At 38.4% G+C, this 68166-nt stretch overlaps 1 protein-coding gene across 1 annotated transcript; it reads right to left on the bottom strand.

The window, feature by feature from the left end:
- Nucleotides 1-34349: 34349 nt before the first annotated feature.
- On the bottom strand, nt 34350-66526 carry XK (X-linked Kx blood group antigen, Kell and VPS13A binding protein). Its single transcript, XM_049767115.1, has 3 exons — nt 66159-66526; nt 59756-60018; nt 34350-37872 (listed from the first exon to the last, which is right to left on the bottom strand). The coding sequence occupies exons 1-3, from the start codon at nt 66401-66403 to the stop codon at nt 37061-37063; spliced, it is 1320 nt and encodes a 439-aa protein (XP_049623072.1). The 5' UTR covers nt 66404-66526; the 3' UTR covers nt 34350-37060.
- Nucleotides 66527-68166: the final 1640 nt, after the last annotated feature.

Below are 68166 nucleotides of genomic sequence, written 5' to 3'. Positions count from 1 at the left end.
AAACCCAATCTCACTATCCTTTTGATCATGGTTTTTTAAAAGAGCTTTGACAGTTCCAATTCCATACCCAAATTTATTTATAGTGCCAAATCACTATAAATACAATTAAATTTGGATGACTGCATTATTCCCGGGTAGCCATGATATCCTATAGATTAGAGTTGTAAACACATCTGAACAAAAGTATATATAAAAAAAGCTATAGAAGCCAAAAATTAGGTACATAGTTTTCACGACTATTACATAATGTTTAGGGCCTGAGAGAGGCAGGAAACTAGGATGCTAACTAACAATACTGTAAGATCAAAATGGACTATTTACATAAAGGTAATTGCATAAAGGTTATTATAGTTGGCAGGTAAACAAAGAAATTGGAGGAACAAAAGAGAATGAAAAGTAGGGGCGGCCGGCGAGGTGGCGCTACAGGTAAGGTGTCTGCCTTGCAAGCGCTAGCCAAGGAAGGACCGCTGTTCCATCCTCCGGTTTCCCATATGGTCCCCCCAAGCCAGGGGCAATTTCTGAGCGCTTAGCCAGGAGTAACCCCTGAGCATCAAACGGGTGTGGCCCGAAAAACCAAAAAAAAAAAAAATAGGGGCTGGAGTAGTTGCACAAGCGATAGGGCGTTTGACTGCATGAGCTGACCTAGGACTGACTGTTGTTCGATCCCCGGGCATTCTGTATGGTACCCCAAGCCAGGAACTATTTCTGAGCGCATAGTCAGGTGTAACCCCTGAACGTCACGGGGTATCGTCCCACAAAAAAGAAGAAAGAAAGAAAGAAAGAAAGAAAGAAAGAAAGAAAGAAAGAAAGAAAGAAAGAAAGAAAGAAAGAAAGAAAGAAAGAAAGAAAGAAAGAAAGAAAGAAAGAAAGAAAGAAAGAAAGAAAGAAAGAAAGAAAGAAAGAAAGAAAGAAAGAAAGAAAGAAAGAAAGAAACAAAGAAAGAAAGAAAGAAAGAAAGGAAAGAAGGAAGGAAGCAAGGAAGGAAGGAAGGAAGGAAGGAAGCAAGGAAGGAAGCAAAGAAGGAAGGAAGGAAGGAAGGAAGGAAGGAAGGAAGGAAGGAAGGAAGGAAGGAAGGAAGGAAAGAAGGAAGGAAGGAAGGAAGGAAGGAAGGAAGGAAGGAAGGAAGGAAGGAAAGAAGGAAGGAAGGAAGGAAGGAAGGAAAGAAGGAAAGGAAAGAAAAAGATAAGGAGAAGTATTATATAGGATCACCACTAAAAGCCAATTGAACTAGTATCTTTATCCCTGGCCTGGGGTGTTTGTGGCAAATAATGAAACAGACACGGTCACAGTAACTTTCTCAGCAGCAGAGCCCTCAGCAAGAGGCTTATTTCTCTTATTTTATTGACTTATTTTGTTTCAACATTACCTTTTCCCTAGCTCCCACCACCAGGCCTATTCTTTAGAAGTTAACCTATACATGGGTTTGAAGCAATAGTTCAGTAGGTAAGGTTTTTGACTTGAACAAAACTGCCCTGGGTTCGACCCCCAGCATTCCATATGGCCCCCTGAGACTGCCAGGCGTAACTTCTGAGTACAGAGCCAGAAATAACCCCTGAGCACCACCAGGTGTGGCCTCCTCAAATTAAAAAAAAAGAAGTTAATCTACACAATACACATAGAGTACAGGATACTTTCATAAGCAATCTGCAAGTTTCCTTAGTATTCAGCATTGAAATAATGGTAATCTCTTTTGTTTTCTGCTAGGAAAGTTTCTTGCTAAACTTGAGTTTCTGCCAGATCTTGGAGTTTTACGTGTGTGTGTGTGTGTGTGTGTGTGTGTGTGTGTTGGGGGGTGATTTCCACAGGTGTAAAATCTTTTGCTTGTTGCCTAAAAATGTACCACTTGAAACATACTCCAGAGTTATGATAATTAGTAAAGTAATATTTTTTTACTTTTTAATACTTATTAAGAGATTCTCAATTGTGATCATTGATTTTGGCTCTTGTGTTGTTCCCATAACACATCTTTTTTATTTTAAGTGTTCAGTTTTTTTAATATAATTTTATTTTAATTATAGTGGCTTACATATCGTTCACAGTAATATTCCAGGTACATATTTACATTGAATCAGGGGAATTCCCACCACCGAATTGTCCTCCCACAACCGCTCCCATCCTGCCTCCCATATCCTCCACTCTCCCCCCCACATGGGCTGCTAGAATGTGTGGTCCCTTCTGTGTCTAGTTTATTACTTAGTGGTCTTATAACTGTTTGGTGTTGGTGCCTCCATTACTGCCCGCTCCAATTGGGAGGTGGGACTAGAAAGTTCAAGTTATGTGGTTTTGTTTGAGGAAGAGAAAGGTAATATAATGGGGTATAAATTGACTACGCCGACTATGAGCAGAGTCATTCTAGAGGCTCTCTTCCTTGGTTTGAGGGATGATGGGGAAAAGAAGAAGGTGAGACACCACAACAGTTCAAAAAGAGGAATCAAATAAGATATCCAGTGAGCATGGTACTGGTACAAAGACAGAGCCTCAGACCAGTGGGTTAGAACAGAATTTCCAGACATAAGCCCCCAGACATATAATCAACTAATATTTGACAAAAGAGCCAAGTACTTGAAATAGAACAAAGAAAATCTTTTCAACAAATGGTTTTGGTACAACTGGAAAACCACCTGTAAGAAATTGAAAATTGACCCATACCTCACCCCATATACAAAAATCAACTCAAAATGGATCAAAGACCTTGAAATCAGACCCGAAACCATAAAGTTTATTGAGAAAAAATAGGTGGAACACTCGAAGACCTATATATCAAAAAAGTCTTTGATGATAGATTGCCAATGGCAAGAACTTTAGCATCAAATATACACCAAACTAAAAAGCTTCTGCATGGCAAAAGAAACCACACTCAACACAAGAAGACAGGTAACTGAATGGGAAAATATCTTTGCACTCAACATGTCTGATAAAGGGCTGATATCCAGAATATACAAAGCACTCAGAAAGATGAGCTCCACAAAACCAAATAAAGCCATAGTAAAATGGGGAGATGAAATGAAAAGACACTTCAGTGAAGATCGAAAGATGGCCAACAAACACATGAAAACATGTTCACCTTCACTCATTATTAGGGAAATCCAAATCAAGACAACAATGAGGTACCACCTTAGACCAGTGAGGATGGCTCACATCAAAAATAAAGGAAACAATCTCTGTTGATGGGGTTGTGGTATGAAAGGCACTCTCATCCACTGCTGGTGGGAATGCCCCCTAGTCCAACCCCTATGGAGAACAGTCTGGAGAGTGCTCAAGGAACTCAGAATTGAGCTGCCATTTGACCAGCAATTGCTTTCTTGGGTATCTACCCCCAAGCCGGAAGGACATTCATCACAAAATATGTGTGCTCCCCACTATTTATCGCAGCACCCAGTATAACAGCTAAGTCTTGAAACCAACCTCAATGCCCAACAACAGATGAGTGGATTATTAAGATGTGGTATCTATACACAATTGAATACTACATGGCAGTAAGAAATGATTCAATCACAGACTTTGCAGCAACATGGATGGACCCTGAACATATTATGTTAAGCGAAGCAAGTCAGAAGATGAAAGATAAACAGAATGATAGCACTATTCTGAAACACCTAGAAACTACACCATATATACAACTAATATTCAGAGATCAAATAACAGGACTTAACAGGGTAGAAACTCTAAACACTGTAATACCACACATATACTGGGCAGAAGTGCCCAAAACACAGGAAAGAGGAACATCATAAACTCTCGACCACACATTAAACCATAAAGAAACCAGCAACTGCAGAAACAGCAGCGTAGAGTGAACAGGTATGTAATCAGTCTGTTACTGCAAAGGCTCATAATAATCTCTTAGGGATTTTATACAAGGTTACAGGTAAAGAATACCACGGGAAATCACTGACTACAACCGAAGTATTTCAAAATAATAGGTGTTAATGCCTTAAGCTTAATATATTTAAAGTAACCTCTCAGCTTTTCTGTCCATAGGCGTTCTTAGATACAAAGGATGGACAACCTAAAATGGCATCTCAGAGCTAAGCCACATGAGATACCATACCCAGGTTGCGTTACAAAATTATCTGGACAAAACTTTTTAGCCCATAACACATCTTTGGTTCATGATTCCATTCCACACTAACACAAAGATTATTTCAAAGAAATGTGGTCAAACAATGAAAGATATACCAGTTAATTTCCCCTTTTCTCTGAGATGTTCTGTCCACCCTTTCCTTGCTCTGCTGTTTCAGAGGCTTCTTGACCTTCTGTTTGCCCGGCTTCTTGACCTCTGTCTTTCAGTGTGTTCCACAAAATTGGAGGAAGAGGGGCAAAGGAGGCAGTGTGTTCTTCCCTCAGCTTTCTTTTGTAGTAGGCAGCCCTGAAGTGGCTTCCAATGTGGCTCCAACTCTCTTAACAGTCAACAATTGTCTTTTCTGACCTGAGCTTCTGCTGATATTCAGTTTTAGTTCCTAACTGAGGGCTTGGCTTCTGGGTTCTAGTAACAATACCTCCTTCTATGTTCCTTTGAACAAAGGGAAACTTCTTGTACTTGTTACACTTTATGCTGCATTTATATCTGTGTTGGTACTTTCTAATTTCCAATTATCGATATAATAAAGTATTTTGTTCTTCAGTTTTTTGAGCTACATCCAGCGATACTCAGGGTAACTCCTGGTTTCGTACTCAAGAATTACTCCTGATGGTGCTGAAACAATATGGGATGCTGGGGATTGAACCTGGGTTGACCACATATATGGCAAGCATCCTACTCACTATACTATTGCTTAAGGTTTTAACAAATTCTCGATATTTTATTCCCTCTGTTGAAATACGATGGATTTTGGCTTTCTGACTGCATTTTGACAGATATAAAAATAATATTGAACTCTACCCATTTTCTCGTGTAATTAAACTAGTGTGACATATATGCCTAATGAGGAAAAAAATAACTTAAAATCTGTTCTCACCATCTTTATTATTTTGTTTCTTTGGATCACAGTCAGCAGTACTCAAGGGGATGCTTCCAGATCTATGCTCAGGGGGTCACTCTTGGTGAGGGACCATTTGTTGTTACAGAGATAAAACTAGCATCAGTTGTATATGAGGTGATCACCTGGCCTTTTATAGCATCTCTCTGGCCCCTTGACCATTCTTCAATTCCTCCACAGAGATTACTTCTGCCCCACTTAGCTCTTTAAAAGTTATCAATATCTTCTCCCCATTTCTCATTCCCAGTCATTTTTCCAGTTCATTTTTCTTTACCTGCCTAACTTGCCATTCCCACATTTTTTGTTGGATACACTAGGTGTGAAAACTTGGCCCAGAAAAATGAACATTATTGCTGACTCATGGTTATGGAATTTTTCATGGGCTTTCTTTTTAGACACCTTTTCCCCACTCAGTCTTAAGTAAACCCACTTGCTCATCACAAATACCGGTTGTTTTATTATTGCCAAGATTAGATCCTGTCACAACTTGCTTATTTTATTGGAGGGAATCCTTTAACTAGTCTGGCCCAGAGACAGAGGCCTCTTTCTGAAGTTACAGGAATTTCCTTAATTAGTCAGGTCCAGAGACAGAGACCTCCTTCTGAAAATAATCATCTGTTGGAAGTTTTGTTGAGAGCCATTGTTTTGTTGTTTCTTACAACAAGCTCCATAGATGATAACCTTTGCACATGATTTGTGTTTTTGACCAGCAATGGGCACTTCCTGGGGAAGTAACTCTTGAAACTATAATTTTCAGGTAAACTAATCAGAAAAGACCAGTGACAGGGACATCCTTAAAGCTGTAGACTCAAAACAATCTTTACTGATTAAGACCAAAGATAGGGCCTATTCTGATCACTAAAACTAAAATGACTTCGGAGTTGTAAGCATATTTCTCAGCATTGTGACTTCACTTTTTGTTGACACACAGCTCCCCACCCCACACCCACACCCCCACAGGCACAGCAATAAAGAATTCCTGACATAAGCTTTGGCCAGTGCCTGTAACTTAATACCAGGTGGTGCTTAGGAATTACTACTGGCTCTTCACTCAGGAATTACTTCTGCAGGCTTAGGGGACTATGTATGATGTCAGAGATTGAACCTGCATCAACTGCATGCAAGTTAAGCACCTTACTAACAGTACTACTGCTCCAGCCCTTACCACATTTTTCAACTGATGCCTGTGATCTGCTGTAATCCATGAAAAAGTGCCCATGATATCCATATACTAAAAATAAGGTTGCTTGCTTCACATAAACCTACTTTTAATTTTTTTCTAGCTTCTCTTATACTCTCTACAATATGGGAATAAATTTCAAAAACAGAACATTTTTCATGATTAATTAAACTCTTAGTTTTTTCTCCTTTATAAAAGTAATCATAGATTCTTGAGTAGATATTTTTTAAAAACCTTAAGAACTTCAATCAGCCTCACAGCTGGAGGAAGAGAAGTAAGCTGCAATGAAGAGTAAATTATCTTTTGCGATCACTACTCAAGTAAAGTTGTAATGTGCACTGCTCTTGGGAAGACAGGCAGAATTTGACAAAGGGGTACTAAGAATTGGTTGACTAACCAGATATGGTGAATGAAAGAAATTGAAGCTCTCTGCATTAACAAAATGTTTTTGTTCTCCCAGTCCAACTTCCATTGTCTGCTAGCATCAAGCCAAACTGTGGTAGATATAAAAAAAATCACTCACCCTTCCCAAGAATAATAATGCCCCAACAATCCCAAGCTCATTGTTGAAATTCTAGAAAAAATGATAGAAGCACAATGAAGTCTCCAGGAAATTTCCTGATTTTGGATCCTGAACAGGAAGCTTTCTTGATATCTCAATCTTTAAAATTAGGTGGATAGGGAAAGGAAGAAATAAATAGAGAAGTAAGAAGGGGTGGACAGAAGTTAACCTAGGGAGGGTACAGGAGCCTCAGGCACATTGGTTATATAGAAATGAGTTTTATATATAGATAATATACATATATATTTGTGTGTATCTATATATATATGTAAATATAAATCACAGGGCTAACAGCACTGTAAGGATGGGATCCAATACACAATAATGGGATTTTAAAATGTGCCTTTCCAGGAGACAGGCTGGGGGTGGGTGGGAGGAAATGTGGAGACACTAGTAGAGAGAACTTGACAATGGTGGCAACTGTATGCCTAAAACCCAACTGTGAACATCTTCGTAAATCATGGTACCTTTCTAAAAACAAGTAGATGACTCCTAATATATTCGAGTAATGTGTAAAATTGCTTTAAAAAGGGTGTGTGTTACCACATTAAGATTCCAAATGAGTTTGGCATTTGGTAATGATATAAAATATATGTCTGCTCCTAGTAGCTTTCTTGTACATGCTTTTTTTTATTTTTCAAAATTGCCATAATACCACTCTATAGGCTTCTCTGGACTCACATTCTTTGTCTAAGGTTGACTGAAATGAGAGAAGATTTTATTTTTCTGAGAGGTGGACACTTGTCCCAAAACACCAGCTAGAATAATGGAAGAAGACAGACTTTTAGGGACAGCTGTCTCTCTTCTTTGAGGAAGTTTCTATTAAACTTCTCTCCTCAATTTTATGGAGATGTTTGGGATTTTTTGTTGTTGTTTTGTAAATACTTTATAATTGTGGAATTATTTCACTAATATGTGGTATATAACAAATGAAAGTAACAAAATGGGCAATATCTAATCAAAACAACCCATTGGGATTTGCCTGCAGAAGTGAGTTTACCAACTGTTGAGGAAGGGGCCTGGGTTAAGGAAAAAAAGTACTAAAGATGGTACCAGAGATATAGTACAGTGAGTCGGGCATTTGCCTTTCACATGGCCTTTCACATGGCCTTTCACATGGCCTTTCACATGGCTGACTGCCCTTTGTTTTATGGCACCCCATATGGTCCCCAAAGTCCCACCAAAAGTCATCCTGAGAACTCCTGAATGTATCCCAAAAATAAAACCAAAGGTGAAGTGGGGAACTAGAAGTAATATAAGGACAATGATGGAGAGTGTTTGGATTTTGGTGTTGGTCTGTGTATAGTAATTTTGTACATAAAAATGTAAACATTATTGTAACCACATTAACTCAATTATAAAGTATATATTTTAAAAACTGGTGAATTAACTTTCTCTCTTTTTATTGAAACTATCTAGTTTGGGGGTTGGAGTGATAGTACAAGTAGGACACTTGCACACAGACAATATAGGTTTGATCCCCAGTGTTCCATACAATCCCACCAAACACTTCCAGGAACTCCAGCGCTGGCCCTGTAGGAAGCCAGGCCAGAGGAAGAGAAGAGCCTCTTTATGGACTCCAGCATGAGTACATTCAAGTCTTGATCAACTCCACTATTGCCACACCCTCAGGTTGAAATTTCAGTCTTCTTCCCTCAGTCCTGATAGGCACCCCAGCTGCTGAGGTGCAGGTGACTTTACATGCACTCCACCTCTGCCCCATTTAGTCTCATCTCCTCAATTGTTTGCTGTCTGGCAACCATCTTGCTTGGGTATGTCTGCTTGTTTTCAACCCCTGCGAGAGGCAATGATGAAACTCTGACCCAGTATCTATCTGGGTTTTGAAGGAAAGCCCTTTGAGCTTGGCCACACTTCAAATTTCAGCCTCCCTTCCCCTAGCAAGTCATGGAAAACTAAAGCAGTTTTGGGTTTTTCTACCCTCTATTTTCCTGTTGCTCCTCTAGTCCTCTGGCCCATTTTCAGGGTCTATAGTCCACTTAGTCATGTCATTAAAAATGTTAGACAGAAGTCAATCTGGCATCTTTATTCTGCTGCCATCTTGCCAGAGTTCCTCATCCTTTCAATCTGTGCTAATTTAGGGGCCAGGAGTAGAAAAATCAAAAGAGCTGATAATGTAATAAATATTTCTTTTGTTTATATATAGCAAATTGATTTATTTTGGAGTCTGGATTGAGATACATGGAATTGCTTCTCTGAGACTTCAGTAAGTAGAGTCAAGAAACCTCAACCAGCAGAAGTTCTAATAATCTGTAATATTTTCAGTGGCTCATTGATATACAGAGACACACAGAACTTGAAACTACAGGTTGTCAGTTAAGGGAAGTGAAGATATTCCAATTCAAACCAAACTTGTAATTTAAAGACCACACTTGTTTTCCCTTGCTAAACTTCCCAACCTTGATAACAATTTTGAACTAATTCAAATGTTTTGGTAGAAGTGAAACATCAGTTTAAAAAAATGATTTCATGACTTACATTTGAAATTTCTTCAGTACATTTAAGTATTAAGTATTTCTAGCAACACATGCTTAGGTTAAATAACCATCAGTATTGCCAGTGTGAGTCAATTGTAAAAAGCATTTGATTTAAAAATAAAGCCAATCTATCAAAACTGGCAATGTGTCTAGGCAAAAATGATCTCCACAAAACTAGAGATGCCAAAACTCTCATAGCATGTCCAATGATGAGAAAATCTTGGATCTTGGGTCCCTGTATAAAGTTATTAATGAAAAGACAGCTGTAATCAAAGAGACTTCATGAGCCCTAGAAAACCAGGCCCTTTGGCCAGTCACTTCACATTTCCCGGGGATACTGTAGAAATCAGTGGGTCACAAAGTTGGTGATGGTGCCAAATGATTCAAGGGGATGATAGTAACCTTATGGACAATTTCAAGGGGTGGAGCTCTCTGTTGATTCATTAAAGAAGGTACATTTCTAGGGAATGCTGAGTGATTTCTTTCCTGAAAAGGGAGTGCTAGGTCAAATAAATATGGGAAATTCTGGTGCAGTCTGTTAACTTCCAACAGAGCAAACACTATTTTGGGCTAATTCCAGGAGTGTGACCATGAATAGAATCATGGAAAAGAACTAGGAAAGGCTATCAGAATAAACTTTACCAGAGCTCTAATGAAAAGTTTGTAGCAAGCAAGTGAATGCCTAACAAAGAGAAAGGCCACTAGAACACAGTGAGTTTTGTAGTAATTTGGTCAAACCTCATCCCAATCTGCATTCTGGAGTAAGTGTTTGCCTTTTAGTCTGAAGACATTTATGGGGACTTCCCAAGGGATGGACAGAAGCTGACTCAATGTGTTTTCTTTATATTAGTGCTTTCTCACAATAAAGGAATTATTGTGCAAAGGGCCTTTCTACAAAGCACCATAGCACCAAAGCCCCACTATCATTAGTGGTAAGAACAAATCATAAACCAAGTAATTGGGATTATAAACCAAATAATTAGAATCAGTAACAAACATACTAAAAAGCCTGCCTAGAAAAGCTGAGGTGTAAGATTCTTTGGGAAACATGATTTTGACAAGATTTGTGTATACTCGGGTAACTAGAAGATCACACAAGTCCAGGAGTCCAGGGCAGAACATGTATTGTCTGAAAAACAAAAACATAAACAAAAACAAAAACCATAATTTCCACCTTCAGCTGATCTTTAAGACGAGCAAGAAGGAATTGTTGGTTAAGGCAGAATTGTAAATGGCCTAGTTAAGGGTTCCAGGATTATGTGTCTCTAAACAAAGTCCATTTCTAAGATCTGCTTTTATTTTTATCTTTCCTCCTCCCTCTGTCTTCTCTTCTCTCTTTTATTTGCACCATAGTACCTACAAGGATCAGAGTTGATGGTTGATCCAGGAGTCTTTGGTCTCTTTTAGTCTCAGTTTTATCCTCTTAAAAATGTCTGAAAACAATGGCACAAACTTCTATGAGCTATCTTTGTTAGAGATCTCTGTTAGAAATTGCTCATAGAAGTATATCTAGCCTCAACACTAGCTTGTCAATAAATTCTTAGAAAGCAGACACATGGGGGCAGGGATAAGTATCACCAGTAGATGCCTGGGATAAGATTTCCTAAATATGGAAGTCTGATGTAAAACTATGTCTATGTAAATATTATGTCTGATGAAGACTGTGTTTATTCAGGGGTCCTCAAACTTTTTAAACAGGGGGCCAGTTCACTGTCCCTCAGACCATTGGAGGGTCTGACTATAGTAAAAACAAAACTTATGAACGAATTCTTATGCACACTGCATATATCTTATTTTGCAATGAAGAAACAAAACAGATACAAATACAATATGTGGCCCGCTGGCCATAGTTTGAGGACTAGATCAGAATGATTAGTTGCCTTCCTTATGTCATTTTCTTTTGGGGGGGGTCACGCCGGCAACGCTCATGGGTTACTCCTGGCTCTATGCTCAGAAATTACTCCTGGCAGGCTCAGGGGGCCATATGGGATGCGGGGATTCGAACCACCGACCTGCATGCAAGGCAAATGCCTTACCTCCATGCTATCTCTCCGGCCCCCCTTATGTCATTTTCTATGTTCTACTAATCTGTCTTACTAATCTGTCTTTCAGTCTTCCAGATAAATGGATGAATTACTAATCATTATGGGTTGTATAGTGTAATTTTCAAGTCTTATGTTGGAGCCCAAGTCATAAAATGTGAGCGTATATCCAATAAGATTTTTAGGAAATTTTAAGATAAATTAAATCCTAAGAGTGGAGTCCCAATATTATAGGACTGGGATCTTTATAAGATGAGGTAGATTTTTTATGCCTCTGTGTCTCTCCCTCTTTCCTTCCTCTTCTTCATTCACACACGTAATAGTGAAAGAACACAGTAAGTACAGAGGACATGACCTCTACAAGACAAGAAGATAGACTTTACTAGAATTAAAATCCTCACATCCTAATTGTATGTTTTTAGTATTCAGAACCATGAGAGAGCAAATTTCTGTTGCTTAAGCCACAAAGTGGCAACTTGATTTGACTAACATGCTTATCTAAACCTAACACATTTTACAACTTTCATTCTACTTGCTTTCTTGTCTTTCTGATAATTGAATATTTTAAAATAGTATATATTATAGCAGGACTTCTTAAACGTTTTCCATTAGCAATTTATGTCCTCCCTGAGAAATGTATCATAGGTAAGCTTGGCCTGAACCACCTCAGGTCATTAATGGTTGATTTTTGAATTAACTTTTGGTCATAAAGTAAATCTTTTACTATTGCTAGATGTTTTGTACACACACCCATATGAGATCTCAGGCCATAGCTTAAGAAACTAGGTATTATAACAACAGGATAATGACATGATTTAGACTTTAGTAGAAACAATGACAATGAAGAGAAATTGAAGAAATAAAATATAATGCCAGAATTTGTTAATTGAGGATTAATGTTGATGAGACTGAAAAATAGAAACAAGACAAAATTGACCTCCATGTCTAGCTTGGGAAGTTAATGATAATGATACTCTCCAAAGAAAAATACACAGAATTAACAACCACTATGTGGAGAAAAGTAAAGAATTCCAGTTTGCACAGACTGCATTCAGTTGGATTGGAGCATGGACAGTCATAAGGGGGAAGATTTGGCTAACTAGCTGGATGTTTGAAGGTAGAGTTTAATAATGAGAGAAAGATGTAGGTTTGGGTATTATCAGAAGCAGAAGGTAAATGTAAAGAAGGTCATAGGAGAGTAGAGCAAGAAAAAGTATGAAAAGCCAAGGTGAACACGAACATACGAACACTTCTAGGAGATCTTTTTTTTTGGGGGGGGGGTCACACCCAGCAGCACTCAGGAGTTACTCCTGGCTCTGCACTAAGAAGTCACTCCTGGCAGGCTCGGGGAACCATATGGGATGCCGGGATTCTAACCACCATCAGTCCTGTGTTGGTTGAATGCAAGGCAAACGCCTTACAGCTGTGCTATCGCTTCAGCCCCACTTCTAGGAGATCTTAATTTGAGAGACAGCAGGAGAGTAGAAGTAAAGAAAGGGACTGGCAGTCAGAGAATGTACAGCAGAACTGCAATGATGCAGCTGGGAGCTCCTGAATTCTCAGTACCTCATTTACTGCCAAGAGTGTGATACAGATTGATTAAAAAAATGCCCGGATTTACTGTGTTTGTTTATTTGTTTTCAAAAGGGGAGGTACTTACAGTGGTGTTCAGGGCTTACTTCTGATTGATCTTGGGAGACAATACACAGTGCTTAGAATCATCAAACTGGGGGCCAGTGAGGTGGCGCTAGAGGTAAGGTGTCTGCCTTGCAAGCGCTAGCCAAGGAAAGGACCACGGTTTGATCCCCTGGCGTCCCACATGGTCTCCCCAAGCCAGGGGCAATTTCTGAGCGCGTAGCCAGGAGTAATCCCCAAGCATCAAACTGGTGTGGCCCGAAAAACCAAAAAAAAAAAAACAATCATCATCAAACTGGAGTCAATTGCAGTCTTATGCCTGACTTTAACAATGAGGAAGTTGATATCAACCTCAGTAAGTGGTTTCAGTAGACAGCAGTGAACCTAGATGTCAATGGGCAAAATTGAGAAATTGGGGTCACCTCCAAATGGTTAGCTAATATAGGAAGGGAAAGTGTCTAGAATTGAAGTGCTAAGAGGTAGATACCATGGGTATTTGGTGCCATTGGGTTTTTGTTGTTTTAATTGGGGGGGACCCACATCTATCAAAGCTCAGGGGTTACTCCTGGCAATTTACCCAGGATTTACTTCCCCATATTTGGGGGATAATATGGGATTCCAAGGATCAAACCTGGGTCAGCTGCATGCAAGGTAAGAATCCTACCCACTATGCTATTTTGTCAGCCCTAGTTTCACAGTTTTATAAAAGGATATCATAAAAGTATCTGAGATGAAGCCAGGACAAAGAGAGGATCTAACTTAGCAGGAATTTAGACAAAGCTAGGTTCCTGAGGACATAGATAGACAGATAGAAAGAGCCTATGAAGGAAGGATCTCTTCTCTTGTAAAATGAGGCAAAGTGAGTTCATATGTTGCAAGTTTGCGGGCTGGTGGCAGGAGGTTTCAGAAGTTCCTCTTTGTGGGTTTCATTTTCTTTGTGAAAGAACAGAAAAGTCCTGTTGCAAATGGAGTGGTACTGGATATTTCAGGAAAATGAAGAAAGTTTTCAAGATTGTGTCTATTCTTCTGAAGAAGGTTTTAACTGTAGAAGCCAAAATGATTTCCCAACAGATTTAATGACCCAATGGAGTCTGCAGATGCACGAATCTATGGTTAATTTTTATGGCTTTCTCTAACCCATGTGCAAAAGTAGAGGATGGCAGTTGACCGTGTTTGTGTTTGGCTTGACTAGGTTTATAGAAGGATAGTGTGTGAAAGGAATCGGGACATATTCAAGAGAATGACTGAAATGATTTATAAGAGTCTCTGAAATGGATAGAATAATAAAAACTAAGTGCAAGTCAAATTATCAAAATGAAAATAAATGTCTTAAGGAGGTTTAAAGACATCTTCCTTGCATATTGCAAATGAGGAAGGAAGAATAATAGGACATGGTTAGAGAGTAAATGTCTGATATAAAATTTTTGTTTTATTTTTGGTTTTGTGGCCTCATCTGGAGATGCTCAGAGTTTATACCTGGTTCTATGCTTAGGGATCATTCCTGTCAAGCTCAGGGCACCATATATGATGCTGAAAATTAAACTCTAGTTGGTGATATGCAATGCAAGTACCCTACCTGCCATATCTCCCTGGCCCTGGTATGGAAATTTTAGAGACAGTTTACATTAAGAAATACGCCTCATCTATACTCAACAGAAGAGTATATCTAGTATTAAAAAAAACTAGGCCAGAGAGATAGTACATTTGACTTGCACAATTGCACACCACTGATGGGCATTTAATACTTGACACTGTATATGGTCCCATTCCCCACTGGGAGTAATCTCTGAGCATAGAGCCAGAAAATAGCCCTGAGTACTACCAGGTATGTGCCCTCCTCCTCTGACCAAAAAGAAAAAGGAAAGGTAGAATAATCCTGGCTATGCTCAGAGATTACTATTGGTTCTATACTCAAGAACTACTCCTAGTGGGACTCATGAGACTATGGGTGCCAGAGATCAAATTCAGACCTAGATTCTCCATGTGCAAGACAACAACCCTACTCATTGTTCAATCACTCCAAACCCAGAAAATTATCTGGGTTAATTAATTTTTAATTTTTTTAAAAATTAATTCTGTACCATGCCCACAAATGTAGTCACATGCTTGCACTGGACCAGCTCCATGAAATCACTCTTTTCTTGAAAGAGATGTAAACCAAACCATGTACAGTGGCCATGCAGCAGAAGCTGGCAATTTTGGGAGGAAAGAACAGGCCAAGATCCAGCCCTGCTAAAGCCACATGTTCTGCATCCATCACCCAGAATCACTGTTTTGCCTATAGACCTGTCTCAGCACCCCTATATTATTCTCTTCAGGGACACCAAACTGACAAACTTCAACTACACCAGTGTTTGGGCTTATATCACCAGGGTCTTTGGGAGTGAGTGAGGGCATCCTTCCCCCATTTCTTCCGTCTTTTGGGAAATCTAGCAGCTGTAATTATGTCTACAAACACAGTCACCATATTTACACTGGGCCAGCACCATGAACTCACTCTTTTCTCTAAAGAGATATAAACCAAGCCATGAAAAATCATGGGTACGCCAATCACACAGCAAAAGCTGGCAATTTTATAAGGAGAAGGCAGGCCAAGACTTTGCCCTAACAAAGTCACATGTGCTGCATCCGTCACTCATAATACACAATTTTCCTATGGCTCTTCTTCAGCACCCCTCAACAATTGTCTTCAAAGACACCAATCTGACCTAACTCCAGGTATGCCAGTATTTGGGCTTATATCACCGGAGTTTTTTGGAGTGAGTGTGGGCAGTCTCCCCATATCTTCCTTTTTCTGGGAGGTCTGACAGCTAAGTACATTACCCTAAAAATTGCAGTATCAGTAATAGTATTTTGAATTTCTGGACACCTTCATTTGTTTTGATGCTGACATCCCTATAGAAACACACCAATTTAACAGAATGGATAGCTAACAACAAGAGCTTATTATACCCTCTGAAATTGTATTAATGACATCATTGGAGATACAATAATTTTTACAACTGTGATTGCTACTGTACTTCTTACTTTTTATCTTTTTAAAAAATTTCTTTCTTATTTTCATTTATACTTTCTATTTTTAATGATAACTTTGCTCTCACTTATCTGGAAACACATGTTCAATTATGTGATATATTTTCTTTAAATAAGAAAAAAATTCTAATTCATTTGTATTTTTATTTATCACTAGTTTACAATACCCTAGAACTTTAGGGTAATAGCTTTAAAACTTTATAAATGGAGAGGATTCACTATACTCACCAAACCTCCAGTGCCTTCCACCATCAAAAAAGACCAGCCTATCCATTCCTCTCTCCTGCTACCCTTAAAGCATTATTTTTACACCCAGCTAATGAGACTAGACTAGTATTGGTCAATATGCGTAGCTCTTTAGTTTGAAGTTAATTAAAAGTTAATCAATTTAAACTTCAACTCAGTTATACTAAACATACTTCAAGTGTTTAATACGTAGATGGTACTTCCATATCATACAGTGCAGACACAGAACATTCCCATCACTAATTTTCTGTTGGACAATACTAGAAAACAACATGCCTGGACCTAAGTTAACTATATAATAATATCTGTTTATTATTTATCAACAATATGTTTTACAGTAATGAAATATATACAGACAGAAAGGTACCAATTTTACCAGTGTCAAAATTTTTAATGTATTAATTATTCTTATTTGGAAATACCTGTAACACAAATGTACAATTTAACTAACAACTTTATGCTCTAATGTAAGCATTACCCAGGAGAAGAATCAGAACAGGGGTCGGAGCAGTGGCGCAGCTGTAGGGACTTTGCTTTGCGCACAGCTGACCTAGGATATGGACCCATATGGTCCCCCAAGCCAGGAGCGTTTTCTGAGCTCATAGCCAGGACCCTAAATGTCACTGGGTGTGCCCTCCCTCCAGAAAAAAAGAAACAGAACATTATCAGTCCTATGGTATTTCTCCTTAGTATATCTCCTTTTTATAAAAGCTCATTTTCTCTAGTGGTAAGCATTAAGCTAAATTTTTATAAATGTCACTTTCCTTTATAACTATACTACTTATGGGCTCAATACATAGAATATAATATTTCTTTAATTTTATATCAATTTCAAATAAAATCTATATTTTGTATTGTTCATATGTTTAAAATAATGTAATCATCATGTTTTATATAGCTGTAACTTATTCATTCAGTTTTTGCCACATATAATATCCCTATTATATTATGTCACAATGTACCCTTCTCTTCAACTATTTAGTTTTAGCCTTTTTAGTTTTGTACAGTATGTGACTATTTCAAATGTTGTTCTTCTCTGAAGCGAAGGAGGAATATTACTTTCTGCCAAGATAAGACTTAGGATAATAGAAATTTACTAATATACCTGGCCACAAACATGCTGAGTATAATTTTATATTGTGGCCAAGAACTCTCATAACTCCAAAGAACTGAAATAAAATTTCCTCCCAAAGCAAATTCACCTGATAGTGCACTGACTCTGTTTGACATTTTCCTTTGTAATCAATTCTAAAATTATAAATCTGTTCCTGACCCCATTACATTGATTACTGAGTTTCATTTGTAGATTGTAACCCAAGAAGTGGCAGAATTCTAAAATGTTATTTATCAAAGATCTGGGTTACAATGTAGACTAGTAGCATTCTTCAAAACAACTCTTTCAGTCTTAGAAAGACTACTAATATTTTGACCAATAAAATCAATCATCAGTGAACCTAATCTCTCAGGGCAGTTTGCTCCTTCCTCACTTCTTCATCAAAATTGGAATGAAAGCACTGCACATAATTAAAGCAGCAGGAAATGAAATCTGTCAACAGGGCTCTTAGAGAGAAACTAGGTCAGTCTTTGAAGAAAGTACTGTTTCAGAAGTGGTTTGAACATACACCTTCTACTCTGTCTATGGAAAAACACTTTTCTCTCAAGGAGAATTTATTTTATTTTCTACCGTTTCTTTCAGGAGCTGGACCTTGCCTACAAGGAATTATTGGTAACAAGAAGAACCAAATCTCAAAACTTTAACTAGAGCTTAAATTTAGAATAAAATTTTGATCTAGATCTTACTACCTTCTATGCCTTCATTCTATGCATTTCTCCCCCGTTCCAAAGTTTAATGACTTCAATCTGCTCTATCAAGAGACCCTACCTCTCATGCCCAACAGGCACTGGGATTATCTATCTGGGGACTAACACCTGGGTTCTTTTCCTGCTCACAGGAGATAGAATACCAGACAAAGTACCACAGCCTTTCCACAGTGGCAAGTCAAATTGACAACTGGAATGTTTCTGTAGTATTACGAGCTGTCTGTGGGTGGTGAAGGAAAGACATCTGGGAGTTGTGGTTGTGGGCTGGGCGTGGGGTTGAGTGCATTCTTCTACTTTTAGAAGATGAATCAAGAACATGTGATGTCCCAGGGGCCCCCAAGGAAGTGGGAGGACAAGAACAAGACTTTCCCCACCTTTTTATTGAAGCAACGTTGATTTGTCACACTGTGAGTTTAAGGTATACAAGTTTCTGACACCCTACAGTTAATCCTCTTGACTTGTTTTACCCACTCTACAGCCCCTTTCCCCTCTGATAGCAAATCTAAGAGTTTGCTTTCATTTTCTTATTTTGTTCATTTGCTTTACTTCTTTATCTTCTCTATATGAAGATATGTCTTCAAATATTTGGCTTCTTTCACTAAGCATAAAGTCCTTAGGTCGATCCATGTTATTGAAAATGCAAAAATGCATTTCCTCTTTTTTTAAAGTTTAAAAAGAGCCTAGTGATGGGGCTGGAGCAATAGTAGAGGAGTTAGGTTACTTGCCTTGTGCATGACCAACCTGGCTTTGAGACCCATTTAGTTCTTCGAAGACTGCCAGCAGTGATCTCTGAACACAGTGTCAGGAGTAAATCCTGAACAATAAAAACCCTTAATAAAAATCCAGGAGTGGCCCAAAACAAAAATAAAATTAAGAAAGCCTAATAGCAATCCATTGTTGCAGATTTGTTGTTGGGGTCTAGTTGAATTAAAGGGCTTCTTTTGGGTCCTTTTGAGGAGAGTGTATGCATGGGTGATGAAATATGAAGAAAATGAGAGCACACACAAATGTGTGTGGAGAACAGTGTTCCAAATTTAATATCCAGACTAAAGATTTTTTATAAGGGGTACATTGCCAATCACAAGTAAAAAAAGGTGCTCACATTTTGTTTCTATGTAAAGTACAACAGAAACTTAGCAGTGTACATTGTTTTATCTTTAAAACAATATGAATGGCTCTAGGTGACTGGTAAACTTAGAACAAAATACAATTCAATTAGGATCCCAGAGGATAACAGGAATGTAAGTTTTAACATCTCAAAGTAGTTCCTCTCTGGCCTGTCCCTAGGTGTCATACTGTCATACTAAGAGATACTAAGAAGTCAGGTCTCCTATATCAAATTATCTTTTCATAAAGGAACAAGTTTCTAGCTCTAGGGGCTAAGACTAACTTCCTCAGGTTTGATTTTGAAAAGCGATAAGCTTATATGAAAGGGGGTACAGAATCTATAGTAAAATTCAATAGCCCAATGCTATTCTGGTCAAACCTTTTTGGAGTGTAGATTAGTTAGTAGGTATTCAAAGTATCTAGGAGAAATCCTTGAAGGAAAGCAACCCTTTCTGTTACAAACTGCTATGGCATTCAAAGACAATGAGAAAAGAAATTGTTTTTGATGCTGAGTCTTCCAGGTAAAGAGAAATTTAATTAAGGCTAATTTGCCTGTGAATACCAGCAAAAAGGAAAAATAATTTTAGCCAAATAATATGAAGACAATATAATGTCAATACCATAACATGAATTTCAGAAATATCTCTATGGAATTTCTCCAACTTCCCATGCAGTTTTTCACTGTGGTACTTTTGATGAAATTCTGTGGGGGTTACAAAGCAACCCTCTGCATCAAGGAATATGTCTGATGGGTCTTCTAATTTGCCCCTCCAATAGAGATATAGAAATTATAATCAATTGTGTAGGCATTCCATTGTATGTATATGTATATATGTATAATATATTAATCAAGTGATATCCATAGAGACAGTTATTTCCATGTCTTAGCTAGTATAAGAATGCTATAGTTGGGGTTCCATATCAATAGCACAGTAGGTAGTGTATTTGCCTTGCATGCAATTGACCCAGGTTTGATCCATGCCATCCTATATCCCCCCTAAATCTACCAGTAGTAATTTCTGAGCAAAGACTCAGTAGTAACCCCTGACCACCACTGGGTGTGGTCCCAAAAATATTTAAAAAGTGAATGTTATAGTGAGGGTCAGGAAGATAGTACAGTGTTGTGTATGTAAATATTTTTGGGATTATTATATTACTGACCCTACCCTGATCCGGTGATTGTGCCCTGCCCTAACCTAGGGTGTGACCTGGCATTCTGCCCCCACCCTAGGGTGGTACCTGATTCTGCTTCCACCATTGGGTGGTATCTGATCCCACCATTGGGTGGTACCTGATTCTGGGGGATAAAAACAAGGGTCTGTGGAAGGCGAGAGGCTTTTGGCTGGAACTTATGCTGAGTCTTTGGACTTCGGTCTTGTCCACCGAATAAAGCTAATATTTCCACAAGCCTGACTGTCTGCGAGCTCTTTACCCGCCGTTTCACGTCAGAACCATCGGCTAGACAGGGTGGCAGATGCGTGCTCCGAGCTGGAGGGGAAAGACCTCATCCTCCATCCCTCCATCAGTCAACGTCTTCAGGGGCTGACTTGCAACAGTACAGAAAGTAAATACTTACCTTGTGACTGCAAGTTCCCTCTAAACAATGAAGTAATGAACCTGGAGATGCATATTATCTCATCAAATGAACAATTCCCTCTATTTTTGAGTAAATGATCAGAGATAGAATAGCAGGGTGGTCTGGTATTCCTAGTCTCAAGAGAACTTTTCATACTATTTTACAGCTGTGTCATTTTTTATTCTGGATTTTATTTAAATTTTTGTTTGTTTGGGGGCCACACACAGTGATGTTCTGGGATTACTCTTGTCTCTTGCATTCAGGAATTACTCTTCGTGGTGTTCAGTGCTTGGTGGACCATTTGAGATATCAGAGATTGAACCCAGATTATCTTCAAGCAAAGCAAGTGCCCTACCTTCTATACTATCTCTGGCCCAAAAGCCAGGATTCTAACAGCACATAGCTTAGATTCAAGCCCAGATTTTCCACTTTCTGGATTCATGACCTGTTTCATATCAATCATGGTTTCTTCACATATCGTCATTACTTTCAGCCCTGTTTTGAAGATGAGTTAATAAATGTAAACTACACAATGTCTAGTTCATAGAATTATTACATTGATTATAGCTGTTGTTAAAGATGGTTTTTGTAGTTAGTCTGGGGAAGAGGAAAATAGTAAAGAGGCCTAGATTTTTCGAGTGTCATTTACACTTACACTTTAACCTAAAAGCATGCTGTAACTAAATGCAGTTTTGTCTTGGTGAAGATACTGGCTGTATGGCAAGTATCACTTTTGTATGGTTTGGGGCAGAGATTGGCAGAGCAGCTGCGCACTTGCCAGTTCTGCTCCTTTGGTGAGCTAATTTTTAATTTTCTCCAATTTCAAGGTGATTCTTTGAAAATGTGTCCTGCTGGTTGAGCTGTATGCCTTCACCCATAGCTTACATGCTACAAGGTGTATTGAGGGGGTGGTTTAGAGGTATAAAAGAGGTAGGTCAAGTAGTAGTGGAAGAAGAAATTAAAAGGCAAAAAACCAACAAAACAGTCACAATAGAAGAACTGTAAATGGTGAAGGAGGAAGTTCGAACTTTTGCAACTAATTTAAGAGCATTCTGAACGAATTTGCTAACTCCCTCCAATACTCCATGTAAAGCAACTGCCAAATCTGTAACTGACTGAACCACCACTGCCACCTGGTGGTCCAGGAGAATGTGACTGTTCATGGGTCAGTGCTGGGCACATACACTTGGAAAATTAAGGAAATGTGTGATAACATAGATAAACCAGTTTAGATGTCATATTTCTATATTTATGTAAATAAACATGTGTCGGTATCATAAAACAAGGGTGAAATAAAAGTGACATGAGAAGGTTAATGAGAAAAAGTAGCTGGCATTTTTTGAATGGTTGCAACATGCCAGACACTGGTCTGTGTTGAATGGACATTATCTCCATCACTTCTTATACCAACTCTAGCTATAATACAATTCGATCCTCATTAAATGTTTGTAGAAAACGAGGCACAGAGGGGTGAATGCATCAGCTCAAAGTCACTAAGCAAAGAACTGGAACAGTGAAAAGTCAGCCCAAATGGAAACAGGAAGCCAGAGATCAATGCAAGTCCCCTAAAGTAGATTAAAAGCTGAATAGGTCAAGAGTACATGGATGTAATTACTCTCTCTGACTCCTTTGTCTGTGCTCCTTACTCTATATCCAGCCTGACACATCCAAGTCCCACTCTGAATTAGCAGAGATGAAATTATACCTGGAGATTAATTGTACATAATTGATATAAAGAACAACATGTAATGACACAAAAACATGCTGTAAGTTGTGTTGACCTAAGTATGAGTGATGAAGACAACTGAAGAGGCAGAGAGTGAGGCTAAGGATCAGGGTGGGAGCTTTTCACAGGAAGCACCACTAGTTTAATGGAAATGTCTAGAATTCAAATGAGCCTGACACAAGGACTGAGACTCTAAAGATTAAGAACTGCCAGATAGGGGAAGCTTTAGTGAGTGATAAAGGTATGCATAGCATCTTCCACAGAAAGCCAGTCTTCAAGGTGACATCACACCAGCCTCACATGACAGTCACATTTTCTTTTTTTTATTGTAAGAATTTATTCAAGAGACAAAATTGATTAACATATTGAGGTGAACTAGCATAACATAATATAGTAACATAACATATCTATAATATAATTAATATAATAACACATGTAAATAAAAACATTTCTGATTAAAACACAATTTTTTTATCATAATGACTTACATATATTTCACAGTAGTATTTTAGGTACATATTAACATTGAATCAGGGGAATACCCATCACCAAATATGTCCTCTCCCATCCCAGTTCCCTTTCTGCAACCCATAACCCCCACTATCACCCCTCCCCCGGGCTGCTAGAGTAGGTAGTCCCCTCTTTGTCTAGCTTACTATTAGTGATCATATATCTATTTGGTCCTGTTACCCTCCCTTGCTTCCCCCTCTATTTAAGAGGCGGAGCTAGATAAATCGAGTTATGTGGTTTTGTTTGAAGGAAAGAAAAGCAATAGATTTGGGTACAAAATAAGAAAAGAAAAAAAAAGAAGTCAAATACGCTAAAAATGGGCAGAGTCCTTCTAGAGGCTTTCAACTTCAGTTTGAGAGAGGATGTGAAATAGGTAATTGAAACACCACAACAATACAGAAAGAAAAATCAAATTAAATATCCAGTGAGCACTACAGCAATAAAGACAAGCACCACTCAATAGTCTTGGTTCTGAAATCAAATGATGCTGAAGTGCAAAAAGAAAGAGAAAGATAAGATAAAATAAAATAAAATAATATTGGAGACATCAACTTCAATCTCTACACCAAAATAAAGACGTCAAAAAATCGATCAATCGATAAATAAATATGTGGAAAAATGATTGTTTTGTGCTTTTTTTCCCTTTTCTTTTTCCCCCTGCATAGGCACAGTAACTATTGGGGATATTGTACAGGGAATTCCCTTGGCCTAGGAGATACAGGATTTCTCCACCCCTGAAGTATACTGTCATAGGATTAACTATAGACTCCTTGCATGATCATTTACTCTCCCCTTGGTGCTTTAGTGGTGTATGGAAGACTTCTGCTTCATCTTGGATGGTAACATCAGACCTCTGTATCTAGAGATCTTGGTGAGACAGTCACATTTTCTAATCACTACATTGAAAAAGTAAAATGAGATTATTACTTTTCAATAAACACAACTGAAGTAGTCTCTGGCATATTGATTTACTTTTCACATATTTATTCCATCTCCTTTCTAAAACAGTTTCAGCAGAAATTGTTTGGGCTTCTCTCATCCAAAGGATGTTTTCTTGTAGCTCTTCACATTTGATACACAAAACCTGAGTGCTGCCACCTTAGAGAGGAGATGGGCAACAAAGGCATTCTGACAGGTAAGTCTTGATATGTCTAAGATGTGTTAGTATTCCAGAGACTAATGGATTTCATGAAGATGGAGACTTCAGGCTGAGACCTGTAGTGAAGACAAGAGCAACACCAAATGCTGATGGAGAAGCATGAGGAGGCTCAGATACATTCCAGAAGAGAAAGAAGTTATGTGGGATATAAACATGTGAGCACTGGGTGGAGAAAAAATATTAGTGATGCTGCTGCCTTTGCATACAAACACACATGTCTGATGATTCAGCTGCTGCTGAGTCCTAGGCACCCACTTTTATGTAGATAGCAAGATTTCTGCAATGCTGGGGGGAAATACATTATACTCAACCAGGGAACTTTTAATTGACCTAATGTTTAAATCCTGCCCCGAGATATTAGTTCATTATTCTGAAGTGTAAGTTGGTATTGAACTTGTCTTACAGTCCCTACCCTTGGGTTGTTCTAATGGGTATAGGAAAATATTTTCTCTACTGCTTGGGAGATGTTTGCTAAATACAAAAATACAACGACTAAGAAGATTCTCTGTCCTTCCTTTATATATAATTTTCCTGAAACAAGGAATACAAATACAATACAAATAGAAAAACAAATACAAAGCTTAACTGATCAGGCATTCTCATAGGAAAGCCAGTCTTCAAGGTGACATCAGGCCAGCCTCACATGACACTCACATTTTCTAATCACTACATTGAAAAGGTAAAATGAGATTATTACTTTTTAATTATACATTTGATTTATCTCTTCATAGCTAAAATAGCGGTTCAACTTTTGGAGGGGTTGTTATCACACAAACTCAGTAGTTATTCTTGGCTCTGCACTTAGAGATCACTCCTGGCAGGGCTCAGGGAACCATATGAACAGCTGGGGAGTTTAAATCAGGTCAGTTGCCTGCAAGGCAAGTGCCCTACTGCTTTTTTATCGCTCTGGTCTCACCTCTGCAGACCTCTGGGTTTCAGCACAGTGCCCCCTTTTGGCTCTGCAGAGTATGAAGTGCTTTAAGCTTATGGAAAGCACCATGCCTCTGTCCCCAGTCAGATACTATTGGCAATAACAATACCTCCACACTCAGGAAGGCTCTCTTTTTCTGAAAGGTACACTGGAAAAGTTTTCAGGTTTGCTTATTTCTTTACTCTCTGACATCTGTGGGCTAAATCATATCTATAAATTTGGCAAAGTGTAGAAGTTAGGAGAGACAGTAATTAAATGTGACTTGACATTAGACAACACCAACCTTGCAACTTAATGTACAAGTACAGGAAAGTGTTTTTATCTTACCAGTCTCAGATTTCTTTTCACATATCAAAATAAGTGCAGTCATTGCTACATAAGACCACTGTAGGTAGTAAAAGTGATCATATGTAAAAGATGCATATGACATAGTATCTGGTTCATTTCAACACTGATAGTTCTTTTTCCCTCTCACAATGTGTCCCCAGATTTCCTCTCCAGTCTTTCTCCAAAGTTCCAACACCCCCCTTATCCCCATGAAAATTGAAACAGCCCATGAATCTTCTCTGTATATTCCAGCACAGTGATATGGGACATTCTTGAATTAATTAATTGAACTAATAAATAAATATTTGGACCCTCCAAACTAACTTCTGGTATCTCTGATTCTTCAGAGCTGAAAAGAACTTTCCTCCCTCTTTTTCTGGATACCTACTACCTCACATTTCCAATCCAGTGACACAAAGACAATGCACTAAAAGGCATTCTCAAAGGACAATTGGTGCAATTCAATGCTTAATTATGGTCATATCATGCAAGAGGAGATGAAGGAAGAATGGGCTTTTTGGACGAAAGAATTAGGGAAATTTTGCATTTCTCCCCAAATTTATATGCTTAGCTGTGGTTTTATGTTTTTAAAATGTCAATGGCATTGTAAAAGATGTGTCAGCACTCCTATAGGTTGCTCCACAAATGGCTATTTCTTCCACTTGATGTTGTTTTTAAGATGCTATATTCTTCCTCATATAAATTAAGACATATTGGTATACTTGTGAGAGTCAAAGAGGTGAATCCTTGTTAAAAAAAAAAAACAGGACAGTTGTTTTCTATTTGCCAAGACAGATTTGTAATAATGGGAATGTGACTCAACTTCAGTCAATACAAAATTTGGAAAATTCTATGGCAGCTGGTGGATGACTTCTAGGATTTTCTTTCAGAAATGATTGAAATGTTCCAAGGAAAATTCCTTAGTTTTGGATTTAAGTGTGCAAGTGTGGAGGCTGATGGAGGGGCCTTTCATCCATTTTGGATGAACCCTCAAGTTGTTCATTTACACAGGGAGTTTCTCTGCCTTAAACATTTTGTTTTGGTTTGTGACTTAAGCTCCCATCTATAAATAATCGACCATACTTGGCTTATCAATTTCGGACCTCAAATGGACTTCTGACGGGACTAGGAACTTGGATTAAATTCATATACCTATTGATCATAATTACATTGTGCAGAGGATGTGTGCCTCTTCCTACAAAATAGGGGCCTAATTCACTGCCTCCAAAGATGGGCTTTCTTCTGGTCAACCTGGACATGAATGGAAAATGTCTTCATCTCGCCTGCTACACAGCCTTTTTAGCATCTCTCCGAATTACAATCAGGCTTTTTGATTGCCCGAGGAGCTCCCCATCGCCTACTAGGTCCTTGATCATTGAATTTCAAATTCTTCATCTGCTTTTCCAAGGAAGAACTTACTCGAAATTTTTCATCTTGTACGCAGTGGGTCTATCATCTCTGGAGCTTGTAGTTGATTCCTTGACACATGTTTCTGGTTTTGGACACCCTGTGTTTAGGTTAGAAATTTTTCTTTACTTTTCCCTGTGATGCGCTTATGCAAACAGCCACTCTTTTCTTGTTTTTCTTTTTTTTTTTGTGGGTCACACCCGGCAGTGCTCAGGGGTTATTCCTGGCTCCAGACTCAGAAATTGCTCCTGGCAGGCACGGGGGACCATATGGGGCGCCGGGATTCGAACCGATGACCTCCTGCATGAAAGGCAAATGCCTTACCTCCATGCTATCTCTCCGGCCCCTCTCTTTTCTTATTGTTTAGTTTTTCTTTTTATAATTATAAAAATATTACTTACTGTATGTGACAGCGGCCTTTTGGCCTGGCCTAGGGTGGGGGGCCCGGACCTGGGTCACCCGAACCCCCTCTCCCCCTTTCCTCCGGATCTCCAGGTGGGTTTCTGGGAGGAGCTCATGGGGCACCCTGGGTTTTCCCCACTCCCAGGCCGGCTCTAGAGGTTGGATCAGGTGGTGTCGTTTGATCTGGGGGGTGGCAGATAATTTCTCAGCTATACTCAGGCTGTCACTGGCAATTTCATACCAGTCTACATTTTGAAACCGCGCGGGGGCTAGCGCCCCCGCGCGATCATAATCTCCTCCCAACCATCAGTACCCCAGATTTACCCTTCTTAACTTCAGTAACACACAGCTTCAATCTCTGACCAAAGACATACAGTAGATCTTACAAATCCCAGAACTATTTAGAAGGACACAAATCGAACACGTATTGAACACATATATCTTTTGAATATTTTATGATTATTTTCTTTAACTGCTGTAACTCTCTATATATTCTTCTACCATGATGTTTCTATCCACTTTTCATCTTGTCTTTTCTTTGTAAGCTGTTCAGTAAGGATTGTGGTGGAACTGTCCCTCAGTTTGATGCCTATGATTGAACTATGTCATGGAAATTGCTGGTCTTGTTCCTATTGCCTCCAGATGCACCAATAACGCTTCGTGGCATTGATCCTTGTTTGCATAGACACATTAAAATGGGAAAACACTATACATACAGATTAGTTATTATCTAATAAATCTCATTACAATGTACCTTACACCCTGAATATTGATATAATGACCTGGCATAGGCCTCAGTTGAATGGGCATTCTCCATTCACGCTGGAACCAGGCAAGCTATCTACGAAACATCCAAGGTCTTTTATAGCAACAGTTGGAAGCAGTCCTCTACCAGGAAAGACACTACCAAGGGTGTGACATCGACCTCCTAATAAGACACTTCCGTTTACACTGAGAAGACGTGACAACAACAATGACCTGCGAGAAGACATGACAACAACGATGACCTGCTCTACAGGACATGGTTCTCTCTATTGCCCCTTAAGTGTGAGGTGAAACGAGAGGATGCTCTGCACCATCCTGACTGCAATATGGGATATGCAGACTCCAGGATCTTTAATACAGAAGAATGATACCAACAACAGAGACTATGTGAGGAATGGAGGTGTATTGCCACTAGAGACTATGACTTGAATTGGACAAACTAGTTTGCCTGGAGCCTAGAGTCAGTCCTGTGCCAGGAAACTTCAGGGGTAGGGTCTCCATGTATTTAGACCATAATTTGTCTTTCCATGTCCCTTATGTTTTGGTGGGCCTATGCAAACAAATGCCACTTTAATATCGTTTTTTACTATGTTCTCTTGACTCCAATCCTTAAGAAAAACAACCCATTAAAACTTTTGAGGTTAACTTAAACTAGTAAGCATGTGCATGGAACTAGATAAATGTACTTTGCCCTCAATGTTTAAAGAGTTACATAAGTCTAATATCTTTAGATTATATGGTGTGCTGCTAAGAAACAATATGTACTACAACTGGGGATTTGAGGGACAAAGTAATTGTATTGTACATGGGTTCAGTTTTGTTTTTCTTAATGTTCTTTGGCTGAAAGTTCAAGGCTGGGATATCATCGATGGAACTACTGAGAATCCTGTTTATGGGTGATTGGGCTTCCACTGTAACTTTACCCTGTCCTCTTTCTTTGCATCTTTGTTGTCATAATTAAAATAATAAAAAAAATAATTAATTAAAAAAATATTACTTACTTCTGTACATTATTATTGTTTCTTTATTAAAAAGGGGGAATTGTACTATATGAAAATATTTCCTTAAGATTATTCTTTGCCTGTTGTCCCACCTTAACCTTCCAGGTGGGGGCACTGTTGAGAGCAGAATAAATAGTTTGGGAGCGAGGTGTTTGGGGTCTTTTGGAGAGTTTGCTGGCTGGCTCCAGGTGTTTTGTTTTTTGTTTTTTGTTTTTTGTTTTTTTTTTTTTTTTTTTTTTGGTTTTTTTTTTTGGAGCTAGAGCAGGCTGACAAAGGACTCTCTTCGCCCAACCTTTTACCCCTTAACCCTCTTGTCTGTGTGAATTATTTGCTGCGGATAAATATTACCAAGATCTCCCCGCAAAAGGGGACAAGGGGATGGGAATCAATTTCTCATTCTGGGAGCTCTTTGCGGATACACAAACAACCAACAAAGGAGTAAATGAGACCCAACAAATGGGGCAACAGTGGTTTGCTTGTGAACAACATTCATTTTAAAAGGGAAGGGATATGGGTGAGAGAAACAGTAAATGTTATGGTGCTTGCCTTGCTTGCCTGCGGTCGATGCAATCCCCAGCTCCCCATACATTCCCTGAGCCGGCCAAGAGTGAACCTGATTGCACTGCCAAGAAGAAGCCTTGAATACAGCCGGATGTGGTCCCCAATACAAAAATAAAACACTAGATAAATGAATGAATGAATGAATGAATGGGAAAGGGATATTATAAATAAACATGAGAATCTTATTCAGCAGAGATCAAACCTTCTAGGATATAGATTCCAACGTTTTTTAGCACAAAGGGTATCTTTCAAGGTCACCTCCCACACAACACTTGAATTTTTAACACCAGTTCTTGGCAGCAGCTGGGAGATAATAGCAAAGTTATTTTAAATGCATTGTCATTTTTTTCCTGGCGGCGGGGGAGAGCGCACATACTGGTGCTTAAGGTTTATTCCTGGCTTTATACTCAGGGATTAATTAGGATTCACCCTGTGCAAAGGTAAACAAATAAAGCTCTGTATTATCACTCCAGTGCCCGAAGTGTTTCTTTGGGGTGGGTTACACCAAATGATGCTTGGGGCTAGTCGTGGCTCTGTGCTCAGGATCACTCCTGGCAGTACTTCAGGAATCATATGCTGGGGTTACTCATACACAAAGCAGGTGTCTTAAACCATGTACTATTTCTATTCCTGCACTGTCACGTTTTTGCCAGTCCTATTCTATCAGTTACAATGGCATCCCAACAGATTTGCAAAATAATCATACAAAATGTATGCTTGTCACCTTTAGCCATTGTATAAACATCTCTAGTTAGCAGAGAAGTGAAATACCTTCCTTGTTTTTGAAGGTTAGTATCTCTATGGTTCAGCACCACTGTTCTAAAATATTTCTGCCACTCCACTTAAAAAGGATACCTCATTAGGAGGAGGTAGCAGGAGACCATTTTTCTATCTACTAGGGCAGTGGTGGTAGGAGTGTTCTTGCAGCATGATTCCAACATCCAATTTGGAAATCCTACTTGTTTCTTGAGAGCTGTGACTCCTAAAACCCAGGCTCATTAGCTGTAGAGTTAAGGTAATTAAAATAAGCTATGATATAAAATTAAACCAGTGTGTATTATGTAAATGCTTGTGGATGATATTCCCAGGGCTGCAGGAAAAAGGCTAATCAGTACTCAATCAGGAATTCATGGGAGGGAGGGTAGAATAGAGAGTGAGAAAGAGCATGAGAGAGAGGCAGGAGAGAAAGAGAAGGAAAGAGAGAATTAATTCAGGATGGGGCAGGGAAGGAGTTATATACAAACTAAATATCACAAGACTATATGGATAAAAATTTTTCTTGGAGAAAGCAAACCCTGAAACTCCCTCACATGGAGTTATGCATGCTGAATTGGAACTGTCTGATAATCTACTATAAAACGACTGCTGCAGGTTGGGTGGGACTCGAGGAAATAAAAGCACAAGAAAAATGCACAATATGTCTCACAAATATGCTTTAACTTCTCAAACTGGCTTCTTGCTCCTACAGCCAGGATTCAGGGCTTACTGCTGGCTTTGACCTCAGGGATCACTTCTGGTGGGCTTGGATATCGTATGGGGTGCCAGGATCAAATCCAATCAGCTGCAAGCAAGGCAAGCACCTTACTAGCTGTTCTTTCTCTGAGAACTGATAAGAACTGGCTTCTTACCACTATTTTCTTTACCTCCTTTAAGCAATACAACACATTCAAAGAGGGCAATAAGGAGGAGTGAGGCACTTCCAAGGGCAAACTTCTACAATGGATGCATCTCAGCATGCTTGGGGTTTATACTAATAGGTTGCTTCTGGGCTAAGAATGAAGGGATTAGAGGTGTTTCTAAATTCCCAGCTCAAAAAATCTCTGCTGTGATAATGTGCCTTTTTCTGAAGAAAAGGCTCAGGACATCTTTTAATTATGAGATAGCTGGCATTTCTCAACTGGAAAGATAATATATATAAATATAATATATAATATAGTTGCCCAGAAGGAGGCACCCAGGAAAATATGGTCATAATACAAATATATTTCCCTTATCCCCTTCCAAATCTTTGTAAACTTGAAAACAAAAACAAAAACAAATGGGGATGGAGTTACAGCAGTTAGGGCACTTGCCTTGCATGTGGTTGAACTAGGTTTGATCCCTGACATCCTATATGGTCCCCCATGCACCATCAGGAGTCATTCTTGAGTGCAGAGCCAAGAGTAATCCCTGAAGCACTGACAGATGCAGCATCAAAATGAAAACAGAAACCCAAATCTTTATAAACTTATAAAGGTAAAATATTATAAAATACAGCTATCACAATGGGGGAAAAGGCTCATTTATCAGCAAAATACTCAATGTCTGAAGTGAAGATCCATGAAAGACTCACTCAGATATTTTTTAGAAAGTATTCCTGATTTTATGCTGTTGGTACTAACAAAATGTATGTGTTTTCTTTAAATAAACTTTCAGTTCAGAGATATGACCCAAATGGTAAGACCACAAACTTACATGTGTGAGGCCCATATTCAATCTTTAGCACTAAGTAGCTACCTGAGCACTTGCAGTTATAGCCCTAGTCTTGCCATGAGAACTTTCAGGGGCGCACCTAAACAATCAAATGTCAGATGTGCCCTAGTATTGACAGGAGTGTTCTCCACCAAATACTGCTGGGGTATGGCCCCAGCTTAAAAAAATAAAACGGCTTTTAATGCCACATCAGCTGTAGTTTTCCCAATGCTCATAGTTAAGTTAAACTTAACTATCATAATGTTAAATAGACATTCCAATAGAAGAGAACTGAATTGATTCATATAGACAGGAAACAATGTGAACACAAAGGAAGCAATTGTCATAGTTGTTAAATGGAATATAGACTCTGAAGTAGGTACGAGCATTGTAATGTTTCATTTTCAAAATTCTGTATCTATATAGCATCTCTATAAGAGTATGTCTTATGTCTCAGAGAAAACATAAATAGAGCAATTGAAAATAAAGGGGTGGGGGCCAGAACAACTGCGCACTGGTAGGGCATTAGCCTTGCACACTGCTGACCCAGGAGTGATCTGGGTTTGATATCCCTGGCATCCCATATGATCCCCCAATCCTGCCAGGAGCGATTTCTGAGCTTAGAGCAGGAGTATATCCTGAGTATCACTGGGTGTGGCCCCAAAACACACAAAACAAAACAAAAATAAAGGGGTGGCAGAGAATGAGAATAATATATACATATATAGGAAAACTTTAGTAAGCAGATCAATATATCTGAAGAAAGGAAAGGAATTCCTTACACTGTTCTTGAGTCTCTTTTTAAGGAGTTTGGGGGTCACAATAGTGATGCTCAGATGGCTCTGCACTCAGAAATTATTCCTGGTGGGGCTTTGGGGACTGTATGGGATGCTGGAGATGGAACCTGGGACAGTCACATGCCACCTTACTACTCTGAATCGAGTCTCTTCTATTATTCTGAAATGTTTTAAAGGAAAACACTTACAAAAACCAAGTAGCAATTTTATACTGACCTATTTAGACACTTGTTAACATTCTGCTTTCTCAAGGCATTGATTTAATAGTTTCAAAAGACAAAAATCAATTCTTTTCATATTACAAGCTCACCTTCTAAAGAAAGAAATGAGCAAAACAATCCATGTATAGTTCATATTCTAAAACATACAGTAGTGCTCAGGGTTTACTCCTTGTTCCATGCTCAAGTATGAGTTTTGGTGGGTTTGGGGGACCATATGGTGTGCCAGGGATCAAATTTGGGTGGGCAGCATGCAAGAAAAGTGGACTACCCACTGTAATATTGCTCTGCCCCTGAAACGGCTCTTTTAATGGTTTCTAAACCATAAATAATAAGTAGCATTTGTTCCATCAATAGGTCCTTTATGCTTGACTAATTATATTCTCTCTCTTTTCCTTTTTTTTTTTTTTTTTTTGCTTCATACCCACTGGCTCTCGGGGGTTACTCCTGGCTCTGCACTCAGAAATCACTCCTGACATGCACAAGGGATCATATGGGATGCCAGGAATTGGACCACTGTCTGTCCTGGATCTGCTGCATGCAAGGCAAATGCCCTATCACCTTGCTATCTCTCCAGCCCCTCTCCCTCTTTTCTTAAAACTTGATACCATCTGTGTTTCAAGCAATGTTTTGATCCCATGATGTGAGTCTGAGTTTCACTGGTCATGCTTGGGGGGCACCAGAGCCACATGTGACCCTCCATGTCCATTCAGAGCTAGAGATCAAATGCAGGACTTTTCATATGTTAGGCATGTTGAAATCTGTCACTCCCTGACCTTTGACTCTCCTTGTTTGTGTAACACACAGCAATCAATAGACTGCTGTTCAGAATCTTAGTATCCAGCAGTAAAATTTTGGAGGTGAGGGGGTTACACCCAGCAGCACTCAGTGGTTACTCCTGGCTCTATGCTCAGAAATCCCTCCTGGCAGGCTCGGGGGAGCATATGGGATGCCGAGATTTGAACCACTGATCTTCTACATGCAAGGCAAGTACCCTACCTCCATGCTATCTCTCCAGCCTCCAACACTACAATTTTATTACATGGAATATGTGCTTTTAAAACTACAAGAGATTCCACACTGTTCATGTCTTGCAAAACAAAATTCTAGCATTCTCAATTTCTCATCTCAGAACAAATTCCCAGGTTATAAAATGACAATCACAAAAAAAATCATTTCCAAATTTCTGTTTTAAATTAGTCCTGGAAGGGCTGGACTGCTGCAGGTAAGTGGTACAGCGGGTAAGGCTCTTGTCTTTCATGCAGCCAACCTGGGTTTGATCCCCATCATCCCATATGGTTTCCCAAGCCCACCAGGTGTGGCCCCACAATAAAACAAAACAAAACAAAATTAACCCTGAAAGTGAAACACAAACAAAAACTTCTATGACAATAATATGAGTAATAAAGCACACAAAGAAACTGAAAAATTCATTTATTATATGAAGAAACAAACAATACTTATTCAAGTCAATGACTGCAGGAAAACAGCCAGCAAATATTCACATTCACAATTTATTGGCTGAGATGAAGCAACACATACATTCATAACCACAGCATTAATGTTCTAAGGTTGTTTCTAAGGAAGTGCTATATTTGACAATAAATTATAATGTTTATTTTATCATTTACAAGGTGAAAAGATTAAATCCGCATTCAAATATAGTTAGCACATTAGGAGTTCAAGCTATAACCCACATTTTCAAAAGAGACTGTTATGTCTTTTATGAAACACAACAGATATTAAAATGATAAACTCATTTTCCATCAAAGGCAATTTCTTAGACTATAGTTGGCTTTTATTCTTCAAGTACCATGTGTTTGGATGCACAGTTTTACAAGCAACTAATGTTAAGAGGTAATTGCTAAGCTGAAACCATTTATACTTGCCTTCCAGAAACCCAAAGGCATGACACTCACACAGAGGATGCTATCTGCTTCTTTTCTAACAGCCAAATAAATAATGACATATTTATGGAGCTGAAGCACTTATAGTAACTTCTTAAATAAACAAGATACTTTAAAATATTTCAATGCATTTTCACATCTTTCAAATAACTTTATGAGGTAGGTTGGAATGATGTAAGTGAGGAAACGCAGGCATCAGGCAATTAAGTAATTGGCAGGGATGGGTAGGGAAATGCTATTATCACCAGCAATGAAATGCACTGACTCTTGTAATGAAAAGACAAAGTCTAAACATGTTTGGTAATCATATTTCAATGTTTTAAAGAAATTTTCACCTACATCTAGCCAATTGATAGCGATTCAGTTGGAATAGCTGTCATAACCAATATGGCATATAATTAATTATACAACACACTGAGAGTTTAATAAATGAGAATTATAGCAGAAAAAACTACATTTTAATGCTCAAAACATGAAGAAATTGATGGTTTGTTTGTTTTTACTACATCAAGCTCTTAGTATAAATAAATAGTTCTGCCATTTCAGAGATAGAAACAACAAAAAGAACACGTTTTATTATGGACAGAGGGTGGTGCTTTTGCCTCTCCAAAGTGAATGAAAATAAAAGGGTGATGCCAAAGTAAAAGTATATCAAAAAATAAACCAGAAAATGAACAATTTATTTACCAACTCTGTTGTTGTATGACTTATACTGGACTTGAAAAGTCAGACCATCACTGCCAGTTTGGTGTGAGGTAATTCAAAATGCTCATCAAACTTCTATATTAAAATTATTTCAAATGAATTTGAAAGTTATAGTGGTTCTTCAGACAGTTTTGAAATCAAATTTGGAAAATACTAGCCTCTACATATAATGTTAAGCCTAGTTAGTGACAGGTCTGTTTTTAAGTATTTTATTTTTAAGATACTAGCGGTAGGAATTATGACACTGGATCGAGGTTCCCCCACAAAATTACTGTAGATACGCTGCATAGTACTTCAATAAAACAAACAGGAATCCAAATAATAAAAAATAGGGATCTTAATAAAACAAACAGGAAGAAATTATACAGAAGACAGGGGTGGAGAGAGAAAACAGGACATTTTAGTCAAATTAAGTCACAATCATGCCAAATCAAAATGCATTTAAGACAAGTCTTCTAATAATTTCATCATTTTATATAATTTAATCTTCTGAAGATAATATTAAATTTGGGGTAGTTTGATAATGGATGGAAGAAAATCTTTTCTTTAAAATGATGAAACTTAAAATGTCCTACATACCTATGCTAGGAGAGATATTTTTGTAGCATTTTCTAAAAAAGTAGATATTAACCAAGGTAACTCTTATCTGAAACAATCCTTATAGGCAAGGAAAAAGAAGCTAAGACTAATAGTTTTATTTTCACCCTTCTTAGAAAAGACAATCCTAGCAAGTTCAGCTACAAATTTCATAGAATTAACAGGATAGGACTGAGCCATGAAGAGGGCTAAGACTACATTCTTTCAGAATCACATTTTCATCTATCTGGGAATGGAAAGACTAAAAATATATGGCACTTTTATGTTCCCAGAATTCCTTACATATGTTGAAGGAAGACAACTTCCTTAAAATTCTAGAACTTCCATTGAACATTTTTAGAATTCAATTTTACATCTATTGATACTTGGAAATTTGGATACATCCAATTCTAGACATTTGAAGCAGATAAAGCAGACCAGAGCAGCTAACAGTTATGTACACAAAGCTTTGAAAATGTAACATCTGGCTTGACTGTGTCCCCTAAACACTGGAATAATGCTGCTGACAGCAAGACTCCAGTAATGCTGTCTGGTCACTGGGACAGTTCTTGAGTATAAACCTTAAATAAAACATTATCTAGACAAGTCATCTAGAAAACTAGAAAGCAAATAAATCAATCTCTTGTCCTCTTTTTACTGGAGAGATCATAGCAGCGTAACTTGAATATTATGTCAGCGAAAAGGCCAGAAACATGTAGGAAACACATTCAACTGTGAATGATGGTATTCTAGGCATCCTCCAACACTCACTTCTCTATCTGTTTTCCACTTGCCTAAAGGCTCTGTAAAGGAGAACAACTCAAAAGGAGTTGCAACTAACTTCCGATTTTTTCTTTATTGTGCAAGGATAATTCCTTGTATTATGGAAATGGTTCAGACCAGAAAACAATCTATCTACATGCCAACAGACCTGGGTCCAATTAAGCAGTGACTGACTCCTCAGCAGTATGGAAGGAAGGCTCTACATTACTGCCTGAAGGCATATCATCCGTGCTTGAGAATGAGCTTTTATTTTGTGTGTTCTCCTCGGTTTTGTGTTTCATACATTTACAGCAAACATATCTCAGACATTTCCGAATGCCTTCAGAAACACTGGAGGAAAAAAGCCTTTTGCAAGGGTGAAAGAACTGATAGAATACCAGCATGAAGAAAATGCCAGTGCAATACCCAATAAGCAACTGAAGAAACAAGAATGGGGCACACACATACATATAGATGTCAGTCTTGTTAAGATACCACATGAGGAGAAGGAAGGCATTTTCAATGAATCTCAGCATGTAGTGCATCAGTGGTTGGTACCTGCTCTGTGACTTCCTAATGAGTTCAGGGTCATCGATTTTTAGCTGCACAGCTGACCAGCAAAACATGTTGATACCAGCATAGAGAAAGGTGAGGAAGATGAGCACACAGGTGGTGCCCACCCGACTGAGAGCCTTTTCTATGTTTTGTGGGAATGGGGAGCCGCTGTACCAGAAGTTGATCCAGGGGTAGAAGAAGAAGCCACAGAAATTGATGAGGACAACCATTACTACCCAGGCCTTCAGGACAGAGGTAAAAAGGACCAGGATCACGACTCGAGTAGCAATCTCAAAGCTCCTCCAGAGGAAGATACAGATATAGGCCAGGGGCTTCACCTTGAACTCGTATTCATCATACTTGATCTTGATGGCTAGGATGTTACAGCGCAAAGCTCCATATACAATGGACAACAGAGATAGGAACATGAAGAAACCTGGAGAGAAGAGAAATAGCATTGTCAAGTCAACCGCACCAAGAATGCAACAGAGGCAGATAAACTGTAATTTTATGCACACTGTGCTCAAGATGGTGTTCTGGGTCTCTAGAGGGCTGCTATGCCCAGGTACAGGGCCAGCTGAAATGTCATGATTAAAATGCCACAGCTGAAATGCCCTAGGAAAGGATCTCAATACTATTCATGGTAGCTATCATAAGAACTAAAAAAGGGGGCCAGAGCAATAGCACAGAGGATAGGGCATTTACCTTGCATGAAGCTGACCTGGCTTCAATCTACAGCATTTCATATGGTCAGTGGGGCAGCGTCAGGAGTGATTTCTGGAATGCAGAGCCTGGAGTAACCTCTGAATGCTGAGGATATGCCTCAATCCCCCCAGAAAAAAAAGAGAACTGAAAAACTAGTTCACTTTCCTCACTAGATGGGATGGGATACTTGGGAGGCATAGGTATTCCATATTATTTATCAGTGATTCCTCATAGGAGTAATGTCTAGTTACCACTTTGAAACTAGTTATGGCTGCCCTCCTGTCACTGTCTCCATCTTTTTCCTCTTCTCTAGTTTGGTTTATATAGACCAACAAAAAAGAATCTAAACCAAACAATAAACAAGTACACAAATTCTTGCCTCAGGGTCTGTGTTTCAGGGTCAAATTGAACTAAAACACCTCTTTGATCTCAGTTTGGTCTGTGTGAATAGGTAGAGTCCTTTACATTCTGTTTTGTTACCTCAATTAGCATACAAGCTCTTGAGAAGTGAAGAGCAATGATCTCTAATCATGTCTAAGGCAACTTGACAAATGTTAGTAATAGGCATACAAAGAGAAGACATTTGAAAAAGAATTTTTCAGTCAGTTTCTCTCTAGCTGCAGGACCTGTATATACTATCGAATATTCCCCTTTGAATAATCATCATTTTTGGAATTATGGAAAATCGATGTCCTGCTTAAAGGCCTGTGTTTTAAGAAGTTCCAACTCATTCCCTCCCTCCCTATATCCTTCTCTCCCTTCCTTCTCTCTATTTTTTTTCTTACTTTTCTCTGTCATTATCTCTATTTCTTCCTGGTCTGGGGCTACAGCTGGCAGTGCTCAGGGACTACTTGTTCAGTTCATTGCTCTGGCAGGGCAAATTGTACTATTTCCTCAGTGCCTCAGTTATTTCTTCTCTCTTTCTTTCTCTCTTTCTTTCTTTCTTTCTTTCTTTCTTTCTTTCTTTCTTTCTTTCTTTCTTTCTTTCTTTCTTTCTTTCTTTCTTTCTTTCTTTCTTTCTTTCTTTCTTTCTTTCTTTCTTTCCTTTCTTTCTCTCTCTCTCTTTCTTTCTTTCCTTCCTTCCTTTCTTTCTCTCTCTTTCTTTCTTTTTCTTTCTAGTTCCTCAGTTATTTCTCTTTCTTCTTTCTTTCTTTCTTTCTTTCTTTCTTTCTTTCTTTCTTTCTTTCTTTCTTTCTTTCTTTCTTTCTTTCTCTCTTTCTCTCTTTCTCTCTTTCTTTCTTTCTTTCTTTCTTTCTTTCTTTCTTTCTTTCTTTCTTTCTTTCTTTCTTTCTTTCTTTCTTTCTTTCTTTCTTTCTTTCTTTCTTTCTTTCTTTCTTTCTTTCTTTCCTTCCTTCCCCAGTGCCTCAGTTATTTCTTTCTTTCTTTCTTTCTTTCTTTCTTTCTTTCTTTCTTTCTTTCTTTCTTTCTTTCTTTCTTTCTTTCTTTCTTTCTTTCTTTCTTTCTTTCTTTCTCTCTCTCTCTCTTTCTTTCCTTCCTTCCTTTCTTTCTCTCTCTTTCTTTCTTTTTCTTTCTAGTTCCTCAGTTATTTGTTTCTTTCTTTCTTTCTCTCTCTCTCTCTTTCTTTCTTTCTTTCTCTCTCTCTCTTTCTTTCCTTCCTTTCTTTCTTTCTTTCTTTTTCTTTCTAGTTCCTCAGTTATTTCTCTTTCTTTCTTTCTTTCTTTCTTTCTTTCTTTCTTTCTTTCTTTCTTTCTTTCTTTCTTTCTTTCTTTCTTTCTTTCTTTCTTTCTTTCTTTCTTTCTTTCTTTCTTTCTTTCTTTCTTTCCTCCCTCCCTCCCTCCCTCCCTCCCTCCCTCCCTCCCTCCTTCCTTCCTTTCTTTCTTTCTTTTCCATATGGAATGCTGGTATTCGAACCATCAACCTTCTGCGTGCAAGGCAAACACCTTACCTCTCCATGCTATCTCTCTCCAGTCCCTGTTATTTATTTCTTAAAATAACAAAGCTAAATGGATTTATCCAGCTCACAAACAATAGCAGTTTAGGTATATGATATTTGGGTCATTTAAATGGAGGAAGTTAGCTTGTCTAAAAGTATAATGTTAATGGCTCTGAGTTTGATTTAAATACATGAGAATAATGGGGTATTTTTGTTTGTTTTGGGGCCCTGCATAGTGATACTCAGGGCTTACTCCTGGCTCTTGCTCCTTACTCGTGGTGGGCTTGTGAGACCATATGGGGTGCACTGTATTATTGCTCTGGCCTGTGGTGACTTTATCTACTTACCTACAAAGAGAAAAAAAGTCTATATGTAGAAGGCATAAAGACCTGAAAACCTGGGTATTTTTCTGGTATTCAAACTTTGGGGGTTTGGGTTTTGGGGCACACACAGCAGTGCTCAAGGGTTATTCCTAGCTCTGCACTCAGAAATTGCTCCTGGCAGGCTTGGGGGAACAATACGGGATATCGGGAATTGAACTCAAGTTAGCCACATACAAAGCAAATGCCCTACCACTGTGCTATCACTTCAGCCTTTGTATTTAATTTTAATCAAGGCATCTACTGGGTCTTTTTGGCACTAACTTAAATTGCTGATATCATCCAATGAGAAGATAGTCAGGAGTTATTCTCAGGTATGTATTCAAAAATTACTTCTGGCAGTGCTCAGTAGACCATATCAAGTGTCAGAGATTGAACCATGTCAGCCACATGCAAAATAAGTGCCCTGCCTGCTATACAATCACACTGGTACACTTTTAGATGACTTGTATGTACAATAAAGTTTGAGGTGTATTCTTCCCTTTCTGTTTTAAATTATTTTTATTAAATTTTAAGCATACAATGTTCCAACACCCATCTCTTAACCACTGTACACTTACTACCACCACTGTCCCCATTTATTTTTCATAACTGTTGTATAGTATTCCATTGTGTAGACTCACCACTGTTTCTTTACCAGTCATCTATTTTCAAGCACTTGAGTTGTCTAATTGTCTAATTACTTGTTAACTGTAATACGAGAAAAGGATTTTAATTTAACGGTTTGTGCCACCAGCCTTCCTCTTTCTCCCCAGTGTCTGTGTCAATAAACCTCACTTGTTCTTCAAAGTTCAGTTAAGGTGTCAACTCACTGATGATGCCTTTCCTCTGTCATCATTAAACCATATTTATTCAATTGTACTAAATGCTTCCAAGACTCTTCTGGATCAGTTAACTGTCATTCTACTGGGATCTCATAGTGATATATGCATATTTTTTATCATTGGGCACCCTCGGTTTACTTGACCTAATATAGTACAATCTTCTAGAGGTAGCTGCTTTTTATATGTATATATACTTATTTCTTTTTGTTTTGAAAGTCACACTCCATAGTACTCAGGACTTACTTCTGGTTCTGTATATAGGGGTAACTCCTAGAAGGGCTCAAGGAAACAAAGTGCCAGGAATTGAACCTGGGTAAGACAAATGTGAAGCAAGTCCCTTATCCACTATGCTAACTCTGCAGCCCCTTCATACATACATATATCATCAAGACCTAGCACCATGACTGTATGAAGCAGTTACTTTTAGGGGAGTGCACTTTAATAGGTATACACATATAGACATATATATCTGAATGAACAAAAACTACAACTTGTGAAGCCCTAAAATCTTTCACAAAGAGAACTTAAATCAACAATGATTAATCTCAAGGAGCCCTTACCAGAGAGTGACTTCTGGGGTCATGACTTTCCTACACAAATATATCCGTGTTCATATGATGTTCTCAACCAAGATTTTGTACCTGTTTCCAGAATTTCCTAAAAAGTAGGATCAACTTTGTAAAAGATGTTGAGATTTAAGTCCTACACTCAAAATATATTACTTTGTTTAGAAGAAAGGCCTACAAAATCAAGACATAGGATAAATGAGGTAGTATTCTCTCTCCACAGGAATAACAAAGGAAGTTTGCTGCTTTAGGATAAATGAATTCATCCAGAAAGAATGTAAGTCAAGATGAACTTGGTACCTTTATTTTTGTGACAGCTACTGAGGTTACTGTTCTTACTGAATTCAACAACTTATTCCTTGATGTTATCCTCTTTAAAAATAAAATTATGAAAAAAAAGTAAAATGTTGATTGACTCACCATCGGATAGTTACAAAGTTTTTCGTGATTGAGTTTCAATCATACAATGTCCAACATCCATCCCTTTACAAATGCTTATTTCTAGCTACCAATGTCCCCAGTTTCCCTCCTGCCATCTCTTCTGCCTTACCCTCCTACTTTCCTCTATAACAAGCATTTGTCTTCTCTCTCTCACTCTCTCTATGGTTTGCAATATTATTATTGAAGGGGTATCATGCATAGCACTAACTTTCTTTTAGCACCCAGTTATTGTCCAGAGTAATCATTTACAACTATCATTGCCATAGTGGTCCTTCTCTGCTTTAACTGCACTCTCCCGCAATTTGTGGCCAGCTTCCTACCGTGGCCCTAGTTCTTCTAGCTCTTGTCTCTACTGTCTTTGGGGATTATTACCATATTATATTTTTTATATCCCACAAATGAGCGATCACTTCTATCTCTCTCCCTCTGCCTCATTATTTTTACCATTTTGTGTGTTTATTTTTAATTATTTTCAGGGAACAATATGTGGTGCTAGGGTTTGAATATGGTTGGTCACATGCAAGACAAGCATTCTACCTGCTGTAATATTGCTCCAGGCCAAGAAAATACCAGCTTTGTCATCATGCCAAAGATACATATTTTTCTTCTTTTTGTTTTTATTTATTTTATAGAAACCATTGTGATTTACAGTCTTCTTTATATTTAAATGACAGACATTCATTAGAATATATACCTCTGCCTCATTTTTCTCAGCATAATACTCTCCAGCCTATTACCCCAGAGTAGAATATACCAATACAAAGTATTCTTTTGTAGCCATACAAAGGAAAAGCAATGCTGAAAAAGTAAACTTGAAAAAGTCAAAACACAGATAACTTATACAGTGCTGTGTGAAAGAAACTAGAAGTCTGATTCCATTTCTATAAAATTTTGGAAAGGAGAAAAATTAATCTGATAATAGAAGTGTGACTTTTTCGTTGTGGGTACCACCTTTTAAAAATTGTATGGTTTTTAATCATACACCTGAAACTTTTCCAAAGCTAATCACATCTCATTTATTTGATATCATAACAGCCAATGTTATATACAGATGACATATATCCCTGTCCTTTATTCCTATCACTATACTAGGTACCATGTCAAGTCTTGGAAGTTAGCATGGGCTGGGGTATCACATGAGGTCCGAGGATGGAATTCAGCTTGGCTGCATACAAGGTGAATGCACTATCCAGTGTACTATCTCTTTTGCACTTCACCTTCACTTTCTGTTTGTTTGCTTTTTTTCACCTTCACTTTTTATCTCTTATCACTGGAAGGAAAGAAGCAGCAGTCTTCTGCCCTTGAAATAAACTGTCAAGGATCTCAAAAAAATTTGGAGAATCTCCTCAGAGTATTATGGAGAATTTTCTAGTTCTTCCTTATTTCTGTTAAGTCCAATTTTTATATTTATTTACTCTATAAAAATATCAGGAACTCCCAAACTTGTTTGATCTACTTGTTCCCTTTTTAGAAAAACAAAACAAAAACAAAACACTGAGAATACCCTTGGAAATTTATCTTCCTTAGGTGAACCAACAGAAACAGAAAAGGCCCCTAGCAGAAATACAGTCACCCACTCTACAGAAAGAAGCTTGAAATTGTATTATCAAGACACCTAGGAATGGGGAAGCCTCATGCGGCTTAGCTGGTTTCTAGGAATTGCCTCCCAAGATTTAACTAATAATCAGAAAGAAGAGGGGGCAGGTTCCTCTATCTGGTTTAGCAGTATGTCCTCCACCTCCTTTATCCTTCAGCCTCAGAAGTGGCTTTAGTGAGTTTTCCTTCATAGTCAAAAAAGTTTGTAGTTGACACATGTGTGGGACCTTCTATCAGATCACCTAACCTGGAAGAACCTAAGACATGGCAAAATCTCATTAAACATAGTTGTTCACACACAATGAACTTTGTAAACAATTATTGTAACCAAATGCCCCTTCGTGGCTGAAATAACCTCTTGCATTTTTGTCTCTTCCAACATTTAGTTAGTTATGTGGACATTTAAAACGATGTGGACACATATCCTTATCTCAACTAGTCTAGTCATTTTAACTCCTACTCTCAGTACTATTTTCCCAAAATGTATTTTCACTTTTAAAGTATGCTTTCTTTTTATTTAAAAGTTACCTTTTTTCATTTGCTTTATTTTATATTCTCCTTGTTTAATGGTCTAGTTTTTATGTGGCCTGGTTGTAAGCATTATAAAAAACCACTTAGAAGCAAAACTACATGGGTAAAATAAAGACCTACATATAAGGATATGGCAGAGGTGGGGATCAGTTTTCTACCCATAGAATAACACTAAGACTGTGACTTATTGTCACAGACTTCAGAAAGAAAACTGGAGTCTACATTCAGGCAAAATCAAACACGAATGAAAATCCTGGTAGTGCATGGAGGTATTTTTCCTCATTGTATTTGGCAATGAGTTCAACTTAGGATGCATGGAAATGAATTCACCCTTTAGAGGTCACACTGTGACATACTGTCTTTCACACTGACATACACCACTACTCAATTATACAGACCAATTTTTAGATTGCTAGATCAGCTACATGTACTATTCTAAGTATAAGTGAAAATGCTCTTTGGCACATAAAATATTAAATGATATCATAATAGAAGTTTTAAGGCAAAAAATTAAGAAAAGTACCAGGCTTTTTAGTCTCCTATCACTCCTATCTCTTTCTTTCTTTATATATCTATCTATTTATGTAACTTTTTCTTAGAATTTACAGTAGTTACATATATCCATCTGGTTTAGGAGAGCAGTGTAGGATCCAACTCACAAATGTATAAGAAGTTTGAGAAGGGGCCGGGCAGTGGCGCTAAAGGTAAGGTGCCTGCCTTGCCTGCGCTAGCCTTGGACGGACCGCGGTTCGATCCCCCGGTGTCCCATATGGTCCCCCAAGCCAGGAGCAACTTCTGAGCACATAGCCAGGAGTAACCCCTGAGCGTTACCGGGTGTGGCCCAAAAACAAAAACAAAACAAAAAAAAAAAGAAGTTTGAGAAGCTTCCATACTAATGCCAAATCAATATAATACACTTAAGTCAATATTAGGTAAAAAATCAACCCAGTGTACATTTCTAACAACTTTGTTGAGGTATTATAATTTATATACAAAGAATATTAAATGTGTAAAATATGTTGAGTTTGGTCATGCACAGATACATCTTAAAATAACTAATGTTTATAATAGCTAAAAAAAAACTTCAATTGCTGGTACTTGACCACTTTTTTAATCAACTAATGCTTTACTTTTAAGTAAAAGAAACAAATAAAATTTTTATCCCTAATAGAACATTCAATGCAAAGATCTTATTTTATACACTGATATACATGGTACACAGTATATGCCAATAAATATGATTTCACTTATTGATAACATTATTAAAATAGTATTCTACTCAAATTAGAGTTACACATCTTCATTTACCAATCCATGTGCTGCAAATATATTCCAAATATTCTATCCTCATTCCTTAAAGAGTTTCTAATAAGCATTCTCCAAAGAAGGAAAGACAGATAACTAATATTTGTTTTAATACATTTGCAATACTGAGCCTTAAAAATAAACAAGCAAAATATATTTCTGGTTGGCCCACAATTACCAGAAAATGAAATATTCAGAAATCTCCATTCTCTTTTAATTAACTGAGTTTCATGGCACATTTGGCTTATTTGTTCTGCCTGTCATTCTTACTTTAGAAGAGAAGGAACCAGTTAACTGAGTGCCTATTTTCAAAAAAGCATTAACTAAAATAATTTGAGTGCTCTTCCAAAAGGTTTAAAAATCATTAAAAATTGAATTATAAGGTAACTAATTTTATATATTCTTTATAGATACTTATCATTTTACACAGGAATGTGTGTTTGTGTGTGTTCCTTAATTAACCTTGATATCTGGATCCTAATCCACATACACAAGAACTCAGAAAATGTTCACAGAAGCAAATAACTGCATATATTTAAGTCCAATTCAAGTACATGGTTCTCAGAGCTTCTGTGGTCCAGAATTTATTGTCTTACCTTTCCCTAAACATAGAGAACATATACTATTGTATTAATCTAGTTATAGGATGTTCTGAATTTATGGCTAATATTATTTTCCGTAGAGAAAATTCAATTTCATTCTGTCCACTGAGTCCAAATTACTTTTAGGTCTCAAGGCATAATTAGAAAAACCAGAAATAGCTTCCAATTTGAAACTTGCATTAAAAACTACTTATTTCTGGAAATACAAAAATTAGTTCTCTAAATCTTTTGTTTTAGTCTCCTACATACTGAAAAGCTGCAGAATCATCCATATTAAGAAAAAGCCATCAACACCAATAACTATTATATACATTAGTATAATTACATGAGGCAGTATGACCTTTTCCACATGTTCTCCTCACCAGTTTTCAATTCTAGCCCTTAGTCAACCAGGATCCACCATTCAAGGTGATATTTGAATGTAGAGGACAAGGAAGGATTGAATAAGTCACAACTGAGAAACAAAACTGTGAATTTCTTTTTTTTTTGGGGGGGGGCAGGGGGTCATATCCAGAGGTACTCAGAAATCACTCCTAGAAGGCTCTAGAAACTGTATGAGAAACCAGGAATTGAACCACCATCTGTCCAAGATTGGCAGCATGCAAGGCAAATGCCCTACCGCTGTGCTATCTCTTTAGCCCCCGTGAATTTCATTTTTAGAAAGTCCACAGTGTGTCCATATACACGCCATTGGCTAGGAACTATTAGACATGTTGAAGAAATTTTAAAATATTTTTCTATAGGAACTAGATTGATAGTAGAGCAGGTAAGGCACTTACTTGCCTTGCATACAGCAGCCTGGGTTTACTCCCTGGTATTCCAAAATGTCCCAAGTCAGGAGTAATTCCTGAGTGCATAACTAGGCATAACCCCTAAGCATGTCCAGGTATGGCCCTAAATCCACCCCCCAATGGTGTTTATAGAGTGGAATACTATGGATCTATATGAAAGAAAAACATGAAATCTTGCAGTTCTCTACTGTGTGGATGGAACTAAAATGTATCAGACTGAATGGAATCATAGGAAGTAAAAAAGTACAGAATGATTCTTCTTATATATGAAATATAAAAAATAATAAGGATACTAAAACTGGCCAAAGGTAACAGCCACTGAGAGTAATTTCATAGAACTGAGTTTGCCAAGGGGAATATGGAGGGAATGGGACATAAGCTGGGGACACTGGTAGATGTATATTGGCACTCCAGTGATGGCTCTGGTGTTGGAATATTGTATGCCTGGAATAGTTTTATAAATTAAGGTCCATAAATTAGATGAAAATAAAATAAAAACACTTTAAGGTTAGAGCTATAGTATACTCGGAAAGTATCTACTTATAAATTTATAGCTCTGGGTTCAATATATGGCACCAAAATAATTAAAGTACGACATATAATTTTATTATAATAAAAATGTTTTTCATTAAAATAATATTTTCCCTTGGGGGGGCCAAACTCAGGAATGCTCAGGGATTATTCTTTGCTCTGCACTCATCGACCACTCTTGGTAGTGCTCCAGGGATCACATGGAAGGTCAGGGATTGAACATAGGCTGGCAGTGTGTAAAGCAGACACCCTACCCACTATATTATTGTTCTGGCCCTAAAATAATAAAAATGTTATAAGTATTTACATAATAATAGATAAGGGTGCTATTATTTATACATATCTTGACCTAGTTAATTTTGGATAGTTTGAAAAGTAGAGTTACAAAATTTTGTTCATTCGTTGAAAAGATCAACAATATTGATAAGCTACACATTGGCATAATCAAGAAAACAAAAAATATGAATAACCAAGGTCAGAAATAACTAGTTCTCAAAATATGTTGAGCAAAAAAATGTGAGTTGCAAAACAATATCCATAGTGTGATAAAGCTTAAACATCTACAAAACTAAAATTATATTCATAAATACAGTGAAGGCATAAACCATACAAGAAACTGATAATTTTTGAATTCATAATGAGGGAAATTACTGTGTTTTCTTTAAAAAAATATCTGGGCCAGGGGCCAGAGTGGTGGAGCAAGCGGTAAGGCATTTGCCTTGCATGTGCTAACCAATTACAGACAGCGGTTTGATCCCCCGGCATCTCATATGGTCCCCCAAGCAAGGAGCGATTTCTGAGCTTAGAGCCAGGAGTAACCCCTGAGCGTCACCAGGTGTGGTCCAACAACCAAAAAAAAAAATCTGGGCCAGAGCAATAGACAGCAGGTAGTGCACTTGCCTTGCACATGTAGCTGACTTCGGTTCAATCCCAGCCATTTCATATGGTCCTTCAGCCACAGTAGGAGTAATTCCTGAGTGCAGAACCAAGAGCAGCACTTGAGCATTAAGATAAGCTAGTTCAGCAGAATGAACAACCTTGTGTTTAAATTTAAAAAATTTTAAAAAGAAAAGAAAAGCTAGTTTTGAAGCAAGGGTATTATTTAAAAATTTGATACAGCAGGCAAAAAGGAAGTTATATTTTCATTGTTTCTGTCAACATATTTAATGTTTAAATGCTAGTATTTTAAATTACTACAAAAATTAAAATGCCTATAGTTGATACTTTGATGTTATAGATAATATCTGTATGATTCTCTGCAAGGCTACCAGAAAACAAAAACCAAAAATGCCCTCTCATATGTCCTTCTTTACAAATATCAGAAATATGGGTAATATGCTACAGCTGACAAATTTGCAATTATATATACAATCTGCACACACATTCTGTGTTACTCTTTCTGGGTAAAGGTCATTTGTCAAGGAACATAAAAGGCTGTGTCTTGGTGTGTCTGGTCCAAGTTCTTGTCAAATACTAGATGAAGATACAAAATTATGATTGGGATAAAACTGGGAAAACAAATGATTAAAAATAACCCCAACCGGCTGATATCCAGGTTATAACCCAAGACAAAGATATATAGCAAGTGAAAACTTCACAGCCTTACTTAATATATTGATAAGTATATTGTTTAGGTACAGGACAGGGATATCTTGGAAAGGAAAATCGGCTACTCACAGCACATACATACATACATACAAACACACACACATACAAACACACAAACATTGGGAGAGGGGCCATAGCAATAGTACAGTATGTAAAGTGTTTGCCTTGCACACAAGTGACCTGTATTCAATCCCTGACATACTATGTGGTCCTCCAAGCACTACCAGGAGTAATTTCTAAGTACACAGTTACGTATAACCCCTGAGAAATACTGGGTATGGACCCAAAGCAAAACAAACAAACATACAAAAACTACTGGGAGAATTTACTGGGCCATCTATCAATATAAGCCAACTGTGTAATTCAACTCTTCCAAAATTCACAGCATTTGAACACGTAAATAAAATCAGAGTTCAGAATAAGACATAAAACAATAAAATACAATCTCATTGCTATTTGCTCCTGTCAAAATAAGTCTGCAATACCACAGTTGATTATGAATGTTAACTTTTAAGAAAAAAAGGCAACAAATCCAACTGGATCTCAAGTACAGGGACTTGGATAAAATAAGACTACAAAACATGCCTTTTGAGAAATGCTTAAAGTATCTATAGATTGGCAGAGGAGTGGAGTAGAAGAATTGTGAATATTTAGAGACATGTCATGTTTAGCAAGGGGGAGCAGTTGAGTCTGAGATGTTTTTAGTGAGTACATTCAGGACTAAGAATCTAGCTAAAGATGAAAGGGGCTGAGTTCTATATGACTAATACTAAATGGCCTTTGAAGTATCCATTTGGTAGAATATCATCATGAAAGAGATTTATTCTTATTATTTTTTTTACCAATCTCCTTTTGGCTGTGTTTTGTGAAAACTGAATATGAAAGAAATAACAGTGCCCAGTTCTAAGCCTAGACCAAAAAAATGCTCTACACCTTTGCAGACTTTGATTTTGCATCCTATTGCCAACAAGGGTACTAGCTTCTGTGCAAGTCAAAACTATCTGGAAAACATTCATCCCAAGTCTAATGCCAACTGATTCATAGGCTGGGTGTGTACTCAGGAGCAAACTCAGTCATAATCAGCCCAGCCTGTTCCAGACAAGAACTGCTCAGCTGATCTGAAACTACTGAGAAACAATAAATACTTATATTTAAGTCACTAAGTTTTGTGTCATTTCTTACTAAACAATAGATAGCTGATCTGTGGGGCAACAGCTAGTTGATTGAGTCCTGATTTCTACTTTTTCAGGCATATGACATCAAAAATTATACTCACTCGAAAGATTCTAATCACTGTGAATTCCTTTAAGTCTATCCTTCAAATATGAATACATGAGAAATATGCCAGTCTCTATTCTCATGAATGCTCCCAAACTTGCAGGATAGACACAATACAATTTGTGAGGGTATTTAGTTGCAAAGAAAGCCTAAAGTGCAAAAGATGACTATCTTTGTAGTTAGCAACATTTATCCTGAAATCAAAGTGGCTTCTAGGAGGGAAGAAAGTATCCTTTCATCATAAATAATATAGAGGATGTAAGAGGGGATTACTGAGGTAGGAATGGCTTTTCAATCTTAGAAAATTATCTAGTAATTTCTTAACAGTTATGTGTTTTTTTAATTTAGTGATTTCTGGGGCCAAAGGAAAAGTCCCATTTAATGTCCTATTCTAAAAGGATATGTTAGCAAGAATGTTTCACCAATGAAATAGTGCCTTTTGTATGCTAGATATGTGTCTGTTGAACACAATCAAGTGGACCACATTTCAGGGATACCAAAGGGATTTCTACATAGGCATAAAGTCGGACACAATGTTCTGCTAGATCCCTTCCGTCTCTTAACAGTCTATAACACCATCAGAAGTAGTAATGGCTAAAAAACTAGCAATGGGTCAGGCATCCAGAAATGTAGGTTTTGCCCTGGGTTTTGAACTCAGAAATTCTGACTCACGGTGTTGTAAACACTGAACCTTCCTCTATTCTTCCTTCAAGGCATATGATTAAGTCTGATTGTATGTTCACTCTCTTAATTAGGACTAGAGAGATGAAAACATTTGGTGGTGTATTCATTGGGTTATTTGGATGAAGTTGATCTAGCTATCCCAGGCCTTCTCTAATGTCTCAGTAGAAGTGCATCTATAGCACAGAAATGTCTGTATATCTATTTTCTATACTGATAGCCAGAAATTAGTTTTATATGCATGTAACTAAATGTCCTGACTGATGTATAGACAAACAAATTTGAGTAAAATTGCTCTGCAAGGAAATAGGCTTCCTTCCCCATATAAAGAAGCACATGGGAAAAACTTACACATTTCTCCCAAATATTATCTTATAATATCTAGATCTATACCAACATGTCTGTTTTAAAACATAGACCATAAATTCTATGATATTATTTACATAAAGAAATGTAGTCTATAATGGCAGAGGAAAAATGTCTGTCATAGAGGCAGAGATGGGGACAGGAGAAAACTGGTGTAATTAAGGGAAGTAGACACAGATGAAGATACTGGTGTTGGAATATTGTATGCCTAAAACTTAATCATTAATAACTATAACTCACAGTGATTCAATCAAAAGAAAAAATTGTGGTCTCTGTCTCTTATTAAATATGACTGAAATATAGCAACTGCTTGAATAAAATATGGCAATGATGGCTATGACAGTTTCTGGCACAACATAAAACAGGGAACTGGCAAATGTACTACCTGTGCCCACATGTCGGTGCATATGGGTGTCAACAGCCTATGTACATAGTGTCTGCATACACATATTCTCCACATCGCCTCTTGAGATGTGGACTTTCCTGCTTTCCTGTTGGGATGTGAATGTGTACTGGGGCTCTCTCTGACTTCGATGAAGCCCGCATTCTCTAGAGTGCTTTACTGTCTCTTTCTCTTCTTCACTATCATTTTCCTCAGTACCTCCAAATAAAACCTGTTTATACTTCAAGAAAAGAAAAGTATGGAGATTTGAAAGGGAAGGGTATTGAGTTTTGTTGTGGGAGAGAGGTAATTTCACTGTTAATCAGTGTGGTGCTGGAATTAATTCTATTGTAAATTACAGAATCCCAATTAATCATAAAAAAGAAACAATTTCTGCTTCATGCCTCTTGAAACACTCATTCATAAGGCCCACATGGTAAGAACCAAGGCTTCCATCTAAAAACCAGTAGGAAATATAATGTCAAGTTGTCATATTTGTGACTAATCCACCTTAGGAAGTAAAATTTCAGACTCCAGTAAGTAACACCAGTTGATACCAGGTGGAGCAGAGATTAGCTGACCTTGTCAAGACCTGACAATTACAAATTCATGAACCCAAAAGTTACTATTATTCTTTAAGTCAATGTTTCATGTTGGTATGATATACAGTAATATAATTGATACACAGCCTTTTGCAATTCCAAAGACTGACAGACAAAGATAGAAAATATCTAGGTCCTTGATGACCCTGTTGTGTTGATTAGTCAAACATAGGATTACTCTGTCTGTGAATGTATTATATAGAGAAATATATTTTTCACTTTAAGTTACTTCCAGTTTGTTCTATCATTTGGTATTGCAGTATATTAAATGATACTGTTTTCCATCTGAAGATATAAAGTTAATATAATCACCATGCATTTTTAATTACCAACAATTGCTGCCCATATATTAAGACCTATATGAGCTGACCTTGGCTTGCACAAATGAATAACAAAAAACCACCATGGCTAGCTCCACCATCTTGTTCCTGACCATTCTTACCACCCCCACAAAAAGTGTGAAAGCGCAAAAACCGGAGATAAGTAGAAAGAAAAAAACATGCCACAATTAATTGATATTTATTTTTTTTTTTGTGGTTTTTGGGTCACACCCGGCAGTGCTCAGGGGTTATTCCTGGCTCCGTGCTCAGAAATTGCTCCTGGCAGGCACGGGGGACCATATGGGACGCCGGGATTCGAACCGATGACCTTCTGCATGAAAGGCAAACGCCTTAACTCCATGCTATCTCTCCGGCCCCAATTAATTGATATTTCAATGCATTTCTTTTCCATCTTTGAGTTTTGATTTTCTGTTCTCACTAGAGCATATGTATACGTATGAATATATATATTTATATTCTTATATATATTTAGTTTATAAAATGCAGTTGGTCCTAAGTAGACAGCATATTAAACAAGTTATCTTCTAAACATAGATAATTTGCCTGCCTATAAAATCATACCTACCAGTATACACTCCATGTTCACTGTAGCATTATTCGCAATAGTCAAGAGAGAAAGCCAACCTAAGTGTCTATCCAAGTGTGATGGCATAAAAATATGAGAACTCCACACAGACACAATGGACTACTTATCTATCCAAACAATAGAATAAAATCTTGTCATTTACAGCAAGAATGAACTATGGGGAATATTATACTTATTGAAATAATAAGAACCAAAATGAATGAGTAAAACAAGACACAAGGAGGACAAAAGGGGTATAGGGAGTAGGTGAAAGGAGTGAAGGGAGTCAAAAGGTCCAGGCTTCTGGATAGGTAAGAAATAAAGCCATGGGAGTTAAAATGTACAACATGGCAACTATAGTCAATACTCTATTGCTTATTTGAAAGTTACCTAGATTAAACCTTAAAGTTCCCTTTGTTAGAGTTTGGGTCTCTTGGTTCCATTGTTGTTGATTTGGGATTGGATATTTAGTTCTGTCCTTTTTTATTATCTCCATCAATGCACCTAAGACCATTTGGGTATTAGTTGAGATACACCTAGGAACATGGTGGATGGAGGTGGATACTGGTGTTGGGATTGGTCCTGATTCATTGAATGTCTGAACCCTAACTATGAAGGACTTTGTAAATCACGTAGGTTTCAATAAAATAAAGTTCTCATCTCCTTCTCTCTTCCCTCTGTCTCCCTCTCACAAACAGATATCTATGGTGACAGTAATTAGAATTTGATGATCATTTCATAGCCCTAGGACATGTATATAGATTGAGCCTAAATTATTCTAAGGACAGAGAATGATTATTGACTATTATACACTGACAATTATTTTCTTTAGTTTAATGTGGACCAATGGCACTACCTTCTCTGTATATCAGATATGGCTTGTATTGCATTGTGGGCAGAGGACACAACATAAAGGCATAAAGGAGGAGAAGTGCTATGGAATGTTTTGGAACATATGCTTGGCATGCAGATGCTGGCATGTGCAACTAACTTCACCACATCGCACAAAAATCATGAGGACAGAGGACAAGTGGCTCAAATTATCCAAGATCTTGATAGAAGCCCCAGATTTAGCCCCCAGGTTATACATCCATTTAGATCTCTTGATGAAATCTTCAAACTCTATCGACATCTGTTCAGCTGTCCCACAGACACTTGTAACTTCAATTAACAGAAACTGCATCCAATGATGGCACCAGCATAAGGCTCCCTCAACTATAAGCTACTGTGCCAGTAGATGAGGATATAAAGGCCTTGGCCAGGAAACAAAGTCAGACATCAGCAAATATTCATGAATTAAGAAAAACAGACATTACTTAGATTTTCCTAACCCTGAAGAGGTGAAATTCAGAATGGGCATTGCACTCATCACATGTTGTGGGGGTAATGTACATCCTTTGGCAGTTTTTTTTTTAATTTTTGTTTTGGGGCCATACCTAGTTGTGCTCAGGGATTATTCCTGGCTTTTTATTCAGGAATCACTCCTGGTGGGTTTAGGGATGATATGGGGTTCTGTTATTGAACCTGGGTCAGCTTCATGCAATACAAGCATCCTCTGGCCCTTATTTGGCAGTCTTTTTTAGTTGTATGTTTGGGGGGCACACCTGGTGATGCAGAAGGATTACTTTTGGCTCTGATCTCAGAAATTAATCTTGGCAGTGTTCAGTGGACCATAGGGGATGCCAGAAATAGAACTTGGATTGGTCTCATGCTGAGCAATTGCCCTACCTGCAATACTATCTTTCAGGCACTGCCTTAGCAGACATTAACCCTGTTGTTGCTTCCTCTCCATAGCCAGAATATATGTTTCTCTTCTCTTCTGTCTCCTGAACCTCTCCTGAGAGGGCTGAGAAAGGTCCAGCAAAAGCTCTCTCCTAGAGGCTCCAGAGGAGCAACTCAGCTTCACTTCGCGGCTGCGCGCTCTTTCTAACTAATGAACCCCACCATAACACACAGAAAAAAAATCACACTACAAGTGTGACAATGGGGAAACCTTGCAGGAAAACACCATGCACAGAGAATGAAGATGATAGCTCTGATGATCCAAAAAATTCCATATGATTAATCTCTCAGATAAAGAGTTTAGAATCCTTATGGAAATCAAAGGAAACATAGCTTTAGCTGAACAGAACACAAAGACAGAAATCAAAAACCTCCAAATTGAAATAACAGATCTGAAAAACCTCTGAACTGAAAACCTCAATGGAAAGCCTCTCCAACAGGGTAATAGCAGCCGAGGACAGAATCAGTGAACTGGAAGATGAAATGCAGAGCAACTCCATACAGCAGGAGAGATTGGAAAAGAACCTTAAGGTTTATACAATGGAAAAAGTACTCAAAGAATGTGAACAGATGAAAATAGAGGTCTTTGATAAACTCAACAGAAATAATATAAGAATCATTGGAGTCCCAGAGGCCCAGGAAAGGGATCCACTTTCTTATTTTTCAAGTATTCACTGAAATAGAAATTTGGATTTCCTTCAAGAAATTTATTTATGGAACAGAGTGCTAGTACAACTGGTAGGGAACTTGCCTTGCATATAGCTGACCTGGATTCAATCTCCAGCAACCCATAATGTTCACAGAGCCCTCCAGGAGTAATCCCTAAGCTAAGAACCAGAAGTAAGCACTGAGCACTGCCAGATATGGGAAACAATATCCTATTTAATGGTTGGCCTAGTTTTTGGCCAATCTTGGCTTTCTAGTTGTTGACTTAAAGTAAGAGATGTTCCTTTCATTTGAATAACTAGAGAATATTGTAGGTTTATTCTTTGACCTAACATAATTTGGGAGAGGGGTTTGGGCCATATCTAGTGGTATTTAGTGCTTAGTCCTAGCACTGTGGCCAAGGATGAATCCTGGCAGTATTTTGGCATCCATACATATCTTGTGCTAGAGAGTGATGTAGGGTCAGATGCATAAAAGGCTAGTGCCTTAATCCCTTTACTATCTCTCTGACTCTATCCATCTCTATCTCTGAGAGGACCATGCCCAATTCTGTTACCATATAAACTTTTTAAATGTTATTGTTTAACTATATCAAAAGACATTATTCCAGCTTCATATAAGGCCTCCCACAGATATTCTTTGTGACAATGATATTTTATGACACAGGCTTTATTTTCTTGAATAAAATTCTACCTGTAAAATTATAACAAGGTTTGGCAAACCTTAAATATAAAGAGCCAGGTAGTAAATAGTTTAGGTTTTATAAAATACACACTGTCTGTTGGAACTACTCAACTTTTTCGTAGTACAAAAGCAAAACAGACAATATGTAAATGAATGGGGAAGGTCCTAAGAAAGCATGTTATAAGGTAGTACCTGATTGGGTTTGCAATCTCAGAATTATGACTATTTCTCTAATATCCAAAGCTTTGGAGAAAAAAAACTCTGAATCTACATGTAAAAAATCAACACAAAAATACAATACAAAAACCCCTTCCTTACACCTATATTCATTGCAGCACTATTTACCATAGCAAGACTCTGGAAACAACCAAGATGCCCTTCCACAGACGAATGGCTAAAGAAACTGTGGTACATATACACAATGGAATATTATGCAGCTGTCAGGAGAGATGAAGTCATGAAATTTTCCTATACATGGATGTACACGGAATCTATTATGCTGAGTGAAATAAGTCAGAGAGAGAGAGAAACGCAGAATGGTCTCACTCATCTATGGGTTTTAAGAAAAATGAAAGACATTCTTGCAATAATAATTTTCAGACACAAAAGAGAAAAGAGCTGGAAGTTCCAGCTCACCTCAGGAAGCTCACCACAAAGAGTAATGAGTTTAGTTAGAGAAATAACTACATTTTGAACTGTCCTAATAATGAGAATGTATGAGGGAAATGGAGAGCCTGTTTAGAGTACAGGCGGGGGTCGGGTGGGGAGGAGGGAGACTTGGGACATTGGTGATGGGAATGTTGCACTGGTGATGGGTGGTGTTCTTTACGTGACTGAAACCCAAACACAAACATGTATGTAATCAAGGTGTTTAAATAAAAAAAATACTTAAAAAAATCAAATAGGCTATTGCTAATTCTGGTTTCTCACTTCGTCTCTGCCACTTAAAAAGACAATGAACTGGGAAAAGAATATGGTGGAATACAGAAACCCACCTTAGTCAATGCCTATTCTAGTTATCATTAAGTCTTTAGAGAACAAAAGTGCTGCTATACTTAGCAAGCAACTACTGTCTGCTTAGGGACTACTAGAAGCATTTTTATGAAAATGTTAATCCATGATGATTGGAGACCTCACTTTAAGGTTCTGATATTTTAAAGTCAGTCACTCTAAGGCAGGGGTCTCAAACAGGCGGCCCGCAGGCCATTTGGGGCCCTCCATACAACATTTTGTGGCCCTGCCCTAGAGGAATCTTTTTTTGTTTTGTTTTTAGTTGTTTGGGTCACACACCCCAATGTTCAAGGCTTACTACTGACTTTGCACTCAAAAATCACCCCAACTTTGCCTCCTGTGGCCCCCAGGTAAATTGAGTTTGAGATCCCTGCAGGTAATCTGAATATGGAGAATAGCTGTAATCTTCAAGTACCCATGACTCAGCTATAAACTAAAACATTTTACCCACCCAGGCTATATTATAGGCAAAAGAGGGTAATATTGAGGACATGCATCTTAATAAGTAATTTTAATCTCACTCTTAAAAAGTATTATCTTAAGAAGTATTAAGTGATTTTTAAATACCATTAAGTGATTTTAAGTGTTATCTTAAATATATTTTAAATTAAAGGCTTTTAATTATTTCTTGCTAATCTGAATAGTAAAACTTAATGAAAATGTCTGCTTTTTTGTTTTGTTTTGTTTTGTTTTGTTTTGTTTTGTTTTGTTTGCCACACCTGGTGATGCTCAGGGGTTACTCCTGGCTATGCGCTCAGAAATTTCTTCTGGCTTGGGGGACCATATGGGATGCTGGGGGATGGAACTGTGGTCCCTCCTATGTTAGCACATGCAAGGCAAGACACATTATGGTTTGCACCATCATTCCAGCCCCGGAAATGCCTGTTTTTAACTTATACATAATGTTAAAATTTAGGAAGGATTTTTTCCTCTCCTGCTTTTTTTTTGCTTTTAGGTAGGATCCAGCCATGCTTAGGGGTTACTCCTGGCTCTGCACTAAGGAATTCCTCCTGGCAATGCTGGGGAGACCATATGGGATGCTAGAGATGCTGGGGAGGAACCTGGGTCTGCTGTGTGCAAGGCAAGCAGCCTCCTCATTTTACATCTCTCTGGCCCTATATCTTCCTTCCATATGAAAAATTGTCACTTGTACTCAATGCACACAGATTTTTAAAATCTGACTTAATTAGTACCTACCCTCAATATGATGATGTGAGAATAAACCAAAGGTTCAAGAACAATGTCCATTTAATGAAGTCCAAGGAGAGAGAAAATACACTTGATTACATTCACTGCAAAGAAACTGTTATAACTAACCATCTCAGCTGGTTAGAACAATGAGTGAAAGACCAAGGCAATATGCAAAAAATGCCGAGCCTCTGGGAGCTGGTTTATCAACCTATGGCTACCTGTACTGTCCAAAATGGTAATAACAGCGAACTTCTAAGCTCTGCCATTACCCTGAAAGAGTCAAGTGTTTTCTCTCCATCCCTAAAACTTTGACAAAACTCACGAATGCATGGGCCGGAGAGATAGCATGGAAGTAAGGCATTTGCCCTGCATGCAGAACGACGGTGGTTCAAATCCCGGCATCCCTTATGGTCCCCCGAGCCTGCCGGGCATGATTTCTGAGCACTGAGCCAGGAGTAGACCATGAGCACTGCCGGGTGTGACCCCCCAAAAAAAGATTCATGACTGCTTCATAAAAGGACTAGTGGAAGAAATGAAATTGCATGATTTGTATACCAAAAAGTGATGCAATTTTATCTGACTCTGGCTCTTAAGACACTCGCCCTTGAAAGCAGTCACCATGCTGTGTGGAAATCCAAATGAACACACACTGAGAGATAACATGGGAAGAATCTAAGGTTGAGCAGCAATCAGTATCACCCATCAGAAAAGTGAACAAACCAGCCTTCCATGGACAACATCTCCCACACCCATCTTTGAGTTTCCCAGATACCACACATGGGTGCACAGCTGGGCCCTTTTGATCTCTGCCCAAATTGCAGATTTGTAAGCAAAATAAATATTGATAAAATTTCAACTCGCTAATGTTTTAAGCTTTGCAACTGAAACACAGACCTGGCACATAAAAATGAACTTCACCTGAACCAATATTAATTTTATAGTCTGCTCCCCATTTGAATTCCCAGGTGTAGGAAGAAATTTAAAAAATATACATACTTCTTCCAAAAGTGATGTTCTGTTGCAAGACAGATATGTACAGCTGCAGGGTCAGCTGGGGGGCTGAGCCCAGGAAGGCCTGGATCACTGATGCCCGGCTAAATGCAGATCGGTGGGTGAATATCTTGCCATCGGCCTGGCCCACTTCCTTCTCAATTTCCTGTGAGTGGCCATGTTTGGGTATCTGCCGCTTCTTGGTAATGCTGACATACGGCTCTTCCTTCTGTCCCGACTTACAGTAGAGGCAGAAGACTTCAAAACACCTGGAAACAAATAAGCAAGTCATGAGGAATTAGAAGCAATAGAAAGGATTATATTTTTGCTCAGTTATTTTGCTTATACTTCCTTAGCCTAATTCTCAAACCCTTTATTGGATACTCTGGTCTATATATAGACTTTGCTCTAAAATCAACCTCTCTGAGGAACAGTTCTGAGCACTGGGCAGTCTTCTTTGAGCCCCCCAGCAGGCCAAAGGGAACTGTGTCAGACCCAAATACAGAGGTGACACTGAGAACAGGAAATCAGGCAGAGAAATGAGTCATACTCCAGAACCACAGAAAAGAATGTTTACTTCCTGACGCAAGTCAAATAACCCCTAAGCTATCTCCCTCAATTATAGAACATAGTTACTTTGCCACTTTGTAAATGAAAAAAAAAATACTGTATTATAAATGCATGTATATGCACATGAAATTTAATATAAATAACATGTTTAATTGTCTAATTGTGAATGCATTAATTAATGTATATTAGAGTTGTATATATTAATGTATATTATGTATATTAATTAATTTAATTAATGTTAATATTTACATATACTGTTAGATATATGTTATTTTTTTTTGGTTTTTGGGACACACCTGGCAGCGCTCAGAGGTTACTCCTGTCTCTATGCTTAGAAATCGCTCCCGGCAGGCTCATGGGACCATATGGGATGCCAGGATTTGAACTGCGGTCCTTCTGCATGCAAGGCAAACACCTTACCTCCATTCTATCTCTCCAGCCCCATATAATGTTAATATTTACATATATTAACATTAATCTTTTTTTTGGTTTTTGGGCCACACCCATTGATGTTCAGGCTATGCACTATGCACTCAGAAATAACTCCTGGCTTGGGGGATCATATGGGACATCCAGGGGTCGAACCAAGGTCCATCCTAAGTTAGCGCTGGCAAGGCAGATGCTTTACTGCTTGTATCACTGCTCCGGCCCCAACATTAATATCTTAATGAAATTTAATATATGCAGTTAGCCATGATGTCTCTGTATAATAAATATATTGTATATATTATATATTAATGCATATATTAATGTATATGATTTATATAATATTTTATGTATATAAATATTGATGTCAATATGTAATTTAATATATACAATTATGTCATGGTATCTCTGTAATAATAAATATGTTTGTATGTACATATTATATGTATTCTATTACATGTTCAATATATATATCTCATATCAATTCAGTTAAGGCAACAGCTATAGTTAAGGCACAGCCATCTAGTTTTTTCCTGGAAAATCTCAATATATCATGCATCTTTCTGTTCTCTTCAGCCCTTCCAGGACAGGACTAAAATTACTCATGTCTGGAGTCTTGCTTGTATGTCTGTTTAATAGAACTGCAAGCTAGACCTAGGGATGGAGCCTTAATCAGTTACCGGTCTAGACTAAGTACTAAATGAATAATACAATAAAAACTGTAGGTAAAATTAAACTTCAGTGTTTACCACTGGAAACCAACAAAAGTCTGAGAATGCGCTAACCACAGATGTGATCTTTGAAGCCCCTCAAAACGCACTGCTTCGCCAATTTATATGTTTAATACAGCTTACTGCGATGTGTAAAGGGCCACCAAATTTCAACCATTAATAGTTAGGAAATATGATTTTATTTGAATAATTTTTTAGTTTTTTAGTTTTTGGATCACACTAAGCAGGGCTCAGGTCTTAATCCTGGCTCTATGCTTAGGGATCACTCTCTCATCAAAGCTGGGTCAGCTATCTGTAAAGCAAGTGCCTTACTGCTTATCTCTGGACTCAAGAAAGCTGATTATTAAAAAAAAACTGTTTTTACAATTCTACAAGATTCATCTAATTTCTTCAAATCTAGTTTGTTATTTTTGGGGTATTTTTTACTTGCAAGAAAATACAAATACAAATATCTTAGTGAAAAATAATTCAAAATAAATTTTCAGCAACCATGTATCTTGGCAAACTTCTATAACACATTTTCAAAGAGCAAATTTTTCAGACTTTGCAGGCCCTAATCTCTATCTTTTTTGCAACAACAGCAGTTGCAGAAAAACAACAACCTAAAGAATGCTGGTGGCTATGTCCCATAAATATATTTACAGAATTAGAAAGTGAAGGAATTTGACCTGAGGTAGCATGGTTTGATGACCCTTAATATAGCAAGGTGATTCTGTTTTTTTCCCCCCTATTTAATCCCACTTGCAGGCATCATAATAGAACAAGTCTACTCCTTTGCTGAAACCTTTTAACACAGGTCCAGCACAAATAACTTTTGGAACCAGAGACCCTATTCAATGTAGTTAATAAATATGAAATGTTCAAAAGAAATCCTACAATTTCTTATGTGTGCTGTTATCTTCATAAGATAAACATGGTCTGTGATGCTACCTGATAACTAAACTAGTTAAAAAGAAAGTTCTATGTGACCTGTGAAAAGCCACTTGTTCAGTCTCATTGAGCCTCAATGCTTTAACTGTCAAAAAGAGATAATGACAATTAGCCCAAGAGTTTTGATATTAAAAAGTACTTTGCAAACCATAAAAAAACTCTTTAAATTGAGGCTATTATTATCTTAAAGTCTTAAAAGTTTATAATAGAAAGAAATACTAATCATTGTTCAGCAGTGCATAAAAAATTACTGGAATTTCTTAGCTTCAGATTTAGAAACCCAAAGTTTTCATGTATTTTTTTCTATCTTTATATATATCAGTAATAAACATGAAGAAACATTTATTCAACTTGTAACTCATTTAAAGTTATATCTTCTAATGAATGTATAATGTCTTTACAATGAGAATAAGCCACAAGTTTTACTATTATCAAAGAAGTATTTCACTGTTATTTTCCAGACTACTTCTATATTATTCATAAGATTTCCCATCAAAGAGAAAAATAATAGCTCAAGATAATAGCTAATGTTCTTATCATTCCAACCCAAATTTAATGGAGAAACATTTACTATACAAACTGGAACTTGATTACTTACAGTGTTTTCCTCCAAACTTCCTCAAAGAAAAATTGTGGGGCCTTGTTTGAAGTATTGAGCCCATAATCATTATAGTATTACCAAGTAAACTCAAAAATAGCACCTTGCCTAAAATGAACATGAGTATGGTACCCTAAGATAAACAGAGCTAAAAATTCCCAAAAGTTATTTTCAAAATTGTACTAAATCCAAGTGATAAGAAAAAAAAAACATACCACGGTTCTCCCTTCTTTGGAAGAAATCATGCTGATCTTAAAGTAGAGCTGATGTCTTAAAGTTAAAATAGAATCAACCAGTCAGCAGGAAGAATTTCAAACTGCTTTTCATTTTGGAATTGGAAAGGGTTGGAACCATATTTTATAAGATCTGGGTCCAATATCTCCATGAAATATGTTAGCAGCATATGAATGAAATAGTGGTCGCTGACTAAGGTTGTGTCCTGCACTGGGGGTAGGGGGTCCTTGTGTTTCATTTTATTTTTCCTTCAAGAAGATAGTGACCCATTAATAATAATATTCTAAGAATAGATATTTGTATAATATTGAAACTTTGTACATATTTGAGAACTTATTTCTTCAATACATCCAACTTCGGTTAAAGTATTTATAACCATGAAACTGAAAAAACATAAAATGATATAATAAAGAAGAAAACAATGCACTATTCTTTAAATGTCTTTCAGGAGAAAACTTGAATCATTCATAACTCTGTCATCAAAATGTATCACTCTTCAAATCTATGTATATTTAAGTGAACTTGACTTTCTATTGACCATTTCACTTTCATACATACATAATTTTTTTTTTGGTTTTTGGGTCACATCTGGCAGCGCTCAGGGGTTACTCCTGGCTCTACGCCCCAACAGGCTGAGGGGACCAAATGGGATGCTGAGATTCGAACCACTGTCCTTCTGCATACAAGGCAAATGCCTTACCCCTGTGCTATCTCTCCGGCTCCCATACATAATATTTTATAATCAGCTTTGTCTTGGGCTACTCAGTACTTAGGGAACATCTTTTCTTATCTTAGGGGCAAATATAACCACCCCTGCAGTACTCAGGAGAGCCATGCTATGCCAGGGATCAAGCCCAGGGTTTCACACATGTTCTATATATTTCTATTACTTAAACCATAATCGCTGGTCACAGAAACATTAAAAGTGGTGGTAATAACAGAGTAATTATCCTTCACCTGCATGGACTTTAAAGCTGTTTCTTATAAAAAGTTACCAAGATGACCAAACTTTCTCACTTTAATACAGGAATATTAATAAAATGTACTCTGCACTCCTCTGCTTTTCAGAATATAGAAAATATAATTAACTGTGTTCCACTAAGAAGCTTCGCAAAGAGTCTCTGAAGCTCTTTTTTCTTATCTATAAAATGGGTACAATTATATTTCCTACATGTTGAGGTTTCAATGGACTAAAATATAGACATACATACCAATCTAGTTTAATAAGTAATAGAAAAATGAAAGTTCCCGTTCCCTATCACACCAACTGAGCAATGGATTTTTCTTTTCACAATGCGGGTAAGGAATGAGGGTCCAAAGTCAGATTCACACTGAGATTATGATAAAGCCCAAAATGTGGCATACTTGGAGGTGGTGGCGTGACTAACACTCTCTATACTCAGTAACTCCAGGTGATGGGGCTTTTTAAAATGCTCCACTCTCTTTTTCGGCTCTTATATTTTTTCTAACTCTTCCAGGCTGTCAAAAGCAACTTCTTGTCCTGATCATTGTCCCCTTTTCTCCTGTTTCTTTTTTGTTTTGTTTTGTTTTTGGGGGGCACACCCAGTGATGCTCAGGGGTTACTCCTGGCTATACACTCAGAAATTACCCATGCCTAAGGGGACCATATGAGATGCAGGGAAATTGAACCAAGGTCCGTCCTAGGCCTTACACCCTGCACCACCACTCCGGCCCCATCTCCTAAGTTTCTAAGATTCTATAAAGTACAATCATTTTAAATATAATTTTTGGAGAGGAGGGAAGGAGAAGTTTTTTTTTTTAATTCTCTACAATTGTCTTTCTGGCTTTAATATCTTTTCCTAACTCTTCCCAGTTTTAAGGGAGCAACTTTTTGCTCTGGTCATTGCTCTTAAGTTTATAAGATTCTGGAGGCTGGGAAACTTGTTCCCAAAGTTTGTCAAGACTGTGTAAACAGTATGTCAGTATTCTGATGGGCCAGTGGGATCATTAGTGGTCTTTAGTGTGAAGTACAAAGGATTTTTGTTCGTTTGTGGGAGGGGGAGAGAGGAAGAAAGAAAAGAGAGGATGTTCCTCTATGACCTGCACCTCAAAGTTCAGTGTTATCTGGAAACAAGGTAGAAACCCTTTGCTTTTCCTACAGAGATGAAAGAGATGAAAGATATAAAGAAATATCAACACATTGGAAACGTTCCCCATAGTGCCCAGACCAGCCAACCTCTACTCCATTACCTCTACTTGTTTAGGGTTATAAAAATAATTTTAATAAAGGTCGCTAATAGTCCTCTTTTAAACCCTCATTTATTGGGTGCTTTCAGGCACATAGTGTCCATACATAAGGTACCACCTTGCTTCCCACTGCAGTTTTCCATCCCAGAGAAAAGTGTTACACATATGTCTAGAGCTCTGCATACTGGACTGATTTTGTTTGCTTGCTTGTTTGAGGGTGCCGGCACCTGACAGTGTTCAGAGGCACTCCTGGCTCTGCACAAAGGGATCACATATGGTGGTACCTGAAGGCCCATATGGGGTACTGGGGATCTAACCACATAACCATCTAACCGGTGCCCCCCCCCCATGGACTCATTTTCAATCCTATCTGTAAAGCAGCGGGATGGTGCACGGTGGGATCCCCACTCTGGGAGCCTTTTGGAGGAATGGGGATTTGGAACCCAGGCTTCCCCAGGGCATGGGACCATTGTCAGGCCTGGCTGGTACCTGAAACTGACAATTCAGTGGCCTGTGTCAAAGAGTGCTGTAGGGCGCCTAGGCTTTCTCCCCAGTCTCTGGCCATTCCCTCACCCGCCTGTGAGCCGACCAGTGCGGGGCTGTTGAGCAGAACTAGTGGCTTAGGCCGGACTCGGGGTCTGTCCGTCCTGGGCTGGGGTCCTGGGCCGGGAAGAGGCCGGTGGGGGGTCTCGGGGGGTCGGCACGCACGCACCTGTAGAGGGGCCCGAGCAGAAGCAGGTGGAGCAGGAACAGAAGCGGCCGGTCCCGGCTGAGGTCGCGGTGCACGAAGAGGAGCGTGAGCTGCACCAGCACGCAGGGCACCAGCGAGAAGAACAGGGTGAGCTTCTGCCAGATGCCGTCGCCCGCCTGGTGGTAGGTGCTGCTCAGGTAGAGCGCCACGAACGTCTCGGCAAAGAAGAGGCTCACGGACGCCAGCACCGAGAAAGGGAATTTCATCTCCGCCAGCCTGCTCAGCGGCGCCCGCAGGCAGCCAGCGCGGAGGTGGCGGCGGCGGCGGCGGCGGCCCGAGGGGCTCCCGGCATGCCTGGCCGCGGACGAATCTCGCGCCCCGGCCCACCCGCCGGGTCGCGAGAGCGGGGGTTAGGGGCCGCCGAGCGAGCGAGGGGCGGGGCGGAGCGCGCGGCCCCGCAGGGACACGCCCACGCGCGTCGGGCGCCGCCCGCGAGCCAGGGTGCCCGGGGCAGGGGGTAGGGGGCGCGGCAGCTGGCCCCGAGCGGGCCCTGAACCTGTGCCGCGCCACCCGCCGCGAGGCTCCAACGGCCCCGGCTCGCCTCGCGCCGCCGTCTCTGGGTCCTAGAGCCCGTCGTTCGAATTCGCCTCACACGCTCGCTGGGCAACCAATGGAACTTGGCCATTGCCTTCCGGACTCGGGTCCAGCCCAGAGAGAGTATTTTCTGGGCCCTAGAAGCGTCTCTTTCTTTTATGGCCCAACGTTTCTGGGCGTTTCCAAAGAACCTGAACTCATGCGTGTTTTTCCAAATGCAAGTGTACAGCATATGCGCCTGCTATTGTCCCTTCACCTTCCAACTGCTCTGGTTGGGAGCGTGGCTTCTTTCTAGTGGTGAAAAGAGCAGCCAATGCCTTCTCTCTCAGAAAAAAATTTAAAAAAATAAATAAAAATAAAAGAGTACGCACACACGAACCTACCTCCAAAATGTGTTTTCCTGTCGGTGACTCTAAGCCCACAAAGACCAGGACCTAATAAGGAAATGGGATGCTAGCTCAAGGTAGCATTAGTCAGGGCTAAGTCACAAAGTTTCTACTCTTAGTGAATTCATGACAACCTACAGGACAGGGGCTCAGCCTATCCCTGGGAACTTGATGGAGTTACTAGATATCTCTAATCTCGGACCCAACGGTTCCATTGGGGATTTGCCTTTAATCATTATGAGGAGATCCCTTGCACTGCTGATATTTCATGATTCCATCCACCTGCAGGCATCTGGCATTTTTCTATTTAGGATTCTGATATAGATACAACTAGAAACTGAAGTTTCAGTTGGAACCAAAACCAAAACTAGCATGAATGTTTGCTTGTTTGTTTGTTTTCATTCTTGTGCTACATGGGAAAATCTATTTATAAGGGTTATGGGGAGGATTCAGCCAACAGCTGAGCAATACCAGACCCATTTTCTAAAGGGATTACTAATGTCTATTTATAAAAGCCTGCAGGCCGCCACTTCAGGATTCAAGATAAACACACTGTCATACACACAGAACAGGGAGAGTAACACACCACGTTATTTGTGCGATATTTATTTGACACTCTTTAAGCTTGAAAGGAAAACATTCATTAATAGCTCAGAATTATTGATCAGAAAATAATACTTAGCATTAGATTTAATTTTAAGGCAAAGGATTCTCACAGGTTTACAGTAGTAAGTAGACTATACATCAATACGGGGGCAATATGCTAATAAATAACATCACATTAAACACTACAAAGTCCAGTTTACAGTAAATTATTTTCTACAGTACAAAACTAATAAAGAAAACACATTGGGAAAGATCACAGTGTTTAAAACATTGGTAACAATAGTTTTTACAAACAATAAGGTGCATCTTTAAGCTTCTCACTCAACCCTGCTCCTAAAGTGATTTTATTCTAGTGTACAGTGGCTGTGAAGTGTGAAGTGGCTACAATGTCAACTAGCTCGATTATTCTGCTCCCCAGGAATAAACAAGACAGAAGCTAAAAT

The sequence above is a fragment of the Suncus etruscus genome, chromosome X (assembly GCF_024139225.1).
Source record: "Suncus etruscus isolate mSunEtr1 chromosome X, mSunEtr1.pri.cur, whole genome shotgun sequence".
NCBI lineage: Eukaryota > Metazoa > Chordata > Mammalia > Eulipotyphla > Soricidae > Suncus > Suncus etruscus.
The sequence above is the reverse complement of the archived record's forward strand: the minus strand, read 5'-3'. Positions and strand labels throughout refer to the sequence as shown.

Coding starts and splice junctions, on each gene's coding strand:
- XK (XM_049767115.1), bottom strand. CDS start 66,403: ATGAAATTCCCTTTCTCGGTGCTGGCGTCCGTGAGCCTCTTCTTTGCC. Junction 60,019..66,158: donor CTGCTCGGGCCCCTCTACAG/GTGCGTGCGTGC, acceptor ATTTGTTTCCAG/GTGTTTTGAAGTCTTCTGCC. Junction 37,873..59,755: donor GAACATCACTTTTGGAAGAA/GTATGTATATTT, acceptor TCTTCTCTCCAG/GTTTCTTCATGTTCCTATCT.